The sequence below is a fragment of the Chrysemys picta genome, chromosome 11 (assembly GCF_011386835.1).
Source record: "Chrysemys picta bellii isolate R12L10 chromosome 11, ASM1138683v2, whole genome shotgun sequence".
Lineage (NCBI taxonomy): Eukaryota > Metazoa > Chordata > Testudines > Emydidae > Chrysemys > Chrysemys picta.
In genome coordinates this window covers 6,062,540-6,125,400 of record NC_088801.1, presented here as the reverse complement: position 1 = coordinate 6,125,400, position 62,861 = coordinate 6,062,540, and the positions used below count along the sequence as shown (strand labels likewise).

Sequence of the window (62,861 nt, the reverse complement as noted above, 5' to 3'; positions counted from 1 at the left end):
GATAGTTTGCTTTAAATACTGAATTTATGGAGACTTCTTGGTCATTGACACAATAGAGAATTCTGGTGTGAATTAGGGCTGGTCTCCACTACCGGTGGGATCGATGCTACAGCGATCAATCCACCGGGGGTCGATAACTCTCCCGTCGACTCCGGTACTCCACCGGAACGAGAAGAGTAAGGGGAGTCGATGGGAGAGTTTCTCCCATTAACTCAGCATGGTGTTGACCTTGTGGTAAGTAGATCTAAGCTACGTTGACTTAAGTGATGCTACTAATGTAACTCAAATTGCATAGCTTAGATCGACTTTTCCCTATAGTGTAGACCTGCCCTTAGTAAAGATAGTTTCATAAACTCAGTTTTTAAGGAAAGAAGATATCACTGCAACCAGTTAGTCTGACCACCTGCATAACACAGACCATAGAGTTTCACTCAGAGATTCATAGGGACCATTAGATCATGTAGTCTGACCTATAACATAGGCCGTGGAATTCCATCCAGTTACTCCTGTATGGAGCCCAATAACTTGTGTTTGGCTAAAGTGTATCTTCCAGAAAGGAATCCAGGTCTTGACCTGAAGATGTCAAGAGGTGGAGAATCCACCACTTCCCTTGGTAGTTCCAGTGGTTAATCACACTCACTGTTAAAAACTTGTGCCTTATTTCTAGTTTGAATTTGTCTGGCTTCAACTTCAAGCCATTGGTTCGTGTTCTGTCTTTCTCCAGTAGATTAAAGAACCCTTTAGTACTGGTATTTTCTTCCCCTGAAAGTACTTATACACTGATCAAGCCACCTCTTCCCTTTATTTTGTTTTGATTTGTTTGATAATCTTAAAAGGATTGATTCCTGCCTCAGTTCCAATAAGAACCCAATAATTTCAGAACCAAAAGATTCAGAACCTCTCTGTGGAAATGGAAGCAAAACTCTTAAGGATATTACTTCTTGAGTTAATGGGTAAATTTTTCCTGGTTCATAGAGTCTTCTATGCATTGTCCTGACCACCAAAGCGAGACCATGGCAAAGTGGAGCTATGGACAATGGGAGGGAGGGATTCTACTCTTACTGAGTCCTGTAGGGTTTATTTAATCCAATATATGTGTGGGGGGGTTCCATTTCCATTTGAGATGGCCCTGAATCAAAATGCTAGATCTGAACTACCCCAAACTTTGGAGGAGTTTGTAATCTGGTTCCAGATATATATGGATTTTATGGCTCAGGCCCACCTCCAATTTACACCTTTCTTAGTGCTGCAAATGAGACCTCCCACTCACCAAATTTATAGGATCAAATTCTGATCTCCGTGACACTGCTGCAAATGCGGAGGAGTTCTATCCATTTCCGTGAAGCTACTTTGGTTTTACAGTAGTTTAACTGAGAAGAGAACACAGCCCATTTTCTGATGAGACCAAAGCAAAAGGACAAAAATGTTCAGCCTTGTCAGCAGGTTTCCTTCTTGAAAAAGCCACCTTGTTGCTGATCTCTGCGAATGTCTTTTTTTCTTATTACTTAACTTGATTATTGTGGTAAATATTCTTAGCAACTTTTTCAGGTCTGTAAAAGGAAGGTAATTTGCTTAAATTAAGCTCATTTGCGCTGGAGTTCACTTTCTTTATGATAAATAACATGTATTGCCTTACAGGCCTAAAGGTTTCCTTTTTGTGTCCTAGGGCAAGACCTCTCATCCTCTCCACAGTAGATTTATGATGAAAAGTAGAAAAGCCACCTTGTTTCAGTGGTTGGGTTGATATCAATATTCCAATAGCCAACAGGACTTCAGCAACTCTAGTTCTCTTTAGTATCTCAAGGCTTGGTCTGAGAGGGCAGATTGTGTAGTGGACTGCTTTTAGGAGGCTGAGCAGAGAGACACATCTGGTTGTGATGCAGGCAGTGTGATATCTCAGAAAAGACTACAACAGAGTAACCTTCCTGGGAAATATCTCTGTGCCTGCTGCCTCCAACCTGGTCTATCACAAAGGTACACCAATTCAGTTAAAAAGGTGTGTTTTTATACTGATTTAATTAACCCAATAATCTTGTGTGTGGAAACCTTAAACTGGTTTAAACCTGGCTCACATCCATTTAGTTTGTGTTGTGTTGTGCCCCTGGGTGGGTTGTCAGCAGGAAAGATCAAACCTAGAACCTCAAGATCTTAATGCATGAGCCTCTACTGCTTGAGCTAAAAGAACCCCCTCTGCTAGCCAAAGCTGTAGCAGACTCATCAACCGCTATCTGTGACCCATCCACCACTAGAGGGGGACTCAATGCCAGGCTGAGTGGCTTAGATTTCTATTGGTAAATTTACAGGCATAAGCAAAACCAACATAACCCGTTTTAAACGGATACCACAGGATCCACAGGGGGGTTGCAGTGGTTAAACTAAGTGGGGTTTTTAAACTGATTTAAGATAAATTGGTGCAACTTATGTACGTAGGCAAACCCTTCCTGGCTGATACAACCCTGGGCCATTACAGGCAGGTGTATTCCTTCTAGAGACTTTTCAGTGGGGAGGATGTGCTTGTTTCTGATTTCAAAGACGCGGCGTAGTGGATTGAGCAATGTGTTAGGACTCAGGAGAACTGGGTTCTATGCCTGCTTCTGCTGCTGGGTAAGTCACTTCATAGATGCTGAGGCCAGAAGGGACCACGGTGGTCATCTATTCTGACCACCTGCATAACGCAGGCAACAGAACTTTGCCTCTCCGTGCCTCAGTTTCCCCATCCGTACAATGGCAATTGTGATACTGACCTTTGTAACATGCTCTGAGATCTACTGATGTAAAGCACTAGTTATTATTAACAAATTCATCAAAGGCTCTATCAGTGTCATTGGGTATATCGCAGATCTTCTTCTGTTTTTTTAATGAGTCCCAAACTCTCATTTTAGCTCCGTTGCTAGCAGACTGCCAGCGTTTGCGAAGAATAAGAAGAGTTGCATTAAATGTTCAGCCTTTCCCTCTAATACCAGCTTCCATTGATGACTAGTGTTATTTCCCTGTGAAACCCAGCCTCCAACACTTCAGAGAAATAAAAACAGATAGACTCTTACAAGAGTTGTATATAAAAAGAAGGATGTGTTCATCTGTGTATGCATGTAGTATATATATATATATATATATATACTATACATTGCTCTCTCTCTATATATATATATAAAAAGGGAACATATATAAAGTTCTCCATCTAGTGGTACATAAGAATAATAGTGTTGTATTGTTCATACATTTGTTGGTTCAATATAGTTGTTATGCCCTGCAAATGGTTTCCTGTACATAGTCTTTACCACTGCAAGGCCCCAGTTACAGAAAAAACTTAGTTTAGAAGTCCCAGTGTTGCCAATTCTCATGAGTTTATTGCAAGTCTTATGATACTTGGTGCTTTTGTTAAAGCCCCAACGGCTGCAGTCAAGTCACTATGTGAGCATCTCATCTTTCATTTTGAAAACCAGGAAGTTTCTAGCCCTCATGGTTACGGAGAAAAGCTTGGAAACGTGACCCAAATCTGAGATTTTCAAAGCCGGATAATGAGAATTAGGTGCCCAAATTCCCTGGACAGCTTCGAAAGCTTCAGCCTTTAATTCCTCTTATTATACTTGTGCCAAAGAGACTCCTTTGCATTTGAGATCCGGTTTTGACACTAACTCCTCTCCGTGCCCTTGCACAAACTTCTTGCCTTCTCTTTCTTAGTTCCCCTTTTGTAAAATGGGCGTAACAATGCATTGTACAGTAACTGTGCAAAAATGTTAAAAGTGTGATGTTGCAATAGGTTATACCTCTCTCGCACCCCGTTGGGGTGAGGATGGGACCTCTCTTGTTCCAGCCATCCTTCCCTGGGTAATGACATTGCTATGGTTCGAGTTCAGAGTTTGGGGTGCAGCCCTCTAACTGCAACTTTCCCCTTTCCAGGCTGTAAAGTAGTTCAAATGAACAAAAAAGGCAAAGTACTTCCACAGCCCATAAAAAGGACCAGGTGCCCATGGTCTCATGCAGTGTGAAGGAGGAGGAGATCTGAGGTCCTTATCCCCTGTGTCTCCAAACAGCCACGGCTGACCCCAGGACTCCAAAAAGAAAAGGAAAGAAAAGCCAGTCCCTCTACTTCCTCATGGGACCCGGGCAGCGAGTGCTGACTAGCAGTTTCCCCAGTAAAGAACCCACTCTAGCTCTTCTTGCTCCAGACCACCAGATCCTTCTCGAGGACCTTCTCCGGGATCCTTCTCCAGATGCAGCATGTTGGGGTTGATTGTGAGTAGTTGAAAGAGGATGGCTGAGTTTTTAGTATATCAAAGAGTGTGAAAGAGTATTCATAAGGGCAGGTACTCTTTGTTCTGGAAATTAACTGGTTTGTTCAGAGAATTGATGGGCTTTGGTCAGAAGATCTCTAACCTCATCTTACCTTCAAACAGTGTAGGTGACAAGGTGGCGTGCTACCTGCTTTACGGATACAACACGACTGAGCTCATTTCTACACAGATTAGCCCTGAAACAACCATTCTGACTCATGGGAATATTAACAAAGATGCCAACAAGTGACAAAATTAGCAAAAGATTTCAGAGAAAGGTCAGGATTTGAATTAGTGTCAAAGAACCCAAGAATGAGTAAAAAATTCAGAATTCATTGGGCTGTAATTAATTTATTCTGTTGGCATTGAAAGCTTTTACAGCACTAAGTATAATGTCATTTAGATTAAGCTGTAGGGAGGGCATTTATGGAAGATGTCAGGAAACCTTCCTTTGTAGTTCAAAAGAACAATCCAATATTATGACAGTTCCGTTTTCAATAGGTAGAACATTGAAATTCAGCTCAATAGGGATGGGGAGTGGAGGGGGGCAGAGTATTGATTTACACATTCTTTAAAAGGAATTAAAATATGTATTGGATTGACTCTTATCCCAACTAAAGTATGCTGCTCATCTTCTTCAACTGTATACTCTTTGTGGCAGGGACCGTGTCTACCTCTGTCTGCGCAGTGCCTAGCACGACGCGGCCCAGATCCTGATAGAAACATCCAGATACTAGAAAGAAAGAAAGATTTTATACCACCTTGCATCTGAGGGATTTAGACTATATTGCAAACACTGGTTACAGTATACTCCTGATTATCTAAGGCCTTGTCTACACTACGAGAGTAGTTCGATTTTACTTGCATCGAATTTTTGTAATCGATATTGCAAAGTCGAACGTGTGTGTCCACACTAAGGACAGTAATTCGACTTTGTGCGTCCACACTAACGGTGATAGCGTCGACATTCGAAGCGGTGCACTGTGGTCAGCTATCCCACAGTTCCCGCAGTCCCCTCTGCCCATTGGAATTCTGGGTGTAGCCGGCAATGCCTTCTGGGTAACAAAATGAGTCGAGGGTGCTTTTGGGAAACTGTCGTCATCCGTCCATCACTCCCGCCCTCCCTCCCTGAAAGCGCCGGCGGGAAAACAGTTCGCGCGCTTTTCCAGTCATTGACAGCGCGGACGCCACTGTACTCCGAGCATGGAGCCCGCTGCGACCATCGCTGCAGTTGTGGCCGCTCTCAACGTCTCGCAGCTTATCATAAAGGTTTCCCTGAGGCAGATGCAGAAAAGTCAGGCAAGGAGGCTACGGCACCGCGGTGATGTCCTGAAGTCTGAGAGTAGCACAGACCTGTCAGAAAGCAGGCGACCCAGCGCCGAGGACATCACAGTGGCAATGGGTCATGTTGATGCCGTGGAACGGCGATTCTGGGCACGGGAAACAAGCACTGAGTGGTGGGACCGCATAGTGCTGCAGGTCTGGGATGAATCCCAGTGGCTGCGAAACTTTCGCATGCGGAAGGGAACTTTCCTGGAACTTTGTGAGTTGCTGTCCCCTGCCCTGAAGCGCAGTGACACCCGGTTGCGAGCTGCACTGAGTGTACAGAAGCGAGTGGCCATAGCCCTGTGGAAGCTTGCAACGCCAGACAGCTACCGGTCAGTCGCGAACCAGTTTGGGGTGGGCAAATCTACCGTGGGGGTTGTTGTGATGCAAGTAGCGAAGGCAATCGTTGATGTACTGCTGCCAAAGGTAGTGACCCTGGGAAACGTGGAGGCGATCATAGATGGCTTCGCAGCGATGGGATTCCCAAACTGCGGTGGGGCCATAGATGGAACTCACATCCCTATCCTGGCACCGGACCACCAGGCCACCCAGTACATTAACCGAAAGGGATACTTTTCCATGGTGCTGCAAGCACTGGTGGACCACAGGGGACGTTTTACCAACATCTACGTGGGATGGCCGGGCAAGGTTCATGACGCTCGTGTTTTCAGGAACTCTGGTCTGTTTAGACGGCTGCAACAAGGTATTTACTTCCCGGACCACAAAATAACTGTTGGGGATGTGGAGATGCCTATAGTCATCCTCGGGGACCCAGCCTACCCGCTAATGCCCTGGCTCATGAAGCCCTATACTGGCGCCCTGGACACTGAAAAAGAACTCTTCAACTACCGGCTGAGCAAGTGCAGAATGGTGGTGGAGTGTGCTTTTGGCCGTCTCAAGGGGAGATGGAGAAGCTTACTGACTCGCTGTGATCTCAGCGAAACCAATATCCCCATTGTTATAGCAGCTTGCTGTGTGCTCCACAATCTCTGTGAGAGCAAGGGGGAGACCTTTATGGCGGGGTGGGAGGTTGAGGAAAATAGCCTGGCTGGTGATTACTCACAGCCAGACAGCCGGGCGATTAGAAGAGACCAGCGGGAAGCGCTGTGCATCCGGGAGGCTTTGAAAGCAAAGTTCCTGAGTGAGCAGGGTAACCTGTGATTTTATAGTTTGTGTACTGAGAAGCTAAACCTGCCCCCGTTTCTTTACCCAGGTAATGTTGACTATCCTATCCAGTTACATACCCCCTTCACCCCCCCTCCAACACACGTGTCGAAATAAAAATAGTTCTACTTTGTTAAAGCACACCGTTTTCTTTAATACTGTTTTAGCGGGAATTTTTTAAAACTGGGACGCAGACTGTGGTGCGGGGCGGGTCTAGTGTTGTGATGCGAATGCAGCTTCTAAACTCAAGGATTGACAGGCTCCGCTGCGGTGGGATGCTTGTTTCAACGGAGCCTGTCACCCCTCCTGATCGGGACTGTGTGTATGGGAGGTCTATTTGACTTTGTGGCAGGGGGAGGACGGTTACAGATCCCATGCTGTGTGGCTCTGTGATCCTGTCTAAGGACCGGCGCTTAAGATCTGTAACTGCCCTCCCCCGCCACAAAGTCACAGAGCAACCCACCCCCCCCAACATTACATCAAAACAACCTCCCAGACTAACCGGGGCAACTAGTCACTGCATCACTGCACTGTGTATGTGCCCTGCTGCTGTGCCTGCCCCCGACTATGTACCCTGCCAAAGGAGACTGTCCTGTCCAATTTCCAACCCCCTTTCCCCTCCTCCTCCAAAAGAACATGATTGAAACAGTAGTTAACAGAAACGAATTTTTTATTATCAACTACACATGGCATTGGGAGGTGAAACTTGGACGTGGGCTTGTGTCAGGCGGGAAGGAAAGAACTTTTCAAATTTTGGGAAATGAGAGCCTTCTGCTACTAGAGCTCTCTGCAGGGGTGGAGTGAGAGTTAGCAGGGACTCTGCCGCCTCTCCTTCTTTGCACTTTGGGTGAGGTGGGTATGGGACTTGGTGGCGGGGGAGGGCGGTTAGAGATGGACTGCAGCGGGGCTCTGTCCTCCTGCCTCCGTTCCTGCAGAACATCCACAAGGCGCCGGAGTGTGTCCGTTTGCTCCCTCAGTAGTCCAAGCAGCGTTAGAGTCGCCTGCTGGTCTTCCTGCCGCCACCTCTCCTCCCGATCCATGTTGGCTTGGTGCATTCGGGTCAAGTTCTCCCGCCACTGGGTCTGCTGTGCTGCCTGGGCTTGGGAAGAGGCCATAAGCTCAGAGAACATGTCCTCCCGTGTCCTCTTCTTCCTACGCCTAATCCGCGCTAGCCTCTGGGAGTGTGATTCCAGGCTAGGTTGTGAGACAGTCGCAGACGGGGCTGTGGAAATGGGAAAAAGGGAGTGAATTCCTCTGAAAGATAAATGTAGTTGTGAACAAAGAACATAGTCTTTCTCTGTGAACAAGACCATGCACAGCACCTTTCACATGCGCACTCAGCACAAGGTCGAATTCTCGGCCTTCGCATTCTGTGCCTGGGGTCTTGAACAGCACATTTGAGAAGCGAGGCAGCACAACGGAATTTCTGTTGCAGGCAGACATGGTAAGCCGTACACTTGTGGCAGTTTAAAACTTTTATATTACCACTGGCCTCATTTCACATTTAAATCAATGTCAGTCCCTGCTGCCAGCAATCCGGCAAGCGGGAACTCTGCCCCTGTCCCACCCCCTCGCGGCTGTCCCCGGGAACGATCCCTTTCGGCTGCCCCTCTCCCGCCTCCACCGCGTGGCTGCAAACCAGCGGTGACAGTTCTGTAAAGGAACGGGAAAGCAGTCCCAACACTAACATTCCCCTACCTAATTAAAAGCAGGTCACCATGGCCGACATCACCCTGATGAGGATCTCCGAGAGCGACAAAGAGAGAATGCTCCGGGAAAGCCTCCAAAGACCAGGGCCGTATGCCGCCCTGCTGTGCAGAGCAATGATCCCCGAGTACCTGATAATCTCGTGGCGCGGCAACGTGTCGTACTTCGGAGGACCCAATAAGGCCGCTCTCCCCAAGAACCTCATGCAACGGCTTTCAAGTTACCTCCAGGAGAGCTTCATCGAGATGTCCCAGGAGGATTACTGCTCTATCCCCGCACATATAGACCGCATTTTACTGTAGCTGCAGTAGCAGGGAATACACAGTAGAGCGGCTTGTGCAGGACAATCACTGAAAACCGGACATTGCTAGATTTCTTTTCAAAACTTGCACTGCCCCTTACTAAACCGTTAAGCGCCTAGGGCACACTAATCATGAACAACCCATTCTTTTAATTGTTAATATTCCTGTTTTGTTAAAAATAAATGTTTAGATGTTTACAACACTTACTGGCTGATCCTTCACCAGATTCTGTGTCCGGGGTAATGGCTGGGGACGCTTCGTAGGGGATCTCTGTAAGGGTGATGAAGAGATCCTGGCTGTCGGGGAAATCAGCGTTGTGAGAGCTGCCAACTGCCTCGCCCTCCTCATCTCCTTCCTCATCTTCCCCGTCCCCTAACATGTCTGAGGAACCGGCCGTGGACAGTATCCCATCCTCAGAGTCCACGGTCACTGGTGGGGTAGTGGTGGCGGCCGCACCGAGGATGGAATGCAGTGCCTCGTAGAAACGGGATGTCTGGGGATGGGATCCGGAGCGTCCGTTTGCCTCTTTGGTCTTCTGGTAGCCTTGTCTCAGCTCCTTGATTTTCACGCGGCACTGCGTTGCATCCCGGCTGTATCCTCTCTCTGCCATGTCTTTAGAGATCTTCTCGTAGATCTTTGCATTCCTTCTTTTGGATCGCAGCTCGGAAAGCACGGACTCATCGCCCCACACAGCGATGAGATCCAAGACTTCACGATCAGTCCATGCTGGGGCTCTCTTTCTATTCACAGACTGCATGGCCATCACTGCTGGAGAGCTCTGCATCGTTGCCAGTGCTGCTGTGCTCGCCACGATGTCCAGACAGGAAATGAGATTCAAACTGGCCAGACAGGAAAAGGAATTCAAATTCAAATTTTCCCGGGGCTTTTCCTGTGTGGCTGGTCAGAGCATCCGAGCTCGCACTGCTGTCCAGAGCGTCAACAGAGTGGTGCACTGTGGGATAGCTCCCGGAGCTATTAGCGTCGATTTCCATCCACACCTAGCCTAATTCGACATGGCCATGTCGAATTTAGCGCTACTCCCCTCGTCGGGGAGGAGTACAGAAGTCGAATTAAAGAGACCTCTATGTCGAACTAAATAGCATCGCAGTGTGGACGGGTGCAGGGTTAATTCGATTTAACGGCGCTAACTTCGACATAAACGCCTAGTGTAGACCAGGCCTAACAGAGCTCTTCCAGCAGCTCCCATTAGCCGGGAGCCGCGATCGGCCGAACCTGCGGACGCGGCGGGGACACAAACCGGCCCGGCCCTCCAGGGACTTTCCCTGCACAAGCGGCGGAACAAGTTTAGGAACTACTGATCTAGTCTTTTTATAATTAACTTTTATAAACCACACAGCTCACAGTGACCCCTACTGGGTCATCACTTCTCCTAACTTAAATAAACTGCTTATCAACAAACATGCCTAACAATTTTAGCCTTCATAAACTTCTGCATATCAAAGGCACCCAAATTAAAGGTCTCCATCCACTTATTTTCCTTCAGTTTCAATTTGTTGACTCTTTTCTCCCCTCCTCCCATTCTGATTAGCAGAAACTGCAAGCCCACATAAACCCTGCTTTCAATTAATCCTTAACTAGGTGGTGTTCTATTTTATTAATTCATGATGGATAAATGCACACAATATGGTTGCAATTAGCTCGATCACGATCTGGGGTACACTCACCTCTCAAATCCAGGACAACAGACTCAGGCGTGGGACTCTGGGTCCAAGCCTGAGTTAGTGCAATGTGTGTGTGGGTGGAAGAGGAGCTAGGCTTGAGTCTGAATTCAAACCCTGGGCTTCCATAGTAGTACAGACATAGCCCAGTACATCTCCAGTTCTGATTTGAATGTGGTTGAAATCTCACAAGATCAACTAATCTTATGAGATTCCTGCCATTTCTGGGCCAAAATCTTCCCAAGAACAACTCAGTCCTAAACCAGAGTCAAACCTGAACAGTCTCTCTCTCACCTACATCGTCTTTCACCAAACTTCACTAGAGGAAGCTTACGTTAGGGTTCTTGGCAGAGGATAATTCAGTAATGACTATCTCTTTTGTAGATAAATACTGTCCCACAAACATCCCCTCCAATTTCCACACCAGGGTTTTGAGAAAACCAAAGAAGAAGTTGTTTCTAAATAAACCAACCCAGGTTTTACACTGAGCCAGGTGAATGCTTATAGTAAGGGGAACCTTGTGTCTTGTTACAAGGAATGGAATGGACGTGGCTGGATCTATTTATGCTGGCAGAGTGATCTCTGAACAAAACGTCTGTTTCCTGGAAGGTCTTGGGTTTTGTTTCCATGTTAGCTGCCTCTGTGCCCAATATGAAACCATGATAAAATGCCAGGACAGGACTTTGAGAATTTAGTCAGTGCAGAAATGATCAATAAACCTCATATATGACCATGGTGTGTCTCATTATTCGGTCTAATGATCTTAATTTAAAAGCGACCTGTACATACAATGAAGCATGTGGTTTCTAGAAGCAAAGATCTGCAGATCGCCATTATAAAAGCTGCTTTAGATTGTGTGTATATCGGTCAACAAATATTGTCTCTGTGTTTTCTGGAGCCCAATTTGTCATGGGTGGATATAATACCCATGGGCTCATTGCAGTGTTTTTCTTACCACTGTGTATTCTTCTCCTGCTGAAAGTCAAAAATCTTGAATTAGAGCCAATCAGATACAGCTAAACTACGCCCTGGCTGCAGTAAAAATATGCTCAGCGTGCAATTTATTATTAGAACAGGCCAGGCTAAATCTTTACTCACATCACGGCAGACACATATATCCAATTTTTGAAACTTATTTGACTCCTGAGCAAGGGAAAGGAAAAGAGACAACAGATTAGCCGGTTTTAAAAACATAATATACTTTTAGCTGGACCCATTGGGAAACAGTGCTCAAGGCCTGCAACTTCCATTATGCTGAGTTACACAGAGGATCTCTCCCTCCCCCACCCCCCGGAATGGCCTGAGAATTTTCGCTTTCGATCAGTATGTTCTGAATGTTGCCTCAGCTCAATGGAAATGTTGCCACTTGAGCAAACTACAGTAAATTAATAAGGAGAAATTTCCAAAGCACAGAAGTCACTAGACTCCCAGTCCCAGCTCCTCAAAGGAATTTAGGTGAATTGAAATCCATGAGAACTGGGCATAAAATTACCTGTAAGGATCTGGGCCCCAGCTTCCACTGAAAGTCACGGGGAGTTGGATGCCTGATTCCCATTTTTGTCTTTAATAATCCCACCTTCCTGAGGCCCTAATCATGCAAACACTTAAGCACGGGCTTAGCTTTACTAATGGGAGTAATCTCTATGAAATCAATGGGACAACACGCATGCATGAAGTCAACAAGACCATCATGTGATTGAGTTAAGCATCTGTGACAGGTTTCCGAGTGGTAGCCGTGTTAGTCTGTAGAACGAGGAGTCCTTGTGGTACCTTAGAGACTAAAACATTTATTTGAGCATAAGCTTTCATGGGCTAAAGCCCACTTCATCAGATGGATTGCATTGCTGGCACATGCCCCTCTGCCATGTCCATTGGCCAAACCAGACAGTCTCTATGCAAAAGAATAAATGGACACAAAGCAGATGTCAAGAGTTATAACATTCAAAAACCAGTCGGAGAACACTTCAACCATCCTGGTCACTATTACAGACCCAAAAGTCGCAATTATTCAACAAAAAAAACTTCAAAAAAAGACTCCAACGAGAAACTGCAGAACTGGAATTAATTTGCAAAATGGACACCATTAAATTAGGCTTGAATAAAGACTAGGAGTGGATGAGTCATTACCCAAACTAAACTATTTCCCCATGCTAATTTTCCCCCTACTGTTACTCACACCTTCTTGTGAACTGTTTGAAATGGGCCATCCTGATTATCGCTAAGAAAGTTTTTTTTCTCCTGCTGATAATAGCCCATCTTAATTGATTAGTCTCATTAGAGTTGGTATGGCAACACCCAAATTTTCATGTTCTCTGTATATATCTATATCTATATCTAGATACACACCCACACACACATCTTCCTACTGCAGTTTCCACTGCATGCATCTGATGAAGGGGGCTTTAGCCCACAAAAGCTTATACTCAAATTTGTTAGTCTCTAAGGTGCCACAAGTACTCCTCGTTCTTTAAGCATCTGTGTGTCTGCAAGACTGGAGTCTGAATCATATTTTGCTTTTCCTGACATTAAACAACTGATCAGATCCGAAATTTTACTATAAAAAGAAGAAAAATAATCCACGTGAAGTGAGTTTTTTTAATAATACAACTATGCGCAGTGCAGAAAATGCCACTCAGACATCACTGAGTTAGGGCTACCACAGAGTTATTTATGAAAACTCTAATAATAGGAATTGTGCTAAGAAACAGGGCTTTTGGGTTCGCTACAGATATTCACTCAGTGCTTTGTTTTTATCCATTGTAACTAAGTCCTTATTTTAGCACAGACAGGCTTTGTGTTAGGACGGTGGGGTGTGACAGTAACATTTGCACTGAAGTATCTCTGCTTTCATGATGAATACGAAGCAATGAAAGGCAGACAGGTACCAAGACAGATGCCTGTGAGTTCAAACATCAAATATGATTAGTATCTCTGGGCACAGTTATGTTAATCTAATCCTTGCAAAAATTATCAGAAGCATTTCAAGCCCTGGTTTGCTTTGATATATAACTACAAATTAATGCCCTGATCCTTCAGGCATCTGCGTGGAGTTCATTGGAGGCTGGATGTGGTAGGAGCATTAGAGAGGGGAATGGAGGAAGGAACCTCTCCCCCAATACAGGAACATAGGAGGCAGACATAATTTGGTGCCCTGTTCTCCAGGGCGTGGCGGTATCTAGCCTAGAGGAAGGGTGGAGTCGTAGTCAGTACCGAGGTGGCATTATACCCAGGGCCGGTGCAACCTATTAGGCAACCTAGGCGGTCGCCTAGGATGCTAGCATTTGGGGGGTGGCATTTTCCTTGGCGGCGACCGCAGCAGCCGGATCTTCAGCCGCCCCGGTTGGCGGCAGCATTTAGGCAGAGGGAGCTGGGGCAAGGGGGGCAAGGGGAGGGCCGCCTGCAGCAAGTAAGGGGGTGGGGGCGGCACGCAGGGGAACTCCCCACCCCAGCTCACCTCTACTCCGCCTCCTCCCCAAGCACACCACCCCACTCTGCTTCTCTCCCTCCCAGGCTTGCAGCACCAAACAGCTAACAAAAGTCCAGCTAAAGAATCCAAATTAACATCCAAACAAACGATCCTTTAGCCCCTCTCGGATGACAATGAAGTCCCTGACTCTACACCCCTACTCCAGGGCACTGCAGACGTCCAGCCTCCCAGGAGGCCTTGCTTTCTAGCCCCAATGCCTCCCCTCCCTGGGGACTCGGCAGGAATTATTCTAGGGAAGTTCTGGGGCCTGTGTTATGCGGGAGGTCAGACTAGATGAACATAACAGTCCCTTCCAGCCTTAGAGAATCTATGAAGCTTCTTCCAGGAACCCCCCCTGCTTTTTACAGGCCTATCCTGCCCCATGTGGTTCTCCCCAGCCTGCCTGCCGACCTTCTGCAAGTCCTTCCCAGAGAGAGGGAACTCCCCTGGTCACCCTGACCCTTTCACAGCTAGGATCACTAATGTAATTAAGCCACCCACTCAGGATCAGCCCGCGGATAACTGTTATGCCCCAGGCAAGGCTGAGCCCTGAGCCCCAGCTGGCCTGTGATATCCTGATTCTCAGGTTACTCTTTTGCTGCACTTGGGACAGGGAGGAGGGGCCGGAGCGGGGGGTGGGGTGGGGGGTGGGTGGGAAGCAAAAGTGGCTGCTCTGCCACAAATTTCCTCCGTGACCTTAGGCAAGTCATTTAAGCCCCCTGGAAAATAGGAACAGTTGTGGTCTCTCTTTCCCAGTGGTATAAAGGAGACTGAATTTAAAACAATGTAGGCCAAATGAAGGTGCTTGGTGGTATGGACTATTAGGAGTAGTTCTGATGGAGATAGATTAGTGGGCAGAGTGCAGGTGAGATGGTCAAAGATGTGTGTGTGTGTTTCGCCACTGCCATACCAGTGTGACTTCTCTACAATAGAGTGGCACATAGTTTGTAAAGCACTCTATGATCCTTTGGGATAAAAGCGCTACACCGGCAAACAGGGAATTTTGTTTCCATATTTTCAGGAAGGATCTGAAGGCTTCAGAGATGGACAGATGAACAAATGTCTCCACCAAGGCAAAAAAAAATCAGTTAAATTGCCCTTTCCTCTCTGGGTTAATGGAGACACCGTGAGCCAAGGCGGCTGACGTATCGGCCAATGAAAGGCCGTCATGCAGGCTTCTCAACATCCCTTTGCTATCGGATAGATTGGATGCTTCTGGACAAATACTGTAACCTTTGACCAAAAAAGGCTTTAAACTACTCTTTAGTTGCCCTCTTCCATATAGTTTTCACTGCCTACAGCAGCCACTGGATGTAAGGGTGAGAGGGGGGTTCAGACACGGGAGACATTAATGGCCAATCATATGGTTTGATTCCCCCCGCTACCCTCCATGCTTCTTATTTCCCTGCTGCCTCTGCTCCCCTCCAGGCCGTTGGCTCTGCGGTCAGAGGGAGAGAGAACACTATGCCTTTCTATGTTCAGTATTCTTCTCCCAGACTCTTCGGGAAGTGCTATGGAACTGGGCGGGCTCTCTCCACTTTAAAGCTCAGACCCTTCCCATACTGGTGGATGGAAAAGGTCCATCATCTAGCAGAATCGCTGAGGTTCTGCTCCATGGCGGTTGAGAACAGGGTACCAGGGGCCTTGCAGAGTGGGCCCCACACCCTTACAGGGGATCCCAGCACAGCGGACGAGCAGGAAGTGGGGCTAGAAAATCCACTAGAAAGGAAGGCTGGTCTAATGGTTACGGTGGCCTCTGTTGCTTTAGAGGATCTGGATTGCATTCATTGTTCTGCTACTGACTTCCTGTGTGCCCCCTTGGGCAAGTCACTTATGCTCAGAGCCTCCAAATGTACCTGACTCCCATGGATTTCAGAAGTAGTTCAGGGACTGAATACCTTGAGGATCTAGGACTTAGTCTTGCCTCGGTTCTTCAGCTATAAAATTAATGGTGATAATAGCAGTTCCTTTCCTCACGGGAGTGTTATGAGGATAACTAGAGCAAACATGGTGAAGAACATTGTGAGGTACTACGGTAATGGGGACCATATCACCCCTTCAGGGCAAGGACCGTCCACTACTCTATTTGTACAGTGCCTGGCACAATGGGGTCCTGCTCCTGTTTGGCCCTGGGGCACTACTGTAATAAACATGATTAACGGTAAGTACCTAAAATTAGATAGATATCGGGATCTTCCATTCCTTTGGCTTAGCTGTGGCCTGGCAGGTCAGATTCCTTCCTCACAACAGAGTTCCCCCGTGTCCAGACATATTACTCAGGATGGGAACTGAGGCAGGATTTGAAGTTAAGCCCAGATCTACGGTTAAAATCAGATTGCTCTCGTTACGTCGCTGACGGCTGTGAAAACGTTTGCCCCCTGTGTGACATAGGTAGGTTGACTCACCACCCGGTGTAGGCAGGTGGATGGAAGAATTTCTCAGAGAAGCAGATTAGCAACCCTGGCAGAATAACCCCTTTCACTGACGTAGGACGCATCTACACTATGATGCTACAGCATGGCCTTAGTGTAGACACACCCCTGCTTGTCAGCACCTCAGCCTCCTTCCTTCCCTCTGTGTAGATCCAGAATGCTCTGTGCATGCCGCGTGTTTGAGGTGTAGAATGGAGAAGCAGAACACAATGGCAACAGCATTCTAGTCAGTATTTTCCGTTCATTCATAGGTGTCCGTCCACACTATATCAGACCTTAATCTGGTATAAACTGATGTACCTCTGTGGAAGCTAGTGGAGTCACATCAGGATTTTTTGTCCCTTTGGCCCTCGCCTTGCTGTGCTCTGCATGCCAGGGAGTATTCGAGGATTCTCTAAACACTGTGAGAGTCCGTTGCAAATGCTGCTGATATGAGTTGTTTACCGTATCGGTGCACGCAAACAAGGCTGGGTTATTTAGATTTGTCATGTACGGCCCACTCCACCGTTATAGAATAAATATTGTGAGCCAAGTACATAGCAGTGCATTTAGCAGCAAGGCACTTAGCTGGCTTAACAGAAACAAGCTGCAACACCTGTGCATAACAGGGGGCGTTTTCAGTCTTGATTCTGATTTTCCTGCCCCCGACTTTGAGTCAAACTGTTACTATGTTGTTGACATCGAAGGCATGCTGTGAATTTATACTGACCCACACGGTCCATGAGAACTGAGGATTGCTCAGTTCTTGACAAAACCACTTGGGTCTGATTCTAATGAACTATTATTATTATTAATAATAATTAATTAATCATTCCTTGTACCTAGAGGCCTTAACCCAGATAAGACATTGCGTTAGGTGCTGTACGGACAGTAAAAAAACACTGCCTGAAGAGTTAATAATCTAAATAGACAAGAAAGAAAAGGTATAGGTGGTAAGAAGTACTATCACCCCCATTTTACAGATGGGAAACTGAGGCAGGGAGAGACTAAGATGCTTGTCCAAGGTCACACAGGAAATGTGTGGCCGAAGCAGGAATTAAACCCCACTCTCCTGAATACCAAGCCGAGTGTCTTAATCACTGGCTTGATCCTACCTCTTATTTACACCGGTGTAACTACTCCGATTTCAGTGGATATATTCCTGATTTATACCAGTTAAATGGGAGGGACAATTAGAATATCAGGGCAGAGGCTTGCAAGCCAGAATGGAACTTGAAAACCCCATTGTGAAATCATCCCTGCATTCCTCCACTTTTTTGGCAGTGAATTATCCACCATTGGGTTAATATCCATGGGGCTGGTAACTGGCCCGGGACGTTAGGTTGGATTGTGGTTGAAACCAAGCACTTTTAAAAGCATTTTCTTTCTACTTGTTGCTGAAGAGTCAAAGTTCCTGGAAGGCAGAGGGGCTGGGATACGTCAAACTTGAAAACAGTTACTGCTATCTGAAAGTGGGGCCCCTCCCCGCTCATGTGAGCTGGAAAAGCAAAAGAGAATGACACATGTGCTGTTTCCTTTTCCAGTTGCAAAGGGGTCAGGAACTCGGCAAGGAGTGTCTGAACAAGTGTTGCATTCTCCTGAGTCCTTGGTCTCTTCCCTGCCTTTCTAGCTGCTCTGTTTAATCCAGCCGGCGATTCTGAACAGGGGGAAAAAACAGTCAGCACAAATAAGGCATTTCTGAAGGCATAAATTATGAGTGACAAAAACAATGTGACACCATCACCATGTGAGTACCCTATTTTTTTCCCCTCCCTGCAGTAACAGTGAATTTACAAGTCTGTTGTTTAACCAGATGATTTTTAAACACAGTTCAAGTTCTGCAACAAATTGCCTGGAGTCTCCTTAAAGGAAAGAGATATCGATGAAACACTCTGTGTGTCTCTGTGTGTGTGTGTGTGTGTGTGTGTTTGTGTGTGTTTCAAAAGTTACAGAGAGAATCGAAACAGACCTCTGCAAAGTTTAATTCCTGAATATAGCATATGAAAATTTGTTACATTTCATTCTAAGTTCTAGTTTAGAGAAAATATAAAGTAAATGCTTTTCCCGTAAGGAATGAAAATATAGAGCATTCAGAAGGCTTAGTGTCTCTCTTCTGAGATATTAATGGTGCTGCCTAGCTTGTATTTAGAGACACCAAGCTGTCTGTATGTAATATGAGATGCAAGCCAAAAACTGTCAGTCTATATTTAAAGTTACAATGCATGTTTGCTTTGGGAACTTTAGAAACACAGTCTTAGGGCAACTGAATGGTTTTCTCACAGTAACGTTATAGGAGGGAAAATTCAATGCTGGCATAGTTCTGTTGATTTCAGTGAGTGGCGTAGGAGAGAATTTGGCCCAGGGAGTTCAAGTGACCATGCCATTTAATCACCCCATGGTAGAATATTTTTGGGGTAATATTAAAAAAATTGAGGGCCAGATTCTGATCTGGTGCAAATCTAGAGTAACTCCAGCGACACCTATGGAAACATTTTGGGTTTCAATGGTGTAACTGACAGCAGACTGTGACCCACAGTCCAGAGAATGGCTTTGGAAGAGGTTTGCTGTTTTAATTGAAATATAACCAGTTTGGTAACATCACAGCATATTTGTAACAAACCCACCAAAACGGAATTGATCCTCACAGTAGATCCCTGTAATAAAAAGCACAACACAGAGGGGAGTGCTTGGAAAAGATCCACCCTCAACTCTTGGTCCCAGGGTTGCTGTAGGATGAACTGGTCTATATGAAATTGGAAATTGACAATGGTTTTCAAGCTTTGAATGAGATAGATGGATTGAGCAGAAATGTTATATTGAAAAGAATCACTGGAATTTTAGCCAAAGATTTTTATTGGCCCCGGGTCTTTTTACAAGTAGAAACCAACTTAAAGGCTGAAAAATCACCTCCATCTTTTTTTTTTTTTTTTTTGGTTCCAGTAATTTTGACCAGATTTAAGCCTATTCACTGCTAATAGAAGGAAAAAACAAAGATTGGCACTTTAGAAGACACTACGGTGACTGGGAGCTTCTGTCCACTTATTTTCAGACATGTAAATGACATAACTATTGCCCTCAAATGTCTTGTGGGATGGGGGAGTTACACTTATTAGCTGAAATGCACATTATTGATTGGGCAGTGTTGTTGCTTATGTAGAAACCCCAAGGCCCAAGCTTAACTCAGGAGTTTTGCCTGCTTAAGGCGTTCAGGAGTGGACTCTCAGGCCATGATTCAGATCGCACTTGTGCTAGTGTAGATCAGGAGTGACACCAGTTTAAAAGTGGCGAAAGTGAACTCAAGAATCAGGCCTGACATTTGACTTATCTAAAGCGTTAATTCGGTGTGTCAGCATCTCACAACAGTATAGAATGAGAAAACAACTGTATCCATCAAATCATTTCGTTTTCGGTAACATCTAGGAAGGAGTTCTCAGTTTTTGACCATGTCAGACTCTGCAAACCATTTTTACAACCATACACTATAGATGGTTGCATACAAAACTTGCGCCCCTTTACCTAGTGTTGACTTGAAATAATGTCGCTGTCTGCTTTCCAACTCTCTGAATGCAATTTCTCCTGCAGATTCAGACAGGATGTTCCTGTATCCTGTTTCAGTTTGCATCATGGTAAATGTGATCCACATTGTTTAAAAAACAAAATAGGAACGAAATTCAATTAAAGGGGAAGCCTTCTGGTGACTACATATGGAAGTTCAGTGCATTATTTCCATGCAGGCCTGTTTTGTTTTCCTGGCACAAATCCAGTAGCTTTGGCACCAGTCAGTTTCTAATCAAGGAGACGTTAAAGTTCAATGTGTTGAGAGGTCCTGTACAGCACAGACAACAGATGTTTAACAGAGAGGGACTGTGTCTGGCAAAGCAAAGTTGTATGGCTTGATAAGCAAAATAAAAAGTACTGAAGCTGGTGCAAATATCCACAAAGCATCAGCAATCCATCAGACTAATCTTATACTAATTTTTTGATACTGGCTGGGGATGCCAGATAACAGCTGTTTTGTGAGGTTGCTAGAATGGTGTTGGGTAACCTAATTATTAGGGTGCTCTGGTGATCCTCTTGCATTTAGTGATGAATGATACAGGATTTTTACTCACTCTTTCTTTGTATACAAGCATATTCTTGATGGTCCTGAAAGAGCATAACAGAAAGAGGAATGTTTCCATTTTAAAATTCCCAGCTTTATGAACTTAGAGAATTTATTTTCCTCCCATATTCCTCTACCTCTCTTCTTCTGATCATGGCTCCTTTACGTGCCATGTGGTGAAGCCATTATTGAACTGCTGTGAACATCCCTGCAACAGTGTATTTCATCTGCACCGGTTTATTGGTAATCTTATGCTTATTTTTATTATACTCAGCCCATGAGATTTCCCCATATCCCTCCCCCACCCCCCCAAGAAGGCAGTGGGTGTAGACAGTCACCATGTGGATTGTTGTTAGAAAACCTAACCTGGACTCTGGAGATGTCCAGTTCCACGGTAGAGCCCGGGCCTGCTAAACTTTTTCAGGGGAGTTGAAGGACAAAGCCCTGGGTGGGATAATTTAGTTGGGGTTGGTCCTGCTTTGAGCAGCGGGTTAGACTAGATGACCTCCTGAGGTCCCGTCCAACCCTGATAGTCTATGATTCTATGACTGCTCATGTGAGTGAGGATTACTCGCAGGAGTAAGGGTTTGCAGAATGGGGGATCAATCCTGCAAGCTGCTGAACTCTGTCCGGTCTCATCTCCTTCACCGGGAACTGAAGGTGTTCAGCAGGGACAGGCCCTTGAGCACCAGCCTGGGTGTATGCTTCTAAGGGTGCAACCTCTAATGCCCACGTTGGCTGTGTGGAGCAGCAGAAAGGGGAGAACAACTTCCATGAGGCTATTTCCTATCCTGTGCTGAGTGTAGAGGGATTGGAGCCTTGGTGCTGCCGTGCAAGGCACCATCCAGCACAGATTGGAGGGGGAAGTGCTAGGCAAAGGGCTAGTGCCTGACCTCCCTTCTGGAGCCAGGGGAAACTCAAGGACCAGAGTCACCAGCTGGTCTCTTACCCTTCACTCGGGGCTTCTGGCAAAGCCACAGTCAGTCCCTGACGAACCTTCATTGGACAATCTGCTGACTTGGACCTACACTTGATTTTGTTGCCTCTCATCAGTGGAGGCCCTGTCTGGAACAGTAAGTTCTAAATAAGAATGGAGGCTATTGAGTAAGGAAACGTACTTCATTCCATGCATCTGAAGAAGTGAAGTTTTTTACCCACGAAAGCTTATGCCCAAATAAATCTGTTAGTCTTTAAGGTGCCACCGGACTCCTTGTTGTTTTTGTGGATACAGACTAACACGGCTACCCGCTGGTACTTCTCTGCTAAGCACTGAGTATTTAACGAGTCAGGAACCGTGGAGGATTATACTGACCCCATTTTTTAAAAGAGAAGGCCCAAAATGCACCCACAACTGCATGTGAAATTGAGCGCCTGGGTTTGTGTGCAGAAGAGAAGAGTGAGGATGGATTTGATAGCAGCCTTCAACTACCTGAAGGAGGGTTCCAAAGAGGATGGAGCTCGGCTGTTCTCAGTGGTGGCAGATGACAGAACAAGGAGCAATGGTCTCAAGTTGCAGTGCGGGAGGTCTAGGCTGGATATTAGGAAACACTATTTCACTAGGAGGGTGGTGAAGCACTGGAATGGGTTACCTAAGGAGGTGGTGGAATCTCCATCCTTTCAGGTTTTTAAGGCCCAGATTGACAGAGCCCTGGCTGGGATGATTTTGTTGGTCCTACTTTGAGCAGGGGGTTGGACTAGATGACCTCCTGAGGTCTCTTCCAACCCTAATCTTCTATGATTCTATGATTATCATGACTCTGCATGTAAATTGGATATACCTAGTCCATTCTATGTAGGCTCTTATATTGTGCCCATTTTCATAGGCCTCTATATGGAAATGTGCAAATGCAAAGACTTGATGTATGTAAGAAATTGCAGTAATTGGACACACAAATGTAGGTTAAAAAATACCCATGCAAATAACACTCTGCTTTTATTAAAGTGCATGACCCTTGCCATTTATCGGGATCACTCTGCCACCCGACAATTAAAACAAATATTATACAGCAGATTTGAATGATCCCGGTTATAACTAGCTAAATTCATAGGCCTATTAGCACTACTGCATGGCACATCGTAACCTTGTCACAAAGCTGTTATCACTGCATCTTTCCGTCTGGGCTCTCATGGAATACTGTGCATCCATCACTGCTCAAATGATAGATAGAAATTGAGGTCCCATTTTCAAAAGTGAGTTAGGCACTTAGGTTCCTAAGTCCCATGAAACTTTGGAAAAGAGGACTTAGATAGATAGATAGATCCTATCTATCTAAGTCACTGAAGTACTTTTGAAAATTTTACCCGCAGGCTGATAGCTGTTCCTGCAAACTATCTGGTAGAGGAATGACGACATTTGCAGAAATCAGGATTGGTTTGCAAATGATTTATGAATAGAAAAAATTAAAGGCTATGCTGGATAATTTATTGGCAACCAATAATTCAACCACGTCCAGCAATGATATTGCAGCGCAAAAACAGCTGGCTGGCAGATCGCATTGTGTGGCAGAAATAAGATCCATATTCCGTGAGTTTCTCCAAGAATCAGCATCATCTAGCTCACACCAGAGTCCGATCGAAAGTGATTATCCATTCCATACTCTCATATTGCATACACGCAGTGGTATGCCTTGTGTGTGTTTTCGCCAGTAAGACATTTGACTAAGTGATTTTGTTTTAATTAATCTTCTGATCTACGAAAGAGACCAGCCTCTCCCATCTTTTCTCTTTTGACATCTGTTTCACAACGGGGTTCTTTCCTGATGAAGCAGAAAACTTAGCCGAAAATCGCAAATGGGTTAAACTCGTTCGGCTGTATTATAAAGTTTGTAAGTGATTTCTCTCTCTCTTGCTCTCTTATTTTTAGCTTATAAAAAACCCTGTTATTTCATGAGGGTCTAATTCTTTCTTCTTCAGATAAGCCCGGAGATGGAGTTAAGCTTTTTATCAGTAAGTTGCAGGGGGGCTTTCAAGCAGACCCTGAGACAGCTCCATGACATCCTGTGACTGATAAGCGACTGTTTCAGTTTCTTAATGGCAGCGCTCATGTTTAAAATGTCCTACTTTATGGGACAGTCCACATTATAAAAGAGAACATGTGACAGGCCGTATATTGCGGAGTCAATACCAGCTGTGTGTGTGTGTGTGTGTGTGTATTCCCTCTAAGCTAGAAGACCTACAAAGCCTTCTGATATAGATACTGATTTTAAACAGAGAATATCTTTTAGTCACTTAGTACATGGAACCTACCAAATGGCCTTCAATGTATGTGTGTATCCTTCTCAATTCTCATGTTTTATTTCCCTATTCATGACACTATTCGCCACCCAACGTCCACATGCTCACACTTTTCCCTTTTATAGCTTAGATGCCTCTAAAGGCAAGTGATCTCTGAACCATCTGTTTCCTGATTTAGCCCTACCACTGATTTGCCTGTCCAGTCAACTGAGGTTTGTTGCTCCCCTGTAAGCCTCCCATTTTTTCTAATCTCATCCTCTCTTAGCTCCTAAGGAACTTCTGCCACATCCAAACTGGGGGCTCTTGTGAAGATCATAACTGTTAATGAAGAATTGTTTCTTCCTGTCCTTCAAGGGCATTCCATAGGTTCAGAAGTGAGAAGAAAGGAAGGGAAGCCAAGACCAGATGCTGGGAAGACATAAATCTTCCTTTTTCAGCCTAGAATTTCTTTTCATTTGGGAGTTCTCCTGCCTCCATTCCCTTCTCCAAAGATTTCTGTCTTGGTCTCTGGAGCTTACTCTACAGCAGAAAATCTCTCCATCTCCACTTTCTTCCTGCAGTAAGGCAGGAGTTCTCATTTGCATTCTGGGGCATTTTTTACTCCCTGCGTTGCAGGACTAACAGAGTCCATCTTGACCAGGCTCCCTTTCATTTTCACTGCCCACCAGCGGGTTTTGATTTTGGATTCGGGATTCTAAACGGCACTTTGAGCTAGTTTTCTTTTCCTAGTCTCATCACGCTTAGTTATTTTAAATAAGAATAATACCTAGCTTTCATATTGCATTGTTCATCAGCAGCTCTCAAAGTAGTTTACAAAGAATCATTAACTCCATTTTACAGATGGGGAAACTGAGGCACAGGGGAGAAGTAATTTGTCCAAAGTCACCCAGCAAGGTAGTGAAATTGCTGGGATTAGAACCCAGGTCTCTGGAACTCCCATCCAGGGCTCTAACCATGAGGCCACACAGCCATGCTGCAGTAAGGTATTGACATTCTGGTAAATAAGCATATGGAGGCAGAAGTTCTATAGTACTACATATTGCAGTATACATGTAGGATTCGACTGTAACTACAGTCTGTGCTGAGTAAAGAGTGGTAAATAGCTGCATCACCCCAGAACTGATCCGGAAACAAATTGTGATTCAGGCTGTGTCTACACTAAGGAGAATACACTAGCTTGGCTACATTGGTGTAGCTATGCTGGCTTAACCGCTTAGTGTAGACACATACAGTGATGGAAGGGGTTTTTCCAGCACTGTAAGAACACCGTCTCCCTGAACGATGGTAGTTACATCACTTAAAGCATTTTTTCAATCGACATAGCTGCGTCTACATGGGGGTAAGTCTGCCTAGCTATGTCGGTCCAGGTGTGGTTCCCAGATGTTGACCCAGAAGACTGGAAGAAAGCTAATGTGCCAATTTTTAAAAAGGGTAATTGGGATGACCTGGGTAATTAGAGGCCTGTCAGATTGACATCAGTCCCAGACAAGATAATGGAGCAGCTGATATGGGCCTCAATTAATAACAAACTAAAGAAGGGTCATTTAATTAAAACAAAGCAAGATGGGTTTATGGAAAATCGACCCTGTCAAACTAACCTGCTATCTTTTTTTGATGAGATTACCAGTTTGCATGGTAATAGTGCTGATGTTATATACGTAGACTTCTGGAAAGTGTTTGACTTGGAGCTACGTGACATTTTGTTTAAATAACTGTAAATGGGTTAAAAACACAGTAAATGGGTTAAAAACGTTATCTAGATTACGTGGTACACGGGGCGCAAGCAAACAATATGCATTTTAATATGGCTAAATGTAAAGGTTAGATCCGGGAACAAAGAATGTAGGCCATGCTTATAGGATGGGGGACCCTATGCTGGGAAGCAGTAACTCTAGAAAAGATGTGGGAGTCATGGTGGCTATGAGTACCCAGGGTGATGTTGTGGCCAAACGGGCTGATGGGATCCCTGGATACATAAACAGGGGACTCTCCAGTAGGAGCAGAGAGGTTATTTTACTTCTGTATTTGGCACTGGTATGACCACTGCTGGAACCCTGTGTCCAGTTCTGGTGCCCACAATTCAAAAATGATGTTGATAAAGTGGAGAGGGTTCAGAGCAGGGCCCTGACAACGATTAAAGGATTAGAAATCATGCCTTATGCCAATAGAATCATCGGCCTGCAAGGGACCTCAAGAGGTCATCTAGTCCAACCACCTGCACTCATGGCAGGGCTAAATATTTCCTAGACCATATGGATAATATAGGCTCAAGGAGCTCAATTTAGCTTAGCAAAGAGAAGGTTAAGGGTTGACTTGATTACAGTCATTTTTAGTGTTTTTCACTCTGAATCGGAACCAAACCAAATTTCAAAATATCAAAATCCTCCGCGAAACGGAATTCCCGTTCTCCGCAATGCTCTGTCTCCACCAGGGAAAGCTTAGGCTCGTTATCCTGAGGTCTTGGCAGGTAAATAAAGGCATTAGGGAGGGTTATGCCATGTTTTGTAGCGGTGTCGGTCCCAGGATATTGGAGAGACAAGGTGGGGGAGGTAATATCTTTTACTGGACCAACGTCTGTTGGTGAGCGAGACGAGCTTTGGAGCTTAGAGAGGGTCGAACCTTTAAGTCGACACAGATGTTCACTTGGGGAATTGTTACAACTCCATTGACGTCAGTGAAGTTATAACCGTTTCCACCAACTGAGGATCAGCTCCTGGACTCTGAGCTGACTCCCAATGGCTTTGGGTCAGGGTCTGGCTGATTTGGAATCTTAGTTCCCTTTTAATGTTCGCTTGCTTCAGAGGGCTAGATTCAGCTCAAGGCCTACTTGCCTTCCGCCAGGCCCTGGCTGAGACAGAAAGAGTTCTGGAGGCTAATTGGGGCTGTTCTTCTGCTGTGGGGGACATGCCAGGGGCCAGCACAGTCCAAGAGGGGGAGGCTCTGACAGAGATTTAGAGATGCTTCCCCACTGAGAGAGGACGGCTCTGGTACCCCAGCCAGCTCTCCCTGTGGGTGAATGTTCCCTGCAGCCCAGGCCGGTGCATGGAGGAGCAAATCTCACCTCCCTGGATCAGCCGGAATGAATGGCACTCAGGAGATGAATGATTTTAGATTCCTCCTGCACGTCACTACCTCCCGTTTGTAAAAGACCCTTGCGTTCCCTTCTGGAACCCATCATGCTGCTTGAAACTGTGTCAAAGGCTTGTCTTCCTCCTCCCACGCTCTTCAGGACTTTTTTGAACTCTGCACACACACACACACCCCCGAGGACAAAACTGCTTGCCAAGTCCCTCTGCGCTTTGGTTACCTCCCCGAATCAGCGTCGCTCTCGATGAATACAGCCTTTGATCTGATAGCATCTGACTCAGGTCATAGGACTCGTGCCTGGCTGGAGCAACAAGGAGGGGGCTTGGTGGCTGCTTGGAGAGCTGCTTCGCTGAGTCAATACAGAATGGATGAATGCTGGGGGATGGGGGAGAGGCAGAGGGATAGATTGAGTTCCATTGTGCAGTGCTGGTTAAAAAAAAAAAAAAAGCCACCCAAGGCAAAGAATTCCCCCTCCCCACTTCCTGGCTTACATTTCCTTTAAGAGGAGGGTCATACATTCTGCCTTGGGTTGTTAACAACATTATCTATGCAGGAAGTGGACCCTGTGTCATGTTTTCCCCTATAGGCACTAACTGAGCAGATGGGAGCATGGATTCCAGGTGTCTGCTGAACTGTGCTGCCTTTCAGCAGACCGTCTCCCAAATCAATGAGGCAGCACCACCGAATGCCCTCTCTTTAACCGGTCTGCAGATAAGCACCGCGGCTTACACATGGTGGCAGCTACCCAGAGGTGGCCAATTGCAGCCCGCAGAGGTGAAATCCTAGCCGTCTCTTTGCATTTCTACCGGACTATTTTTGTCAGGGGTGTAAATGCAACCAGAGCTGGGTATCCACAGCACATGGCCTGTGCTTAAAGATTGTGTTCATGATTAATTCCACAGGAGTCGCGCATAGTGTCCTCGTAAGTCAGAAGTAACTTTGAAAACAGGAATAGAAAGGCATCAGCAGGAATCAGTGAATGGGTATGTTGCGGAGTACAACACAGGCACGAGATGCCTATGGGTAGTAAAACCTCAGAGCTTTGAGCCACAACAGAGACCAAGGCCTGACCTTGAGTGGCCATACAGTTTATGGGTGGGTTTACAGTTGCTGGACTTGGGTCTCACAGCCTTGCTAACCTGTCCACACTGCCCTATGCAGACCTTCTGGTTCAGGTCTGTGGCTTGAGCTGCATCCACACAGGGCGTGGAGCGGCGTCTCAATGAGACAGGAACTCTGACCCACCCCCCACAGCAGGATCTGCAGGCTCAAAGCCAGAGGGGTTCCTGACCTGAGTCAGACTGATTTCTGGTGTGGATGGAAGAGGGCTTTGGTCTCAAACCTGAGTCTGAGCCTAACTTTACAATGCAGTGTAGACATACCCACAGGAGGTCTGTGGCACAGCCAGGAACTGGAGCCATCTCTTCTGAGTTCCAACCTACTACAAGACCAGTCCTCGTCACTAAAAAAGGACCTTTTCTTTTGTAGTTTTTTTTTTAAATCAACGGGAAGGAGAGTCAGATATGTAACCACTCTGACACTTTTTTCTCTATTCACATGGCACCTTTTACTGTTAGCTCTTTAAACATAGTGGATACACATAATTCACCCCATTCTACAGATGGAGAAATCCAGATGCAAAAAAGGACCCAAGATCACGCAGCAAACCCGTGGCTGAGATGGGATTAAATCTCAGATCTCCTGACATCCAACCCCCACTGCTGAGCCTTGCAAGCACTCCTGGGGTACAACAGATGTGCATCTGATAAAACCAGACCAGTCACTCCTCTGCCACTGGAGAATTTAAAAATGAACAAGATTGTGCCTAGCTGCTCTCAACAAAATTCTGTGTTAACAGTGCTCTTTTCAGAGGATCTTTAACGTGGCTTCTAATAGATTTTAAAAAAATATGAAAGTTAATGTTTGAAAAAATAATATAATACAAAAGTTGGGAAAAGAGTGTCTGTACATCTGGGTATAGTGCTTAGATTAGCCACAAATATAAAGTTAGTTTTTAAAAGTCATATGATACATAGAGGACATAATCAGCAATAACCCAAATTTAGGTGTTTAGATTTAACAATACAGTTTAGACATTAGAATCTGAATACTTGGGTACATCACTCATGAAAAGTTGTGCAGAGATTTGGTTGTGGAAAGCAAAATATATCAATGAGTGGAGATTGTCCCTCAGCAATTGAGAATTAGGTTGGTTGTCCATTTAGAAAATAATATTACACCTGCAATTTTGCAGGTGAACTTAACTGTGAACACAATCTCGAAGATGTAGTCATTTGCAGGTGCAGGCAAAAGAATAGAGACATTTAGCTAACTGGTTTGCGGGTGCAAACAACACTGGGTGGAAATGTGTCATTTATTCTGATACTGATTACATGCACAACAATGTGGGTGCAAAGTGGAAGCCCACTGGATATCTAATGAAGTCGTGCCTTGGTGGACAAATCTCAAGGATTAACCACTAATGCGGAACTATCTGTTTGATCTTGTATTTAGCTGAGACACTCTGAGGACCTGTCCCAGACCCGAGGAAGAACTCTGTGTGGTTCAAAAGTTTGTCTCTCTCACCAGCAGCAGTTGGTCCAATAAAAGACATTACCTCACCCACCTTGTCTCTCTAATCTCGAGGATGCAGTAAAAATAGAACTTTTACTGTAAAACAGCTCTGCTTGCTAAACTTGGGCTGACCCAGAGCCATTGATTTCCCTGGCTTTGGATTAAGCCCCTCTTCCTTAAGGCGGAGATTTTCAAAGATGCTACGGAGACTTGGATGGCCTGTTCTTACTCATTTTAATGGGAAACGAGCATCCAAATTCCACAGGTGACTTTTGAAATATCCACCTAAGTGTATAACTTCCTCTCTCTTACAGGGAATATACTCCAACCTGCATATAGCAGATACTGTAACTGCACCCAACGCTACCTCCCTTAATCATACATTCATCACATCTGTTCCCTAGCCCATCGTGGAGTTATTCCAACCAGGGTGTATCTAGAAGTGACAGCGTACAAGGCATCTCTGTGTAAAGGATAGCAACCCTAGCACGTATTTCCCATGTAGTTTTCCTTTAAAGCTCGCACCAGAGGAAGATTTGAGAAAAGTTGACTTATGCTATTAGTCTGTAGCTTTTAGCTGACTCAGCAGCAAACAGCAAAGGAAGAGGTTTGCAGGATGGCTGACAAGAGCCTTCCTAATGACAGCTTGTACCCAGCTTGACAACTGATTTTCTTTTCCACCGTTTGCAGTTTCTCGGTATAGAGGCTGAGCTCAGGGTGTTTGAACGTCTCTATTGCAGATAGCGTAGGATGATGGGCTAGAGCCTTTGCTGGTTTGTATGTCGGTAGGAACTATGCTGATGTACAGCAGCTGAGAATCTGGCCCAGCGCCTCCTTTGCTCACCAAAAACAAGGGGTCTTGTTGCTACTGAAATAAGGTGGGGGGAGGGACGGGAAAGGACTACCCCTGGCTACAGAGGGAGTAGAAGTAGGTCTTAAGAGTGTAACAATTGCCTTGATGCCAAATAGCACCTTTAAGCTTTGTTGATAAAATTTCCAAGGGATGCATCTCGGTAAGGTGCAGCCGCACATGGTAGGTATTTACTGTGAGAGCAATTCAACTGCCTGAGCTTAACCCTATTGGGAGTTCTGCCGCCGACTTCAGTGTGAGCGGAGGCTCGTGAAACAAACCCTTGCAACAGCGCCGCCTAGTGGGGAGGGCAGGGCGCCAGTGCAACCTGGAGCACTGCTCCTTGGCGGACTTCCTGCATGGTCATATGCAACAGCTCTTTGGGTGCAAAGTGAGATAGGGCCAAAGGACCCACCGCCATGCAGAACCGGCTCTCCGGGCCCTGCCCTCAGAGCACAGGTATCACAAGCCCCATAAAGACTATTCCATAACTGAGGCCAGAGCAGCAGTTACAGATGGGATCCACTCTTCCTCTGCTGTCAAGGGCATGAAGTCCCCTGTCTCTCCTGAGCCCCCCCAAAGGACGTTCCCCAGCTCCCAGCCCAGGTACTTGGGCTGAGAGCTGTGGCCCCTTGAACATACCGTCGGTCACCTAACTGAGATGCAGATGCAAATGACCTGATTTTCAAAGTCAAAAGGTGAGATTGCTCTTTCATAGCGACTTGGATTGTGAGATGAAAGCTGACCCTTACTTGTTACGGGTGAAATTCACTCCAGCGCAGAGGGCCCACACAAACCGTGACTTCCCACTTCAGCCCCTACCCGAATAGTCCTCTGTTACTAGTGCATCAGATGTGGTCGTTTTAACCAAGGGGAAAATCCTGCTCTTATGACACGGGGGGAATGGTTGTATGGAGGGTCTCTGAGTCATCCCACAGCTACAAAGTAGAATGACTTTGGTTCAACTATACTATAACAGGGTTCAAAACAGAATTACATAAATTCACGGAGGATAGGTCCATCAATGGCTATTAGCCAGGATGGGCAGGGATGGTGTCCCTAGTCTCTGTTTGCCAGAAGCTGGGAATGAGCGACAGGAGGTTGGATCACTCAATGATTGCCTGTTCTGTTCATGCCCTCTGGGGCACGTAGCTTTGGTCACTGTCAGAAGACAGGCTACTGGGCTAGATGGACCTTTGGTCTGACCCAGTCTGGCTATTCTTACAGCGGGGGCGGGGGGGAAAGGGGGCGCGGAGAATATGCTCCAGAGTTCCCTACAGTGTCTGCTGCTAAAGAAAACACAGGCCTGTCCCTCAGCTGAATCCTCCTTCTCCTGGTAGCTATAGACCAATGTGCACCAGCTGGAAATGTGGCTTTCTATGCTAGATGCCTAACCTTATCCCTGATGCACTAAATCATACCCCTGTGCAGCCCTGGTATGCCAGCTGGTAAATTGGTCATACACCCTCAACTTATTGGTCAAGAGAGCACTAGGCTGGAATCCTGCTCAGCTACTGAGTGGGGACATTGGGTGGAGAAAGACGCTTCCTTTGTTCCATTCCCTTGCCTCTCCCAGCGTACCTGCAGGGTTCTACCTGGCTGTTGGTGTGGTACGATTTACACATCTCGGGTGACAAGGGGCAAAGGAATGTTCCTTCTCATCCCCATACATCTCTGGACTGTTTCCATTTTCCTGTCCAATCCAGCTCTCTTTGCCAAAGACACTTGCCACTCCGTCCTTCTGCAGAGTATGACAATGAGCAGGGTCCAGCAGCATCGCCTCAATCCTGCAAGGTGCCAAGCGGTTTGGGTTGGTCCAACGAAGCACTTAAGCACATGTTTAATTTTACGCAGGCCGTACAGTCCCATTAGATTCAGTAGGGCTTAAAGTTCAAGCAGGACTGAGCCCTCAGCCCCTTCTTCCTGCTTGCCACATTTTTGTATATGCACTTTCCCCATGGAATTGCAGTAATTCATTCTTTACCGCTGTCAGTGGCTCTGAATCACAGCTTGTGATGGGGGTATCTTGGAGGCACATTGCCCCAGTCAGTGCAAGCCTCGTGCAGCCACGAGGCCCCCAGGAGTTGTGCAGTGACACAGACACTACTACACCCTTGCAGGGGCTGCAGCTCCTCCTCCACTCTACACTGGAAGGTCCGCTCTGCCAGCTGTGCAGGGTGGAGGAATGGCCCCATCAACACAGCCCGCAGGGGCTTAGAGCTGTCCACCCTCACTGAACCCTTAACATTCTCATAGAAGCATCTTGGAAAGGGCTCTAAAGATGTAATGCCCGTCTAGGTGCTTATTAATGATGATTATGTCCATCATTATTACGAAACACTTCTGCAAATCCAGGGGAATGCTTCAGGTGAATAACTCAGAAGAGAGACCCCCCCACACACAAACGCTCAATAAATGGCGTGATTTGGGCGGGGGTCTAGCCTCTCTCTCTCTCTGTGCTTAATTCTTGGAGGTTTTGGTGGTGCTCAACAGCCAGGCAGCAAACTAGAAAGCAGCAGCCTGTGGTGAGAAAACAGCCCCACGAAAAACCAGAAGAGGGTGGGGGATGGAACCCATGAGCCCCAAACACAGAGAACATTCCTCCTGCAGAAAGGGACCACCTTGTCTTCTGCTTCCCAGTGTCCCGGTCTGAAATTCAGGCCTGGGGGTGTAGCATCAGGCAGGCTTGTAAAAGGAGCTAAAACTGTGGCTTTAAAACGGTATGCGGGTGTGTGGTGTTTGTTCTTGACCCTGACTCACAATGGATAAATACTTTAGCTCAAGCTGTGTCCTTCGATAAGCACAGCACAGCTACCACTGAAGTAAACAGGAGTTGCACACGCATGTCGGAGGGTGGAATTTGGCTCATAAACAAGCTTTAATGTCAGTACGGCATGGCTGAACTCTAAGTTGACTTCATATTTTCCAGAGCTGTGGCAGCCCTGTGTGTTCCCCGCCTACACCCCCAGCAGATGTTTCACTGGGATAACTTAACCTGCTGACTCTGTTCCAAAGCAGTCCTCTTTGGAGGCAATGGTAATGGTTTCAAGATACAAAGTGAGATGAAAAATGGGCAGTCTCTTCCATGGATGGTTAGGATTAGAGAGACCCAGTGTGGTAACATTAGGTAGAACAAGCTGTGTTCCATTAGTCCGTGAGTTGGAGAGTCAGCGAGAACTACCGGGAGTGTCCGAGTTTGGCGACGCTAGCAAATAATCCGCTTTTTGGTCATTAGTTCTGTCCCCTCTCTGACATCTTTTCAGCTGGGATTGTGAAAAGCCCTCAACATTGACCTAACTTTACTTACATTAAACTGAAGCTGGGCTGGAAAGAGTTTTTCTGTCCCATGAAAAATGTTGAGGTTTAGATAATTTTTCCTGCCTCCCAGTGAGATGGAAAGTCAAAATCTCAAAAACTTTGGTGAAGAGACAAACTGAAAAAAAATCAGCTAGGGTTAACAACAACAACAACAAAAAATCCCATAATTTTGAGACTTTTTTGTTCCAATTTTGACATTTTTTCTTTGGTTCATGCTTGTTTTAGCATCCATTTTGAAATGAAAAGTCATTTTGAAACAAAAAACCCAGACCTTTTCATTGCAAAAAACACAAACAAAAAAAGTCTCAACATTTTTTCAGGTTGGAAAATTTGTTGAAACCAACTGTTTCTAGCAAACAGTTTCCATGTTGATGAATTGGCATTTTTCAGGGGGAAAAAATTTACTGAAAAATTCCTGACCAGCTCTACATGCAAGACAGTGGCAGTTTAGCCTTTGCTTTCAATGAGAGCAAGACTAGTTCTACCCAAAATGCTTCGGAAAATCCCACCTTCCACGTACAACACTGGTATTTCATTTTGTCCACTGAATGATGCTGAAACAGTGCCCTTCGTAATACCAGCACAAATCGAGATCAAGGATGCCTGGTCCTATTCAGTCATGTGACAGGCAGAATTCCTCCCTGTTTCCATATTCCAAATGAATTCGGCAACTTGTAGTATTTTATTTTGTGTTATTATTTTTGGTAGCGTTTATTGAGGAACTCTTCGATTTTTTTCACTGGGGCCCTGGTTATCCAGTTTTATCGTATGTTGGTTGTTTAATACTTTTAGAAAAGAAGCAATGGCTCTCAGCACTGGGCATTATACAATATGCTCGTGAGAGAAGTGCCTTAGCAAGCATTTGTTGTGATCAAAAAATACTAGAGCATGTTCTCCCCTAAGTTAATTGATTAGAATCCCATTGAAATCAACAAGGCTGATCTACTGTCAAAGAAAGAATAGATGCACATTCACGCAACCCCTTTCCCTACTACAGCTGTTAATTTTGTTATATTTTGTGAATTACTTGGACAAAAAGGAACAAAAGACCAGATTCTGCCACTCTTGCACTGCGTCCCAATTAGACTATTCACAGAGTAAGGCACTACTCAGCATGAGTAAAAGTGGCTGAAAATTTTCTGAATTCTTTTCCCTTGTTTTTTTCCCCAAACAGCTGCAGTTGAAGGCATTAACTTGTTTCACCATTCAGTGCATGGCCACCACCTACTCTGGAGTGAATAGTTTAGAATGCTGTGAGTTCTGTGCACTCCCAGATGATTCCTGGGGCTTATCTAGACGAACATTCAAGTTTGTGGCAAGTTCCCTACCTAGCCTGCCACAGTATTTGTATGGATCCTGCAGCTGCATACAAAAAGTTTCCCAGTGCACTTGAATCTACGCTCCTTTGAAACAGGAATCGACTTCCCTAAATCTCTCTTTGTTCAGATTTTTAAACTTTATGAGCTCATTTCCGGGTAGGACGCTACCCAGCCTCTCATTTTCAAGGCATAATTTTGCCTCCATAAATACCACTTTAATTTTTTAAGCCAGATTTAGGCTCCCAAGTCTATCTATGTAAAAGGCCAAAATGAATGAACACTGAAGTCAATGGAGAGGCTCCCACTGACTTCAATGGGTGTTTGAAGTACATGGTAATTAGCTATCGAAGTGCTACCATTCACACTTGCAAATTGTTGAGCGTGGGAAATTATTTGTGGGTGTAAAACAGTGCTCACAACAATTAGAAATTAATGGAGTTATCCCATCTCCTAGAACTGGAAGGGACCTTGAAAGGTCATCGAGTCCAGCCCCTGGCCTTCATTAGCAGGACCAAGTACTGATTTTGCCCCAGAACCCCAAGTGGCCCCCTCAAGGATTGAGCTCACAAGCCTGGGTTTAGCAGGCCAATGCTCAAACCACTGAGCTATCCCTCTTCAAGGCCATCATTGAAAATCTTCCAATACATGCTGCTGATGCAGGATTTTAAGGTCAGCACTGCTCATGTTTTCAACAGTTAGTACCAGACAGTTGTCCAAGAAAAATATTAGAGTTGGCCTTTCTTTTATAATAATTATCTCACAATCTGAATATGAGGATTCAAATAAATGCTAGATGTTAAAGAAGTTTTGCTAAGAAAGGTCAAATAAAAGGTTTATTTTTTTTCTTTTTAATGCCGTTCAGATTATAAAAGCAATTTTCAAATGCAGCAGATATTCAAATGAAATCTGCACATTCTTTATGAAAGCCTTGGAGAATGAGAATGTTGTTACTTCAAGCTGTTATTTGCCTTGTAAGTTTCCAATGTGTCTCGGAATGTCTTATTTCCCTTTTCATATGTTCAACACTGAAAAATTCAGAAGCTTCTATTTCCACAACAGATCTCTTCATTAATAATATTATGCTTGTCAGCACCCCAGGACAGGATTTCGTGTCCCTAATGAGCATATGCTAGACATCCTGATATTTCAACTTGCGATGCTTTTAGTAGACATGGCCTGAGGCGAGAATTGGAACAGGACATGGGAGTAGTTGAATGCAATTTCATCTAAAATAAACACGGAGGGGGGAAAATGCCTGTTTCCAAGAGTTATCACCTATGGGTCAGCTCCGCTACAAACTATGGGGGTGAACCAAAGTGCATATTTTAGCAAAGCAGCTACTGTGCTTTATATCTGTGTAGAAAGAATAGTAAATATGGCAGGCGACCAGCTTGGCTAAACAGTGAAATCCTTGCTGATCTTAAATGCAAAAAAGAGGCTTATAAGAAGTGGAAGATTGGACAAATGACCAGGGAGGAGTATAAAAATATTGCTCAGGCGTGCAGGAGTGAAATCAGGAAGGCCAAATCACACTTGGAGTTGCAGTTAGCAAGAGATGTTAAGAGTAACAAGAAGGGTTTCTTCAGGTATGTTAGCAACAAGAAGAAAATCAAGGAAAGTGTGGGCCCCTTACTGAATGAGGGAGGCAACCTAGTGACCGAGGATGTGGAAAAAGCTAATGTACTCAATGATTTTTTTGCCTCTGTCTTCACGCACAAGGTCAGCTCCCAGATTGCTGCACTGGGCAGTACAGCATGGGGAGAAGGTGACCAGCCCTCTGTGGAGAAAGAAGTGGTTCGGGACTATTTAGAAAAACTGGACGTGCACAAGTCCATGGGGCCGGATGCGCTGCATCCGAGGGTGCTAAAGGAGTTGGCGGGTGAGATTGCAGAGCCATTAGCCATTATTTTTGAAAACTCATGGCGATCGGGGGAGGTCCCAGATGACTGGAAAAAGGCTAATGTAGTGCCCATCTTTAAAAAAGGGAAGAAGGAGGATCCGGGGAACTACAGGCCAGTCAGCCTCACCTCAGTCCCTGGAAAAATTATGGAGCAGGTCCTCAAGGAATCAATTATGAAACATTTAGAGGAAAGGAAAGTGATCAGGAACAGTCAGCATGGATTCACGAAGGGGAAGTCGTGCCTGACTAACCTAATTGCCTTCTATGATGAGATAACTGGCTCTGTGGATGAGGGGAAAGCAGTGGATGTGTTATTTCTTGACTTTAGCAAAGCTTTTGATACTGTCTCCCACAGTATTCTTGCCACCAAGTTAAAGAAGTATGGGCTGGATGAATGGACTGTAAGGTGGATAGAAAGCTGGCTAGATCGTCGGGCTCAACGGGTAGTGATCAATGGCTCCATGTCTAGTTGGCAGCCGGTTTCAAGTGGAGTGCCCCAAGGGTCGGTCCTGGGGCCGGTTTTGTTTAATATCTTTATTAATGATCTGGAGGATGGTGTGGACTGCACTCTCAGCAAGTTTGCAGATGACACTAAACTAGGAGGCGTGGTAGATACACTAGAGGGTAGGGATCGGATACAGAGGGACCTAGACAAATTAGAGGATTGGGCAGAAAAAAACCTGATGAGGTTCAACAAGGACAAGTGCAGAGTCCTGCACATAGGACGGAAGAATCCCATGCACTGCTACAGACTAGGGACCGAATGGCTAGGTAGCAGTTCTGCTGAAAAGGACCTAGGGGTCACAGTGGACGAGAAGCTGGATATGAGTCAACAGTGTGCTCTTGTTGCCAAGAAGGCTAACGGCATTTTGGGCTGTATAAGTAGGGGCATTGCCAGCAGATCGAGGAACGTGATCGTTCCCCTTTATTCGACATTGGTGAGGCCTCATCTGGAATACTGTGTCCAGTTTTGGGCCCCACACTACAAGAAGGATGTGGAAAAATTGGAAAGAGTCCAGCGGAGGGCAACAAAAATGATTAGGGGTCTGGAGCATATGACTTATGAGGAGAGGCTGAGAGAACTGGGATTGTTTAGTCTCCAGAAGAGAAGAATGAGGGGGGATTTGATAGCAGCCTTCAACTACCTGAAGGGGGGTTCCAAAGAGGATGGAGCTCGGCTGTTCTCAGTGGTGGCAGATGACAGAACAAGGAGCAATGGTCTCAAGTTGCGGTGGGGGAAGTCCAGGTTGGATATCAGGAAAAACTATTTCACTAGGAGGGTGGTGAAACACTGGAATGCGTTACCTAGGGAGGTGGTGGAGTCTCCTTCCTTGGAGGTTTTTAAGGCCCGGCTTGACAAAGCCCTGGCTGGGATGATTTAGCTGGGAATTGGTCCTGCTTTGAGCAGGGGGTTGGACTAGATGACCTCTTGAGGTCCCTTCCAACTCTGATATTCTATGATTCTATATCTACACACTAGCAGCCTGATCCAATGCCCACTGAAGTCTAATAGAAAGATTCTCATACATGTCTATAGGAATACATGTATACAGGTGTCCAATCAGGTTCTAGGTTTTTCCAGGGCTCTCCTGTAAGTTGAGCACAAGGACAAGGTCTGTATTTTTATTCATCGCCCTTTGCTAAAGTAGCCTTCATATATTTTATTTCCTTGGTTGTCAATGTTACTTTTAAAGATGCTGCTAAACGCATTTGCTGGAATTATTTAAAATCTTTCTTGTCGTGACCATTTGAGAGCTGATGCATTTTAAATAAGCTGGAAGAACAAAAGAAGGCTATCTTCTCCTCTTCTCTTTGATCCCCATCCATCAGCTCGGCAGCAACAGTGACAAATGAAGCTTTTCCACCACTTTCTATCTTGTACTAGCTTCATGGCTTCATTGATCTTTAAACATTTTTGTTCCATGTCATTTTTCACCATGTTTACCCAACACATCTTCAGTCTTCCTCTATTTCTATTTCCTTGCACTCTGGCATGCGTCGCTATTTAGGGTATCCCCTTAGGGGTCCACTCTTGACATGTGTCCCTCTTTCTTGAATCTCCTATAACAGCATTATGTCTTGCCTGTTTTCTTATCTCTTCATTTTATTTATTTTCTGCAGCCTTGAAACTTTCAGCATTCCTCTCAGCCAGTTCATTTCTGCAGTCAAAATCTTTCGGTCATCGGCTTTCTTCACACTCTAGCATTCTGAGCTAGACAGAAGTAGCTGTATGACAGTTGTCTCATATACATGGGGTTCTGCTTTTATTGAAATGTCTTTAGCTTTCCAGATCTTGCAGAGTTTTCCGAATTTAGTAGACGCTACATCGACTCTTCTTTTGATGTCATCTTCACAATTCTCGTTCTTTATACTAGTCCCCCAAGGATATGTTACATAAAACCAAAACCAAAAACTAAACCAAACAAAAACCAAACCCTGTGTTAAAAGAATGTTAAAGTTGCAAAGACATGTACTTAAAAGTTAGGAAATGCCAGAATTAAAGGTTGCCCGTGCAACCTCAATTCTGCTCCCACTGTGTATGCATTATGAAACGGTCTTTAATTACACGGTCACATACTATTTTTTCCACAGGACCCCTGTTTTATCTATAGGCGATAATCATATAGGCTGTGAAGTATATACACACACACACCCCATATGTTGAGCCATTCCCTTACTCCCGCAGAACACCCATAGATGTCAACAGGAGATCTTCCTGAGTATTCAGAATTTAAGGCCTGATCTAAAGTCCACTTACGTCAATGGAAATCCTTCACTGGGCATTGGATAGGCTTTTAGGTCGGAATTCAGAACTGGGTGCATGAAACATACCCAAACCTGTGAGGTTTAACATATCTTTAACTCCCATTGAAGCCAATGTGGTTGGGAGTACCCAGCAATCCTGAACAGGTGCTCACCGCCACTCTCAAGTGTCAGGCCACTGTAGCACTTCTGGGATTAGCATTCACAGCACCAGTCTATGGAGCAAAAAGCACACGATATGTTATAACAGCTGGACAAAATCCAACGTCACTGGCAATTCATTGTCCCCACAGCCCCACCTCATGTTGCACAGGAGTCCAGCAGAGTTTAGGATAATATTCTGAGAAAACTTAAGCATAACACTGTATGGAAATAACGTAGCAGATGCCACAGCAATGGGAGGGCTCTCAGTACCTGGAAGGACGTGGTAAGCACACTGCAAATATCAGGCAATGCGGAGAGACGAAGCTTCCAGTTCTATGGACAGGCAGCCTCTTTTCCTAATGTTATTGTTTCTGACATTCAGATGACGATGAAGATAACTCTGCAATTTCTTTATACCCGTAGCAGGAGGGCAGCTGGGGTTGGTTCTCGCAGAAATTCTACAGTGACACAGCCAGACACAATGGCTTTAGGGATAGGACTATTTGTCTTATTCTAATAAAGTTCCTGGTAACATGGTAGCAGAGATTGGCTCTTTGTGGGTTTATTTTGACCAATGTCCTAGGACAATGCTCAGGAATGTCCCTTGAGCACAGGTACCTAATGAGTAGAATGGGTTGATAAATGGGAAAAAGTGTTGTGAACAATTTATCTCTTTTCTTCATTAAAAAATGTCAAAATTGTCACCCAGCTGTACTAAGGACATTTATGGATCCTAAATTCTCAGTGTTGCCAATTTTCTGCCTGGTCCTTTACCACTGACTTCAACAGGTGCCGGATGACACGCTTAGGTCCCAACTAATCAAATACCCAGACATGCTTCACTTGAAAAACATTGGTCCCAATGAGGTCAATGGGGATACTCACAGGCTTTGAGTTATGACCATGCTTAAGGATCATCCTGAATCTGGCCTTCATACTGTTCCTTTCCATAAAGTTATTAAGGAAGTGGTATTATTTTGCTGTTCCCAATGGCTGCTCTTTTCTTCACTGTGACCAGAATTAGCACTCTTGGTGTGCAACCAGCCTCCACTAAATAGCACAAGTACTTAAAAATTACTCTCCACGTCTACATTCAGGGGGCAAAGAACCAAGTTTGCCTCACCTTCACAATCAATAGATGATCCCAGATGGATAATGAGTTCTTTGACACCCGGGCAGTCTTGGCTGCCTTTAATTGTTGCGAGCTCTCTTTTACTCTATAAAATGTGAGGCTATTCAGTCTAAAAGACCTTGTTTTGGGGGGTAGGAAATAAATTCAGACATTTCCACTGCAATTCAGATTCAAAAGGTGAACTGCTGAGATGGTATGGACTCAATTAACATAATTATACTAATTCTGCAAACACCCCGTCGCTTCATTGTACTACATTAGCTGAGAAAACATTCTCACATAGCCAGCTCCTTCCTGTTTCATTTTGGTATTGTTCCGATTAAGCATTTACATCCCCAAACATTTAAAGGTCTGATCCTGTTCCCTTCAGAGTCAATGACAAAACACCCACTGAGTTGGCAGGGTACAAGATTGGGCTGTATGTGTTTTAATTTTAGAACAAATCACATGCTTATCTACATTTTTATCGTGAATTCTAAATGCAACCCATTTCGCCACCTAAACGATCATGCAGTTTTTGTTTTTTTTTCCCACCCCGCTATTATCTTTGTAATAATTTAGCATATAAATGGAAGCCAAATTATTCTGTCTCCTGTCCAGATTGACAGATGAGAAACTGTTCCTTAATTTTCAAAGAGCAGCACTGATGACTTTTACTATCTAATGGGAGATGGTGATGGGTTTTTCAACGGAGAGTGTCAGATTGATGAGTTTAGACTGATGACCCTTCATGAAAGGAGATGCCAGCTCCAGTGGGGCAGCACATGCTTAGTAGAAAGTATTTAAACACATGCTGGATAAAGATTTTTAACTCTCGAAAGGCATGTATCTAATGTAACAGATATTTCACAAAACAAGTCCAGAGGCTGCTTGGAGAGATTTTTAAAGGAAGTTTGCTCTGTTCATTCTTACACATAGAACCTCAGTAAACCAGATTTAACTGTAGCTTGCAAATTACATCAGTAAACTAAGGTTCATAGATTACTGATTTTCTCATGAATGTGATGTATTGGCAAGACACAAACATGAAGGGCAAGAAGGGTGTACAGCAATTGCATAAACAATGGGTTGTTATATACGTTAAGACTAGGTTACTTCTTGGGTCTTAAGTATCTGGTAGGATGGATTTTGCATTGGTGATGATAGAGTCCTGCTAACTGAGGGACTTACTTTTGGAGCTCAAGCGATTGTTGAATGCAGGAAGGTACACAAGAGAAGAAGAGTATCAGAGGGGTAGTCGTGTTAGTCTGAATCTGTAAAAAGTAACAGAGGGTCCTGTGGCACCTTTGAGACTAACAGAAGTATTGGGAGCATAAGCTTTCGTGGGTAAGAACCTCACTTCTTCAGATGCAAGACAAGAAGAGTTCATGGCAGAAGAAAGATTATAATAATAACCAAGAGTCATTACCCATTGGACCAGGGATAGATTCTTCCTCACTTGATGGAGGAATGGGAGACAGGGATCCAGGTATTAAGAATGGGAAAATCCTGCTTTCATTTACATTCAGAGCTGGTTGAATTATTCACTTCAAGCCACTAATCCATTCAGTTTGGCCCTCTCTCCTGTCCACCTAAACAGATCATGATATCTATGAACCAACCCCATTTGTTTGCTACTTTGTGCAGACATGTTTCAACCTATGGATTCCTTGCACGCTTTTTGCTGCAATCATTTATTTGATATTTGGAATTTGTTCTGTGAGCTGTGTGATTGGACACAAGTCGCATGGGATTGTTTCTGTTTCCTTATTGGAAGAGCAAACTTTGATATATTAGAAAGTATTCAGCAATTTGACACTGCTAAACTTAAGTCTCTGGTAGGATGGATTTTGCATTGGTGATGATAGAGTCCTATCATCCAATTGCTATATCTAGCCCTCAGGAGCATTATGTGGACTTGCAACATTCCCTGTAGATTTTTGGGACCCCTAATCAGTGCATGGATTAAAATATAATCACTGAATTGTATTTATGGACTGGTATAATCCCTTGTTCCATGTACTGGGATCCATTTCCCACTATCTTACTCCAGATATTTCAAAAAGTCACTCCCTTCCCCTATGTTCCATGATGATATTTGAGGTCTGCTGGGACAAAACCTCTGTCTGTCTCTGGGACCTGGCTTGATGAGATTGGTAGCAAAGCATTATCTGTTGCAAAACTTGATCTTCTGAAACTTGATCCCTCAGAGCTGGAATTTGAGGAGTTTCATATAATGCAACAAAGATACGGGCTTTTGGCTGAACATTTAGTTTGGCTGTTTGGTTTGTTTATTGTTGTCTTGATGGGTTTAATACATTGGTGTGGGTAGGAATTTTATGAAGAACAGGAGCTTTTCCACTCTCTTCATTTCTGTATGTTTTAATAACCAACGCTGCTGTACAGTGCCCAGATGCAGTCTTTGAGTTACAGCGCTATATAACCCATAACGGGCCAGATTGCGCCTAACAGACAGGCAAGCCAGCGTAACTGTGGGAGGCATTTTTGCAGGGGCAATTTAATAGGCAATCCCTGAAAATGTCTCCCCTGTGAAACACAGGAAAATAACCAAATGGACACGACAAAAAGACTCACGAAACACAGGCATTTGAGTCCTCTGCAGATGAATGGAATAAAGAATTCATAGAGTGTCACACCTTGTAGTCCTTACCCAGGCAAAAACTCCTGGAAGAGCATGGGAGTCTTTGCCACTGTAGGGAATTCAGCCCAAAACTAACAGATAATACTTCTGGAGGTTTAGCATTCTACATCTGCTCCAGATGATGGCGGTCACCTCTCTTTCAGACTCAGAGCAGGTCATCTCATTTCATAAGTGCAAACTCACCAGCCCCAACACTTCGACCAGTCATGGTAACTTTGTATAATGCCCTCAGTCCCATTAATATAGCAAGTCTGGTAGTTCCCTCACACGCTTGTTCGCTGAGCTGCCAGCTGAGAACCTCAGCTGAAGAAGTGGCCTCACAATTAAGTTACTTTTGATTTACATCAGTGAAAGTGAGGAGGGAAGTGGGCCAAATTTTTGATCTAAATTCTCTACTGCTGTATAAATTGGCACACCTCCAGTTTACCCGATGAAAGGATAATATGGAGATATACCTATCTCATAGAGCTGGAAGGGACCCTGAAAGGTCATCAAGTCCAGCCCCCTGCGTTCACTAGCAGGACCAATACTGATTTTGCTTCAGATCCCTAAATGGCCCCCTCAAGGATTGAACTTACAACCTTAGGTTTAGCAGGTCAATGCTCAAATCACTGAACTATCCCTCCCACAACTCCATCTCCCTGTGGGAGGAGGACATGTTAATGCAAAAGTGGAGACTCTCCTATTGGCAATCATTGAGAGCTGTGGTGATTATAGACACATAACCATGTTCACTGGCATAGTTCCACTGACTTCAGCAGAGCAACGCCGATTTCCACCAGTGGAGGATCTGGCCCACATTCTTCCAAAAGCTTAAAAAGTCCAGTGTCAAAATTAAATCTTAACGCGGAGATACTTTATCAAAAAGCACTTCTGTGTCAAGGGCTGGAGATAAGGCATTTGCTTGTTATCTGAATCAGAAGGGCCCTTGGGAATGCCAGGAATGATGGAGAGCTACTCATATACTTTTATAATTAAAGCGAGGAGGATTTGATCTGGAATTAATATTTGGAAGCATCCCTTTGTAGCTTGATATTGCAATAACCTAGGGAAACGTTTCAGGATTCACACGTTTAGGTGCCTGCTATATAACGGAAAAGTTTTCTTTGTCAGTGTGCATCAGGCATAAAGAAGGCCAATACAGTTTGAGCTTGGGGGGAATGTAGTGAGGTGGTGTGGCCTCTCATGGACACAAAGGGAGAGCAACCCCCTCACTGAGCCCTGGTGGGTGGAGCCATGTCATGCTCACCCCTCCCACCAGAAGTCAGTGGGCAGGACAGAAAGTATAAAAGATGGGCCTGGGAGCTCAGCTGGGCGGCAACTGCCGGAGGAGTCAGACGCCTCCTGCTTGCTCCTGAGCTGGGAGACTGCCGCAGGCCCCTGTGGAACCGAGTACTGGCCAGAGCCGTCTGCTGATCCGACTGCGGAGGAGTGGCCAGCACTATTACAGGCCTTCTACCCGGACGATTTGGAGGACCCCCTACTGATCTAGGTGCACCCCGAGGGGGAGTTCGGAAATGGCCCAGGGACAGCCGACCCTAGTCTGGCTGCAGTGCTGCCAGAGAGTAGGTCAGCGTGTTGTGGTCAGGATCCCCGCTGACCCAGTGGCAGAGCGATCTGCCACTGGTAGGGCCCTGGGCCGGGATGCAGCGGAGCGGGTGGGCCTGTGTCCCCCCTGCCACCCCAATCGTGGGGTGCCAGTCTCCCCCTCTCCAGGCCACGAAGCCAGGGTTTGTCGGCCATCTGCAGGAGATAGGAGGCTCGAACCCTTTGCTGCTCAACCCTGACTACAGGCCCGAGATATTGATTCTTAGTGCCCCACCCTGAGTAAGGGTCCGGGCTCCCTGATTGGGTTTGCTGCTCAGCCCTGACCATAGGTCCGAGCCATAGACCTCTATTGCCCTGCCCTGACTCAGGGTCTGGGCCATCTAACTGTGTGTGCTCCTGGGGCCTGACCACAGGCCCGAACCCTAGACTCCTATTGCCCTGATTGAGGGCCCGGGCTATTTAACTGTGTTTGTTGCTCGCCCCCTGAAAACAGGCCTGAGCTAGAGACACTTGTCGCCCCGCTAATTCCCCATGGTGGGCGATGGACTGGTGTGTAGTGAGGTGGTTTGGCCTCCCACAGACCCAGACGGAGAGGAACCCCACTGCTAGGCTACTACAGGGAATTGATCTGTTCTGAGCCATGAGGCTTTGGAGTGGACCTGGTTGTAATAAAAGTGTGCAGATTGCATGGAATGGGGTAAACCCTTCATCGACGCACAGCGTGAACGGGATCGGGGAAGGGGGTGTTCGGAAGAATCCTATTCCTAGACCTTCCTGCAGATACTTTGGAAACCGCCCCCCCAATGGTGCAACTCCATGGGAGGGCAGGATCTGAGGCTGTGGGGGTATGTGCCTCAGCTCCAGTGAGGTTACTGTGCTCTGATATAGAGGGGCCAGGTGTGGGCTACAGAGAGGGGCTGGAAGCAGTGGGCCTGCCAATGCGTTACCATTCCTTTCACAGGTCTGGGATGTTCTGGGAACTATCATAGTCTTGGTGCTTCTGTAGGAGGACCTGGGCTTTGGGTGTCTTCCTTCTCCACATAAACAGACTCTTCCCAGCTACTCGGGTTGTACCCTGATGGACCGATATCCCCCATCCTATACAATTTGTCTTATTAGTCAACCAACAGAATTTGTAATTATATAAACAATACAACAACACTCCAGGTGAAGGGAGCCTCTGTACTATACAAAGCCTGGGAAACCTCCAAAAGTCAATCACCCTGTTTGTTGCTCTAAAAGATCTGCTATAGTTCAAAACAAGAATTCTTTCAGGGAAGTTCTATGGCCTGTGGTATGCAGGAGGGCAGACTTAGGCCTGGTCTATGCAAGGGGGGGATAACCATCCCCCACCCCCCGTCGACTCTGCCTCCGCCTCTTGCCCTGGTGGAGTACCGGAGTTGAAGGGAAAGCGCTCGGCGGTCAATTTATCGCATCTAGACTAGACGTGATAAATAGACCCCCGCTGGATCGATCGCTTCCTGTCAATCCAGCAGGTAATGTAGACAAGCCCTAACTGACTTAGAAAAACTGGACGAGCACAAGTCCATGGGGCCGGATGCGCTGCATCCGAGGGTGCTAAAGGAGTTGGCGGATGTGATTGCAGAGCCATTGGCCATTATCTTTGAAAACTCATGGCGATCGGGGGAGGTCCCAGATGACTGAAAAAAGGCTAATGTAGTGCCCATCTTTAAAAAAGAGAAGGAGGAGGATCCGGGGAACTACAGGCCAGTCAGCCTCACCTCAGTCCCTGGAAAAATCATGGAGCAGGTCCTCAAGGAATCAATTCTGAAGCACTTAGAGTAGAGGAAAGTGATCAGGAACAGTCAGCATGGATTCACCAAGGGGAAGTCATGCCTGACTAAGCTAATTGCCTTCTATGAGGAGATAACTGGGTCTGTGGATGAGGGGAAAGCAGTGGATGTGTTATTCCTTGACTTTAGCAGAGCTTTTGATATGGTCTTCCACAGTATTCTTGCTGGCAAGTTAAAGAAGTATGGGCTGGATGAATGGACTATAAGGTGGATAGAAAGCTGGCTAGATTGTCAGGCTCAACAGATAGTGATCAACAGCTCCATGTCTAGTTGGCAGCCGGTTTCAAGCGGAGTGCCCCAAGGGTCGGTCCTGGGGCCGGTTTTGTTTAATATCTTCATTAATGATCTGGAGGATGGCGTGGACTGCACTCTCAGCAAGTTTGCAGATGACACTAAACTGGGAGGAGTGGTAGATACGCTGGAGGGTAGGGATAGGATACAGAGGGACGTAGACAAATTAGAGGATTGGGACAAAAGAAACCTGATGAGGTTCAATAAGGACAAGTGCAGAATCCTGCATTTAGGATGGAAGAATCCCATTCACTGTTACAGACTAGGAACCGAGTGTCTAGGCAGCAGTTCTGCAGAAAAGGACCTAAGGGTTACAGTGGACAAGAAGCTGGATATGAGTTAACAATGTGCCCTTGTTTCCAAGAAGGCTAACGGATTTTGGGCTGTATAATAGGGACATTGCCAGCAGATCGAGGGATGTGATCGTTCCCCTCTATTCGACTTTGGTGAGGCCTCACCTGGAGTACTGTGTCCAGTTTTGGGCCCCACACTACAAGAAGGATGTGGAAAAATTGGAAAGAGTCCAGCAGAGGGCAACAAAAATGATTAGGGGGCTGGAGCACATGAGTTATGGGATTGTTTAGTCTACAGAAGAGAAGAATGAGGGGGGATTTGATAGCTGCTTTCAACTACCTGAAAGGGGTTCGAAAGAGGATGGATTTAGACTGTTCTCAGTGGTACCAGATGACAGAACAAGGAGTAATGGTCTCAAGTTGCAGTGAGGGAGATCTAGGTTGGATATTAGGAAAAACTTTTTCACTAGGAGGGTGGTGAAGCACTGGAATGGGGGTTACGTAGGGAGGTGTTGGAATCTGCATCCTTAGAAGTTTTTAAGGTCAGGCTTGACAAAGCCCTGACTGGGATGATTTAGTTAGGATTGGTTCTGCTTTGAGCACGGGGTTGGACTAGATGACCTCCTGAAGTCCCTTCCAACCCTGATATTCTATGATCACAGTGCTCCCTGCTGGCCTTAAAACCTACTACCATCTGCTTTATCTTTCTTGACTGTAGAAGCTGCCAGTCAATGCTTGCTACAAATTTACCTCCAAAATTAATTGTTAGGCCTGCACTGTAATAATTTTCTTCTGAGAATAAACACAGGTTGAGCCGAGTAAAATATCAGGAATAATTCAGTTGAAGTCAGTGGGGTTACACCAGAGTAAAAAACAGTAGAAGGGAGCACAGAATCATACCTGGTAACGTTGGCTTAGGTCCAACCAGGGAACCCAATAAGGAAATATCAGTTTATCTCACTTTACTGTTGAATTAAGTATCATATTAGATCAGAGGTGGGCAAACTACGGTCCGCGGGCCACATCCGGCCTGTGGGACCGTCCTGCCCGGCCCTTGAGCTCCCGGCCCCTCCCGCGCTGCCCCCCCCCCCCGCCCCCATAGCCACGCCGCCGCCCAGGCAGCGCTCTGGGCGGCGGGGTTGCACGCTCCTGCTGAGCAGCGTGGCAGCGTGTCTGGCTCCAGCCGGGCAGCACGGCTGCAAGACATGCTGCTGTGAGTGGCATGGTAAGGGGGCCAGGGGGTTGGATAAGGGGCGGGGGGGTCCCAGGGGACAGGAGGCAGGGGGCGGTTGGATGGGGTGGAGGTTCTGGGGGGAAGTCAGGGCATGAGGAACATGGTGGGGGGTTGGATAAGTGTGGGAGTCTCAGGGGATGGGGGTGTGGATGGGATCAGGGGACGGGGAACAGGGGGGGTTGGATAGATGTGGGGTACCGGGGGGCCTGTCAGGGGGTGGGGGTGTGGATAGGGATTGGGGCAGTCAGGGAACTGGGAGCAGGGGGTTTGGATAAGTGGTGGGGTCCTAGGGGGCGGTTAGAGCTGGGGGGTCCTGGGAGGGGGCGGTTAGGGGTGGGGGTGGTCAGGGGACAAGGAATGGGGGGTTGTTGGATGGGTTGGGGGACTTGAGGGGGGCAGTCAGGGGGCAGGAAGTGGAGGGGGTGGATAGGGGGTGGGGGACAGGCTGTTTGGGGAGGCACAGCCTTCCCTATCTGGCCCTCCATCCAGTTTTGCAACCCCAATGTGGCCCTCGGGCCAAAAAGTTTGCCCACCCCTGTATCAGATGATAAGGAGGGAAAAACGTCATTGTTTTGTTTTGTATTTTCTCCAAACACTACAGCTTTTCATTAGTTGTTTTTTTCTCCCTGTGGTTTTGTGTTTTGGTTTGTTTTCGGTTTTTTGTTGGTTTCAATTTTTTAGTAAATGCTATTTTTTTTCCCCAGCAGTTTATGACTTTTTCAACCAAATTCCTGATCTCAGATACTGAAAAGGCCACGGCATCATCTTCTTATGCTTTTAAATTCTAAGATTATCTGCTTAGAAGTTATAAGTTATAAATAATTTAGCTTCGAAGGGCCACATTCAGATGTGGTGCAAGAAAGTGTTGAACTTATACCGTATTCACACCAGGTCTGGCTTTCCTCCAAATATACATTTAAAAAATAAAACACGATGATGATGCTGAGACATAATGGTAATTAAAGTCAATGGAACTAAACTAATTTATACCAAACGAGAATCCTGTCCAAAATAGGCATCCCTTTTTTGTCCCCCATACTGACTTTCCAAGACTAATCACACTGCCCAGATACTCTTAATTTCATCATTCATCAGAGGATGTTACAGGTAAGTGATCATAAGAAACAGTAGGTGTGTTTCCCTGATGGCAAAGAGAATTTGCACTATGTGTTGGCTGTTTCTTTCCCAAGCATTATATTGATACAATACCACTACCATGCACCCGGTTTTAATTAGATATTTTATGGATGCTAAATCAGAGATCTCATTTAAGTTCTACATTTCATGTTACAAAGGTTAAAATACTATCGCACCCTTCAGTAGGGGAGTTGCAGTCACACATCATGCAAGCCATTTCATCTACTTAATTTTTCTGTATTCTTCTCTATTTGTAGCTGGAGATCACGGGGGTTCTTCAGCGACAGTAGATGTGGCAGTCATTGGAGGTAAGTATTAGACTGTATTTGAAAGTTTGATTAGAACAGCGTTTCTCAAACTGGGGTCCGTGGACCGCTGAGGGTCCGTGAGGGTATTCCGGGGGTCCACTGGCCCTGCTGATCAACTCCACCTCTTCCCTCCCTTAACTTCTCCCCCTCCCTCCCAGTGCCTCCTGCATGCCGAGGAACAGCTTTTCAGCAGTGTACGGGAGATGCTAGGAGGGAGCGGGAGAAGCGGGGACGAGGCGCTCGGGGGAGGGGGCAGAGAGGCAGGGAAGAGGTGGGGCAGGGGTGGAGCCTGGGGGGAAGAGGTGGAGTCGGGGTGGAGCCTGGGGCTGAGTGGGGGGTTTAGGGGTCCGTGAAAATTTTTAAATCAAAATGGGGTGTCCTCGGGTTGCTAAAGTTTGAGAACCTCTGCATTAGAAGGAAAGAAAACAGGGCTCTTGTCGTCTTATAAAATCCCATGCTTGGTCAGCCTTTTATAGACATCGCTGTGCAGATACTATGCGGTATTCAAAAATGAAATCAGAAAAGTCCCAATCCAGCAAAACCCTTAAGCACAGGCTTAATTTGGATGTTTAATGCTTAATTTTAAATCTTCTGTAGTATTCACACGCGTAAAGTAAAACATGTGCTTAAATACATGGCTGAATTAGGGCCCCAGAATGCGCGCGCGCTCTTTCTCTCTCTCTCTCTCTCTCTCTCTCTCCCTCCCTCCCTCTCCGGAGACAGGGTGTTACTATGTTCTACAGAGTCACTCTCCACCCAGCAGCCCTTGAAGGGTTAAATCTTCCAAGCAGCTTCAGCCCAGACTCTAATTTTTTACCTGTGACCAACCGAGGAGAAAAGTGATAGAATTTAGACATCTAACGGCCTGGGGCCTGATTCTGATCTCATTTATGCCTTGCAGAAGTGACTCCCCATTGAGGTGAATGGAGTTACACCAGTGTGAGACTGGCATGAGAACAGAATTAGGACACTTAAATCCAACATTTGCACCGGCAATTACTTCACCTGCCATTGCCTGTGCGTAATTCATGACAGAGGTCACGTTTCAGGTCCAGAATTAGGGGGAATTTTAAATAGATGGCCATGCTTCCTGGGAAGGAATCAAATATTCCAGGATCTGCCTGGATGTTAGGGTTTCGATGCACAGGGGCAGTCCATATGTTAATGATAATGATAGCACCCCGCTCTTCTATAGCTTGACAAACTCAGACTGGCAATAAGGTGTAGATTTTTTACCCGTGAGAGTAATTAACCATTGGAACAATTTATCAAGGGTCGTGGTGGATTCTCCATCGCTGGAAATTTTTAAATCGAGATGTTTTTCTAAAAGATCTGCTCTAGGGATTATGTTGGGGCAGTTCTCTGGCCTTTGTTATACAGATCAGACTAGATGATCGCACAGGTCCCTTCTGGCCTCGTATTTGCTTCGGCACAATAGGTGGGCAGAATTTCCGCAGTCTTGAAGCGGGATGATGCCATCGAGCTGGCAATTCCCTGCTTGTGCTCCAGCACAACCTCACCTGTACCCCCAAATCCATCCCTGGGAAGCAGAGGAGGAGGTGGAAACGGTGATGTTTAGCCTTCCCCCGACCGGTATCTATGTGTCTTTCACCAGCCCTGTGCATCTGGAAGGGATATGTATGGCCATGAGGCAACCATTTCCCTTTCTCGTCTCCGAAAGGAACTGCTCTATTACCTTCCACATCCATCTGTGTCTAGATTCCAGATCATGTCAGAACCTCGGTAATCGGCTCTTTGCTGAGTTACACACGTTATCGTCCCACAAATGATGCCGCTCGCCCCACAGCTCAACAAAGAACCAATAGTCGGGCACTCTAGTGAACTCTTACCTCATTGAACCAGCTCATCAGCTGGTGTAAATCAGGGTAGCTTCATTGATTAGAGCTATGCCCATTTATACCAGCTGGTGATGTGGCCCATTGTTTTTACAAAATATACAACACCACATTTCCTAGAGTTCTATTCAAGCGCTCGCATACATTTAAACTAACTACAGTTGTCAAGCTAAATGAGCAAAGCACTGTACCTGGAGAAATGCATTATCCTGGCCTTTTGATTTTCATTGCGTTTGTTCACTTCCCTGCTCACTCTCTCATTTCAGTAATTCACCAGGGGTATCCCAATCATTAGTGCAAATTAGTGAGGTTCTGTTGTATTTCCCTCAGGTTCGAGCTCCTGTAACTTTAATTTCAGTTTCCTGCGAACCAGTGGAAGGTAAATTGAATTGTGCTTCGTCTCTTAGGGTTATTAATACTGTGCCAGATCTAAAGCCTATTAAAGCCCATTGTGTCAAGGGATACCAATGTAGTCCTAAAAAATTGAGAGAGCCTCTGGTGGAATCAAATTATTATTGTAACCTCAACTTCTTTACATGAGCAATTCTCTTTCTGAGAGCAGTACTTCAGTCACCATAAAAGCTGGAGGAGCTAGTTAACATAATTAGGTACAACTAAAACGGTCTCCTGCCTTAATCCTGGAAGTGTTGCCAAAATTCTCCCCTCGCCATTGTTTTCATGCCAACAGTCTCGTATTACTCGCCCCCATTTTCATGTCCCTACAAGTGAGCTCACGCTTACTCTGCAATGATGAGATACCCTTGTGAAGTCCATCCATCCTTTCGCTACTTTGGCATTATGCACTATATGTATCCTATGACTTTTTTAAAACAAACTTTGTATGAATGGATAATCTAAGCCAGGGGTAGGCAACCTATGGCACACGTGCCGAAGGTGGCACACGAGCTGATTTTCAGTGGATCTCACTGCCCGGGTCCTTATCACCGGTCCGGGGGGGGGGGGAGGGGGGGAGGAGAGGGGGGCTCTGCATTTTAATATAATTTTAAATGAAGCTTCTTAAACATTTTAAAAACCTTATTTATTTTACATACAACAATAGTTTAGTTCTATATTATAGACTTATAGAAAGAGACCTTCTAAAAACATTAAAATGTATTAGTGGTATGCGAAACCTTAAATTAGAGTGAATAAAGGAAGACTCGGCACATCACTTCTGAAAGGTTGCCGACCCCTGATCTAAGCACTATACCCAGATGTACAGACACTTTTCTCAACCTATATATTATAAAATATTTTAACATTCGCTTAAATAAAATTTGTAAGTATGACACGGTCTCCCTCCCCCCCCACCCCAAGTTAAGACAATCAATGCTGCTTATATCCTTATCTTAGAGCTACTTGGAGATTCAATGTGTGGCAAGTCAGCATGTAAATCTACAGCAGACTTGCTTGCCATGTACTAAGTGGCCACACACTAAAAATCCCATAGTGCGCTTTGACATATTGCTGTTTGACGTACTGCTGCAGTATATCAAAGAGCACTATGAAACTTTTACTCCACGGTAGCAGGGCCTAGATAGGCACTTAGCGTGTGGCAGATTTCCTGCCTGGCTTGCCACATATTAAGTCTCTGTGTAGACATGACCTGATTGCTTGTCTAGCACAGTGGTCTCCAAAGTGGGGGTGTGTGCAAGACGATCCATTGGGGGGCGCGGCAGGTGGAGCGCCGCCAGAGGGGGGGGAAAAAAGGGCAGCTGGAGGAGGGAGGGAATGAACGAGCGGGAAAGCTGTCCCCTTCCTCCCCCACAGGCAGGGCCACCCGGAACGCAGGGGCTTTAGGGGCTGCAGGGCCATGGGCTAAGGGGGTCCCGGGACCCTGGCCTGCAGCTATAAAGCCCCTTTCGGAATGCGGCCCTGAATCCTCCGGTCCATGGAGGAGCAGGGGCAGCCCTGCAGCCAGCGGCCAGAAAGAAACGGCGCTTTCCCCTTCAAAGCCGACTGGAGAGAAGGAGAGCATCGCTTTTCTCCGGTCGCTGGCTGTGCGGCTGCCCCGCTCCTCCTGAGTCCTCTGGCCCGTGCTCACAGGGCCACATTCCGAAAGGGGCTTTAGAGCTGCAGCAAGGCTCTGCAGCTCCTAAAGCCCCTGCGTTCCGGGTGGCCCTGCCTGCCCGGGGGGTGCAGCTCCCAGAATCGTGGCCATGGAGGCGGTGCTGCGCTGTGCAGAGCCACCTGCACACCCCTTGCACCAAACAGGAGTTGCCCCAGGTAAGTGCTCTGCACCTCCTGCCTGCCCCAGCCCTCAGCCTCCTCCCGCACCCCTACCCTGAGCGCCCCCCCGCATCCTAACGCCCTCCCAGACCCCACACCCCACCCTGAACGCCCTCCTGCACCCTAACGCCCTCCCAGACCCCACACCCCACCCTGAGCGCCCTCCCGCACCCTAATGCCCTCCCAGACCCCCACACCCCACCCTAAGCGCCCTTCCGCACCCTAACTCCCTCCCAGACCCTGCACGCCCAGCACCCTCCTGCACCCTAACCCTAATCCAGACCTTCCAATCGCTGTATCACAAAGTGTTAAACCAAGATTTTCAGAAATAATGAAGCATAGTCAATCACATTGCTCTCACTAAAAAACATTATTAATAATATTTTTTTTTGTGAGAGCAAAAAGGTTTTTTGTACCGTTAATAAATAAAATACAGTAAAAATTATTTTTAAAATATTGTTCCTCTTTATCTCATCCGTTTTTAATTTCTATTTTTTGGTATGTTTTATATTGTACATAATATATTAGTATAGTAGTACATGTATATAATTTATACATAAATAAATAAATATACATATAGTGGGGGTGCGTACTCAAAAAATTTTTACTGATCAGGGTGCGCGATCAAAAAAGTTTGGAGACCACTGGTCTAGCAGGACAGGCTTTTCTCGTGTTTGTTGTACAGATTTCATACAGCTCATTCATTGCGTACACAGTCTAAATATGGTTAAAAATGGGCTCTGCATGGGGCGATGAGCACAGAAGTCAGGAAAGGCCAATTCCTGCCCCTTGCCTTGGATCTAGAACGTGGGACAGACACAGAGCCACGTGAGCTGCACCCTCTCTGCTTGGGAATTGCCCCGGGGGTCTGCATCGTTCATAGACCCGCTAAGCGTGCTTATGCCCTAGTATTGCCAACCCTCATGGTTTTGTTATGGACTTCTGTAATATTTAGCATATTCCCCCCTACTGAACACCCCCGGTTACATTATGTCCCAGTGTAAAATGTAGGCTGTATACGATTGCTCACTAAGCAATTCAAACGGTTCTTCCCTCCTAGGTGTCATAGCAGCGGTGGCGATTGTCCTAATCTGCCTGTTGATCGTGATGCTCCGATACATGTACAGGCACAAGGGCACCTACCACACGAATGAGGCAAAGGGAACTGAATTTGCCGAAAGTGCAGACGCTGCGCTGAAAAATGACCCGGCTCTCCAGGAGGCTGTGGATGAGAGCAAAAAGGAGTATTTCATCTGAGAGCAAAAGGAAGCCACGCTGAGACTGCCTTAGTCGTTCTTTCCCCCCAAGGGAATCGGTCAGAAATGCTACATCAACGAAAGCACTAAGATATGGATATGGCAAGGATAGAAGCAAGCATCCTAACTGAACTGCTACTCTCCCCCCCCCCCCCCACTCCCTATGAAGAATGGAACACCAGATACCTGGCTGTTGATTTTATTAGCCACACAGCTGGTCACAGTTGAATTCAGTATCCGATCAGAAGAAATAAAATCTCAGTCTGAATGATAAACCGAGACCAGCTAACGATATCAAATGTCACACCTTGACATTTGGTCAAAATAGCAGATGCCAATGGAAAACATCCTCTTAGCGTTAACGATGCCCCCTACATCGATATTATACAGAACTACCTGAAAATGCATTTTCAGTGGTAATAGAACAAGAGTTAAACCAGATAAAAGCTGAGGTTAGTGGAACAAAAATTGGTCTCTAGTCCAGAATTCCCCCCCCCTTAAATGTGCACTTTGCCAGGTGTGATTTTTTTCCTTCCAGCCCTCTTCTCCCCCCCCCACCCCCCACTTTGTTTTTAAGTCAAGGACACAACACACACAAACCCTATAGGAGAAATATGGAACACTTAAGAGTGAAGGAATTTTAGCTAGCTCTTCATGGTGACTTGAGGAATGCAAAGTGTTAGAATTTACAGTATATAGTAGGTAATAACCACTAGACTTAAGACAATGATCCCAAATAGCTATTTGGCTCCTCTCATGCATACGTAAGTCAATAGTTATTGGCTAGTGCAGGCCTTCTGAAACAAATGCTCTCCCCTAGATTTGGAATGAGAACTCTGGCCCTGGTGTTTGTTTATTTATTTCACATTGGCGAATTCTTTCAAAAACCTGCTGACATTTGGGGGAATTGAGTCAGAACGCAGACATAAATAACACTTAGAAATGTAACTGTAATGCTACCCTGGAGCAGTTTGTCCATTTGAATCCCATTCGGTGGTATTGATCTTTCTCTCTTTTGTGCCCCTCCCAGCTTTTAAATATATCTCGCTTTTCATGCAGCCTCAGATACAAAAAATTCCATTGAGCATCACCTCTTTAAAAAAATAAAATGGACGTGAGCTGTAAAATGAAAGATCCTGTTCATCACATAAGAATTCACTGTGATGAATTTCTTCACAACAGCAAGCTCTTTGTCTCACGGAAACCACCAGGTCGTCCTGGAAATAGGATTAATTGTCCTCTGCACCTGTTTATCACCAGCTAGGTTTATGCCCTTAATTATCCCAAATGAGTATGGGGGGGGGGCGGAGGGAACAATTAATAATAAATGTGCCTTCGATCAACTACCCTGTTTTAAATCAATAGTTTTCTATGTTTTCCTGTTTATAGAGAGACATCTATAATTGTGCTTTCACAACTTGGTGGCTTCATGTTCTCCAAAGATCTTCATTTTATGACACTGGAAGCCAGACTGGCTCCTAGAGACCAGCTTAATTCACCAATGTTGGCCATACAACTACTAGAGGAGACTAGATCTCCAGGAGAAAATATTTGAGGAATCAAGTAGATTTGGTGAAGGAAGGGGACAGTTTTGTCTCTTTAATTAAATCCTCAAGGCCGCTCAGTACCTACCAGAGCAGGACTTTGCAGTAGGAGAGTCCTAAAGATTGAATGTTGGCTAATGTTGAATCTTTGCGCTGTATGCTTTTAACCAAAGAAAATCCAAACCATGCCAACTTACTAAAAACTTGGGACCAAATTCCACACACCATTGTACAGCCATATCATATACATCAGCCCACATGATACTAAAATCCAATAGTCCAGCACTAACACAATTCAAATGTTATGGTGTTATGTACTTGATTTTTTTATTCGTGTTACCATTTGAATCCTTTCACCGCTGCTTGTGAAATAGGAATAAACGTGTGTGATTGTTTTGGGTGGAGGAAATTGATTAATCTTAGCAGTGGGAGTACACTTCTGTGCCTGGATCCCCAGAAAAGGAGCTGAGGGGAGGAGAAGGAAAGGGACATCCTCTTCTTGAAGGTGCAGAATTCACATATCTACTATGAAGTTAAATTCTTCGTCGACCTAAAAAAATACATAAGCTTACGCCCTGGATAGGCTCAGGAACCCAGTCTGGAAACAATGTATACATTCCCTATGGATGTGAGGGTGGGTGGAACATACACCCCATGTCATACGCGAGACCAGGGAACTCCCCCGGCAAAAAAAACAACCTTTCAGGAGGCCTAGTGGGCCAGGCCCTATTAAGCCTTTTCCTTAAAGCAAACTTCCTGAACCTTATATGCCCTTATTTCTACCTTGCATCTATCCAGCCCCACACCAGCCAGCTATGGCTGCTAAGAAGAACTTACTCAATAAAGGTTTGTTTGAAGCCTTTCTAGTGGCTGACTGGAACGGTAGTAAATTCTCATCTGAGTAGCCATCTTCTGGACGGACGCACAGCAGAAATGAGGTGGTGGTGGGAGGTCCACTGAGGTTGCAAGGAACAAATCGTTTTTCAAGGCTAGGGATTGTGACTAAGCTACTAAGGAACCATGGGATACCTGAACAGCTGCACAAGGTACACCAGAGTGTGTTTTTATTTATTAATGGGGTGGATGGACCAAGCCAACCAAGTCTGAGAGTCATCTTGAGTTGTGGGACTGATGGCCATCAGGTAGCTGTTAGTCCTAAAGGAGTGGGGTAAATTGGCTTCAATGGAGTTATGCTGATTTACATCAATTGAAAATCTGGCCCAGTATGTGACTATTTAGGCCCCAAATCTTTGGCTATGGTCTCCTTAGTAGTTTACTTCATTTCTGTATGCCATTTTCCCCACATTCACGCAGCCAGCTGAACAATCCAAGTATACAATAACTACATCGTCGACCCATCACCAATGAGCCTTTTAGAATATTTTAGAATATTTTAGAACAGTAACTTTGGCGCTAGTCATGTTTTCAGTTATTTTCTCTGTGTTCTTTCAAGTTCAGTGATTTTGACTCGCGCACCCAGAACAGAGAGCAGAGCAGGGATGTGAGGGGTTTTTTTGTTTGACTTTTTAGGAATCAAAGGTTGCTTTGTAAAGAAAGAGCAACATTTAACAGTATCATGAGACTGGCAGAGCTCTAAGGGCCCAATCGCTCATCCTCTACCCACACAATAGCCCCACTGTCTTCAATCAGTTTGGCTTAAATCAGTGCATTACAAAATTCTCATAACTTTTAGGGCTAATTTGCAAAACTTCCCTCTCTGTAAGCCACATGCTGTGCTAAACAGAACACAGTTTGCAATACAGAGGTGCCTCGGCGGGTGGCTGTAACTTTGGATCAAAAAGAGCTGATAGATTTTTTAAAATAGCACTAAAAGTTTTCAGTGAGTTACTTACTCCCATTATTATGTAGCCACCAACTCAGGAAATAGGACACATTTTGTATGAGCAAATGCCAACTATACATTTGGTATAGAGCTGGGTGGGAATTTTTTTGACAAAATGGTTTTCTGTCATAAAATGCTGCTTTGTCAAAACAAACTTCTTGTGGGAAAGGGTTGGTTTTAACAAAAAAACTTTTGTTAGGAAGTTTTGTCGGGTCCAGGATGGAATTTCTGGTCCAAACTAGAGACACTCCAGAATACTCTACTGCTTGAATTCACCTGGGTTCAAGTCCTTACTCCAAATCAGTCAGAGCACAGTCCTTCTGAACCTGAGTCTCACACACCTGAGCTGTGACTAAACCACCGGGCTATTCTGGGGCAGGGGAATCTAGTTCGCTTTCTTCTGGGTTCCCCCCAACCCCCCCAAAAAATCAGAACAGTCTTGGTTTCATCCCAGTGCAAAATGGGAAATTTTTAGAAATCTCAAAAATTTCCACAGGATAGGAAAACCATTTCACGCCCAGCTCTAGTTTGGTACGGATACTCCTGGTGTAGTGCTCTATAATAACTGACAATCATTGGTCCCGCAGGAACCACTTTGTACATAACGCCTCTGTTTGGAAGCACCAGTCGGTCTTCAAAATGCATTTTCAATGCCTTTGAAACTTTGCATCGAATCCTCAACTATTTGCTAATTTTCAAACTGATGCTGTTGTGGACGCATTAAGGCTTTTTTAAAAATAAGATAATAGCTAGTGTTAAGAAATGAGGCTCATAACTTAATTAGAAAAACTTGTCTGGAAAGATTCCTGTTGATGTCAGTGGGCTTTAGATTGGGCCCTGGAGATTTAAACAGGTCTCACTGAAACACTGTGTTGTTTGTGAAGAAAAATAAAGCTATTTTCAAAATCCATCCTCTAGTCTAGATTAAAGTGAGTTACGTGGACATCTGTTGCTCTACTGGATTTACATGGCACCAACACCTGATCTTATACTAGCTCAGGGGTAGGCAACCTATGGCACGCATGCCGAAGGCAGCACGCAAGCGGATTCTCAGTGGCACTCACACTGCCCGGGTCCTGGCCACCGGTCTGGGGGGCTCTGCATTTTAATTTAATTTTAAATGAAGCTTCTTAAACATTTTATAAACCTTATTTACTTTACATACAACAATAGTTTAGTTATATATCATAGACTTATAGAAAGAGACCTTCTAAAAACGTTAAAATGACTTCCTGGCACGCGAAACCTTAAATTAGAGTGAATAAATGAAGACTCGGCACAGCACTTCTGAAAGGTTGCTGTCCCCTGTACTAGTGTTTAGTCTAGGGCTGTGCAAACGTTACAGGTGCTTAGCTACAATGGTGTAACCCCATTACCAGCAGTGGCATTACACCGGTGCTACTGAGAACAGAATTTTGCATATAAGCATTCAGTCCAACTAGCGGCCCTGCCTTCCCCTGTTGATGGGAATGCTTACCTAAGCATTTCCAGATGCCAACCACTATCAGTGCCAATGTGGGACAATCTGCCAGCATTTTGTCACTGAAGCTGTGCCCTACCCTTTCATTACATAGTTAATGTTCCCAGCACCTTGGCCCACTTTCATCAGTGAACGTGAGGGAGTAACCACCGAGATGAATGCATCCCATTCTCTTTCTAGGCAGTTGGTCAATTTCTGCCACATCTCCCGCCCCATGCAATTCCATTGACTTCAGGGGCAGTATTGTCAATCTGGCCAAATAGACACACAAGCCCAGAGGCCTTCTGAGGCAAAATCATTAGGAGGAGAATACAAAGCAGACTGTCTCCAGCATGGGACAAAGCCTGTGACATTTTCCTGTCCAATACCTGGGAGCCGGAAGACTCACAAAAGGTTCCAGAATCCAGATAGCTGCAGTACTAAATGCCAGCGGAGCTGCCTCAGGACAGACAAAGGAAGAATTTCATCTCTACCCTGTTTTGACTCATGTATCATCCACTGCTGTAAAGTGAGTGTGAATGGCAGTGTTATGTCTATTTATCCCTACCCAATCTCCAGTGTCACCAGCCTCCAGTCTAGAAGGGCACCATTGGGTCATTGGGCCACCTTTCGGCCATTTTCTTCATTCCTTTATCTAGTTTCAAATAAACGTGGCAAATTATACTTAGGGCCAGACTGATCTGTGGTGCTGGCCAAACCGGATACAGGACACTGGACCAGACAGTTCACAGACAGTAGGGCAATTCCTATGTTCCAGATGGGCTTAGTGTGTAGTGTTATGGGTTCGGTGACGAAGTTGTTGGGTTCTTACGTAGTCTTGAAGTTCTATGGCTTGTGTTATACAGGAGGTTAAACTAGCTGATACCAACCGTCCCTTCTGGCTTCAAAATCTATGAATTTAAATCCACCATTATTCTACCAATTTCGACAGTTACTTGGGATTACACCAGAGTAACCGGAGCAGAATTTGGTCTGCGGCATAGACAAGGCTGGAAAGCCTTTGTATTGTAGATTCAGAAATAATGCTCACTGGATCCTGCTTGTGCTTCTCCATGTGAGAGAACTGTGAATTGCTTGTCAGAGTCACTTAATCACATTTACCCTATTAGCTATATTTTTTATCATAGTGGAGTGAAAACTGCAAGCTTGCCAAAAGCTGGAGATCAGTCATAGCTTAAATACCACCCTGCCATTTACATTAGAAAACGAAAACCTGCCGCTGCTTAGATCTTTTCATCTTTCATTACAGACCCTGAATTTGATTTCTGTGCAATTGAGCTCTGTTTTAATGGTATATCTGCGAGCGTCTCTGGGACCAACCCTGCAGCCTGTCACTCTCGATTAGGCTGCGTATTTTTATGGCAACATACAGAAACATCTGGCCACATTTGCTCTCACTCACTCCTGATTTACACAGCTTGGCACTCCATTAACTTCAGGGTCTCCATTGACTTAATGGAGTTCCTCTGACTTTACCAGTGGTTAAAATAGATTTTAAAAAGGAGGGGGAACCAGCCAAGAACGAGCTCTCTCTATACTCACTGTACCAAGCCAGGGATACGGCCTATTGGCTTCTTGCTGGTACCAAGCATCCAAGATAACCTGTGCATATCCCAGACTGCTGAATGAGATCAACGAGGAAGCAGATGAATGTCCAACCTTATGCAGCTTTCTTCATTCAGAAGCCTGGCCTTCTGGAGTGTTAATTAACTGCATGACCATGGAACATGTAGGCAAACATTGCATAGTCTTGAATGGCTGGCACAAATAGTATATTTTTTCCCAACACACCTCCCCCTCCTTCAAAAACTGCAAAGAATAAATAAATAATGAAGGGCCCAGATCCTCAGTGGATGTAAATCAGCATCGCTCCAATGACTTCTGTAGACTTGCGTTGATTTACACGTGCTGAGGATCTTGCTCAATAATGTCAAGGTCTTGTAAAACAAACAATGATAAATCACCGTTGTGTCTTTCTTCAGGGCTGGTGCTGGCACCCATCACCACAATAGCTAAGGTTTTGTCTTCACTGCATTGTTAGCTCAAGCTATAATAACTCAAGTTAACCCCTTAACCAACTCCTGTCCACACACACAAACCTCTAGCTTGAGTTCAATGGTGCTTTAAGCTGGAGCTAGCAGGCCCGTCCGGCAGGATGGATTGACCCTTGAGGGCTGCCGCTGATGAGGTGGGAATGCAGCATCTTGATTTACAGCTACTCATCAAGTGCCAATCCAATGACTCTGTGCCACTAATCCAAGCTCTCCGCCTATTTTGAGTGTTGTTTCCCAATGTGGTAACTCTCCCTCCCGCTAGTCTAGCATAGGTGGAATAACTTGAGTGCAATAACGAAGACCAGCCCTCCGAGCTGAAATGGGTATATATGCAGAACCATATGTACTAAAATGCACTTCTAAGCTTACATCCCCCTTACAGGAGAGCTCAGGTCACTGAAAATAGACATTTCATTTATTTACTCACAGGAAAATCTAGTGAAGTAAGTTTACACAGAAAAAAACAAACAGCTATCTGAATCCAAGCTAGCCCTCGGGAAGAAGCAGCTCTGTGTTCAGTTAGCATGAACCCATCACCTTTCACCCACAGCAATAAGGTTTCATTAGCGCTCTGTGTTTCA

The 62,861-nt window shown here is 45.5% G+C and overlaps 2 protein-coding genes across 2 annotated transcripts; one reads left to right on the top strand and one right to left on the bottom strand.

Moving 5' to 3' along the window:
• Positions 1-7,416: 7,416 nt before the first annotated feature.
• On the bottom strand, positions 7,417-9,969 carry LOC135974297 (uncharacterized). The gene is made up of 2 exons (XM_065561459.1): positions 8,981-9,969; positions 7,417-7,986 (listed from the first exon to the last, which is right to left on the bottom strand). The coding sequence occupies exons 1-2, from the start codon at positions 9,555-9,557 to the stop codon at positions 7,511-7,513; spliced, it is 1,053 nt and encodes a 350-aa protein (XP_065417531.1). The 5' UTR covers positions 9,558-9,969; the 3' UTR covers positions 7,417-7,510.
• Positions 9,970-17,516: 7,547 nt separating this feature from the next.
• GYPC (glycophorin C (Gerbich blood group)) lies at positions 17,517-57,298 on the top strand. Its single transcript, XM_005279756.4, has 3 exons — positions 17,517-18,076; positions 49,968-50,018; positions 55,164-57,298. The coding sequence occupies exons 1-3, from the start codon at positions 18,043-18,045 to the stop codon at positions 55,358-55,360; spliced, it is 282 nt and encodes a 93-aa protein (XP_005279813.1). The 5' UTR covers positions 17,517-18,042; the 3' UTR covers positions 55,361-57,298.
• The last annotated feature ends 5,563 nt before the right edge of the window (positions 57,299-62,861 follow it).

What these genes read in the sequence shown, in the direction of transcription:
- GYPC (XM_005279756.4), top strand. Translation starts at nt 18,043, where the DNA reads ATGAGTGACAAAAACAATGTGACACCATCACCAT. An exon ending in CAATGTGACACCATCACCAT is followed by an intron (nt 18,077 to 49,967) that starts GTGAGTACCCTA and finishes CTCTATTTGTAG; the next exon opens with CTGGAGATCACGGGGGTTCT. An exon ending in AGATGTGGCAGTCATTGGAG is followed by an intron (nt 50,019 to 55,163) that starts GTAAGTATTAGA and finishes CTTCCCTCCTAG; the next exon opens with GTGTCATAGCAGCGGTGGCG.
- LOC135974297 (XM_065561459.1), bottom strand. Translation starts at nt 9,557, where the DNA reads ATGCAGAGCTCTCCAGCAGTGATGGCCATGCAGTCTGTGAATAGAAAG. An exon ending in ATCTGGTGAAGGATCAGCCA is followed by an intron (nt 7,987 to 8,980) that starts GTAAGTGTTGTA and finishes CCATTTCCACAG; the next exon opens with CCCCGTCTGCGACTGTCTCA.